General features: G+C 43.3%; 4 long non-coding RNA genes across 4 annotated transcripts; all 4 read right to left on the bottom strand.

Annotated features, from left to right (window-relative positions):
* Positions 1-25,259: 25,259 nt before the first annotated feature.
* LOC142485830 (uncharacterized) lies at positions 25,260-40,427 on the bottom strand. The gene is made up of 8 exons (XR_012798704.1): positions 40,311-40,427; positions 39,195-39,290; positions 37,642-37,753; positions 33,896-34,015; positions 32,812-32,909; positions 31,135-31,245; positions 27,713-27,822; positions 25,260-26,341 (listed from the first exon to the last, which is right to left on the bottom strand). It is a non-coding gene; the product is annotated as an uncharacterized LOC142485830 (long non-coding RNA).
* Positions 40,428-41,541: 1,114 nt separating this feature from the next.
* Positions 41,542-48,165, bottom strand: LOC142485826 (uncharacterized). Its single transcript, XR_012798700.1, has 5 exons — positions 48,061-48,165; positions 46,719-46,829; positions 44,201-44,320; positions 43,085-43,180; positions 41,542-41,640 (listed from the first exon to the last, which is right to left on the bottom strand). It is a non-coding gene; the product is annotated as an uncharacterized LOC142485826 (long non-coding RNA).
* Positions 48,166-49,407: 1,242 nt separating this feature from the next.
* LOC142485827 (uncharacterized) lies at positions 49,408-54,682 on the bottom strand. Its single transcript, XR_012798701.1, has 4 exons — positions 54,578-54,682; positions 53,236-53,346; positions 50,725-50,844; positions 49,408-49,704 (listed from the first exon to the last, which is right to left on the bottom strand). It is a non-coding gene; the product is annotated as an uncharacterized LOC142485827 (long non-coding RNA).
* A 1,239-nt stretch (positions 54,683-55,921) lies between these two features.
* On the bottom strand, positions 55,922-65,684 carry LOC142485825 (uncharacterized). The gene is made up of 7 exons (XR_012798699.1): positions 65,566-65,684; positions 65,078-65,473; positions 63,760-63,879; positions 61,108-61,211; positions 59,755-59,865; positions 57,242-57,361; positions 55,922-56,221 (listed from the first exon to the last, which is right to left on the bottom strand). It is a non-coding gene; the product is annotated as an uncharacterized LOC142485825 (long non-coding RNA).
* Between the last annotated feature and the right edge of the window lie 6,405 nt (positions 65,685-72,089).

The raw sequence follows: 72,089 nt of genomic DNA, 5'->3' as shown, positions 1-72,089 counted from the left end.
TCACCTTCACCACCCTTACCTGCACACCAATACCCAGCCTCACCCTTGCCCACTCACCCATACCTGAACTGACCCACACTTTTTTCACCCACCTTCATCCTCACCCTCCCAGACACATTTACTCACCCTCCCTAATCCACCTTCAACACCACCTACCCACTCTCTTCATCATCCACCTTCCCTCAAAAACCTTCAACCTCCTTACCCACACCCACCATACATCCCTAAACCTCCCTCACCCACCTACCCACAACCTCCCTCACGTGCTTACCCACTTACACTTTTTCTTACCACACTTTCAACCCCAAACCACACCCTCCCTAAATTGTTCAGAACTTAACTCTCATTGGCCAAGTACCTAAATGAGTCACATAACTAAAAATGTTCTATTCTTTTTTAACCAAACACAAATACAAAAATAATCGTAAGGGTCAACCCTAACCCTAACTTTCAACGCTAACCCTAACTCTTCTCTGATTGGTTAGTACCCAAATGAGTCACATACCTAAATTTTCGTATTCCCCTATAACCCTGGGCCAAACAAAAATAGAAAAATAATCCTAACTTTCAACCCTAACTTTCAACCCTAACTTTCAACCCTAACTTTCAACCCTAACTCTTCTCTGATTGGTTAGTACCCAAATGAGTCACATACCTAAATTTTCGTATTCCCCTATAACCCTGGGCCAAACAAAAATAGAAAAATAATCCTAACTTTCAACCCTAACTTTCAACCCTAACTTTCAACCCTAACTTTCAACCCTAACTTTCAACCCTAACTCTTCTCTGATTGGTTAGTACCCAAATGAGTCACATACCTAAATTTTCGTATTCCCCTATAACCCTGGGCCAAACAAAAATAGAAAAATAATCCTAAGTGTCAACCCTAACTTTCAACCCTAACTTTCAACCCTAACTTTCAACCCTAACTTTCAACCCTAACTTTCAACCCTAACTCTTCTCTGATTGGTTAGTACCCAAATGAGTCACATACCTAAATTTTCGTATTCCCCTATAACCCTGGGCCAAACAAAAATAGAAAAATAATCCTAACTTTCAACCCTAACTTTCAACCCTAACTCTTCTCTGATTGGTTAGTACCCAAATGAGTCATATACCTAAATTTTCGTATTCCCCTATAACCCTGGGCCAAACAAAAATAGAAAAATAATCCTAAGTGTCAACCCTAACTTTCAACCCTAACTTTCAACACTAACTTTCAACCCTAACTTTCAACCATAACTTTCAACCCTAACTCTTCTCTGATTGGTTAGTACCCAAATGAGTCACATACCTAAATTTTCGTATTCCCCTATAACCCTAACCCTAACCCTAACCCTAACCCTAACCCTAACCCTAATAACCCTAACCCTAATAACCCTAACCCTAACCCTAACCCTAACCCTAACTCTTCTCTGATTGGTTAGTACCCAAATGAGTCACATACCTAAATTTTCGTATTCCCCTATAACCCTGGGCCAAACAAAAATAGAAAAATAATCCTAACTGTCAACCCTAACTTTCAACCCTAACTTTCAACCCTAACTTTCAACCCTAACTCTTCTCTGATTGGTTAGTACCCAAATGAGTCACATACCTAAATTTTCGTATTCCCCTATAACCCTAACCCTAACCCTAACCCTAACCCTAACCCTAACCCTAACCCTAACTCTTCTCTGATTGGTTAGTACCCAAATGAGTCACATACCTAAATTTTCGTATTCCCCTATAACCCTGGGCCAAACAAAAATAGAAAAATAATCCTAAGTGTCAACCCTAACTTTCAACCCTAACTTTCAACCCTAACTCTTCTCTGATTGGTTAGTACCCAAATGAGTCACATACCTAAATTTTCGTATTCCCCTATAACCCTGGGCCAAACAAAAATAGAAAAATAATCCTAAGTGTCAACCCTAACTTTCAACCCTAACTTTCAACCCTAACTTTCAACCCTAACTTTCAACCCTAACTCTTCTCTGATTGGTTAGTACCCAAATGAGTCACATACCTAAATTTTCGTATTCCCCTATAACCCTAACCCTAACCCTAATACCCTAACCCTAACCCTAACCCTAACCCTAACTCTTCTCTGATTGGTTAGTACCCAAATGAGTCACATACCTAAATTTTCGTATTCCCCTATAACCCTGGGCCAAACAAAAATAGAAAAATAATCCTAAGTGTCAACCCTAACTTTCAACCCTAACTTTCAACCCTAACTTTCAACCCTAACTCTTCTCTGATTGGTTAGTACCCAAATGAGTCACATACCTAAATTTTCGTATTCCCCTATAACCCTGGGCCAAACAAAAATAGAAAAATAATCCTAAGTGTCAACCCTAACTTTCAACCCTAACTTTCAACCCTAACTTTCAACCCTAACTTTCAACCCTAACTCTTCTCTGATTGGTTAGTACCCAAATGAGTCACATACCTAAATTTTCGTATTCCCCTATAACCCTAACCCTAACCCTAATACCCTAACCCTAACCCTAACCCTAACCCTAACCCTAACTCTTCTCTGATTGGTTAGTACCCAAATGAGTCACATACCTAAATTTTCGTATTCCCCTATAACCCTAACCCTAACCCTAACCCTAACCCTAACTTTCAACCCTAACTCTTCTCTGATTGGTTAGTACCCAAATGAGTCACATACCTAAATTTTCGTATTCCCCTATAACCCTAACCCTAACCCTAACCCTAACCCTAACCCTAAATTTTCGTATTCCCCTATAACCCTGGGCCAAACAAAAATAGAAAAATAATCCATAGTGTCAACCCTAACTTTCAACCCTAACTTTCAACCCTAACTCTTCTCTGATTGGTTAGTACCCAAATGAGTCACATACCTAAATTTTCGTATTCCCCTATAACCCTAACCCTAACCCTAACCCTAACCCTAACTTTCAACCCTAACTTTCAACCCTAACTTTCAACCCTAACTCTTCTCTGATTGGTTAGTACCCAAATGAGTCACATACCTAAATTTTCGTATTCCCCTATAACCCTGGGCCAAACAAAAATAGAAAAATAACCCTAACTTTCAACCCTAACTTTCAACCCTAACTTTCAACCCTAACTCTTCTCTGATTGGTTAGTACCCAAATGAGTCACATACCTAAATTTTCGTATTCCCCTATAACCCTAACCCTAACCCTAACCCTAACCCTAATTTTCGTATTCCCCTATAACCCTAACCCTAACCCTAACCCTAACCCTAACCCTAACCCTAACTTTCAACCCTAACTTTCAACCCTAACTCTTCTCTGATTGGTTAGTACCCAAATGAGTCACATACCTAAATTTTCGTATTCCCCTATAACCCTGGGCCAAACAAAAATAGAAAAATAATCCTAACTTTCAACCCTAACTTTCAACCCTAACTTTCAACCCTAACTTTCAACCCTAACTCTTCTCTGATTGGTTAGTACCCAAATGAGTCACATACCTAAATTTTCGTATTCCCCTATAACCCTGGGCCAAACAAAAATAGAAAAATAATCCTAAGTGTCAACCCTAACTTTCAACCCTAACTTTCAACCCTAACTTTCAACCCTAACTCTTCTCTGATTGGTTAGTACCCAAATGAGTCACATACCTAAATTTTCGTATTCCCCTATAACCCTGGGCCAAACAAAAATAGAAAAATAATCCTAAGTGTCAACCCTAACTTTCAACCCTAACTTTCAACCCTAACTCTTCTCTGATTGGTTAGTACCCAAATGAGTCACATACCTAAATTTTCGTATTCCCCTATAACCCTAACCCTAACCCTAACCCTAACCCTAACCCTAACCCTAACCCTAACCCTAACCCTAACCCTAACCCTAACCCTAACCCTAACCCTAACCCTAACCCTAACCCTAACCCTAACCCTAACCCTAACCCTAACCCTAACCCTAACCCTAACCCTATAACCCTAACCCTAACCCTAACCCTAACCCTAAATTTTTGTATTCCCCTATAACCCTGGGCCAAACAAAATTAGAAAAATAATCCTAACTTTCAACCCTAACTTTCAACCCTAACTTTCAACCCTAACTTTCAACCCTAACTTTCAACCCTAACTTTCAACCCTAACTTTCAACCCTAACTTTCAACCCTAACTTTCAACCCTAACTTTCAACCCTAACTTTCAACCCTAACTCTTCTCTGATTGGTTAGTACCCAAATGAGTCACATACCTAAATTTTCGTATTCCCCTATAACCCTAACCCTAACCCTAACCCTAACCCTAACCCTAACTTTCAACCCTAACTTTCAACCCTAACTCTTCTCTGATTGGTTAGTACCCAAATGAGTCACATACCTAAATTTTCGTATTCCCCTATAACCCTAACCCTAACCCTAACCCTAACCCTAACCCTAACTTTCAACCCTAACTTTCAACCCTAACTCTTCTCTGATTGGTTAGTACCCAAATGAGTCACATACCTAAATTTTCGTATTCCCCTATAACCCTAACCCTAACCCTAACCCTAACCCTAACCCTAACCCTAACCCTAACCCTAACTTTCAACCCTAACTTTCAACCCTAACTTTCAACCCTAACTCTTCTCTAATTGGTTAGTACCCAAATGAGTCACATACCTAAATTTTCGTATTCCCCTATAACCCTGGGCCAAACAAAAATAGAAAAATAATCCTAAGTGTCAACCCTAACTTTCAACCCTAACTTTCAACCCTAACTTTCAACCCTAACTCTTCTCTGATTGGTTAGTACCCAAATGAGTCACATACCTAAATTTTCGTATTCCCCTATAACCCTAACCCTAACCCTAACCCTAACCCTAACCCTAACCCTAACCCAAATAATCCTAAGTGTCAACCCTAACTTTCAACCCTAACTTTCAACCCTAACTTTCAACCCTAACTTTCAACCCTAACTCTTCTCTGATTGGTTAGTACCCAAATGAGTCACATACCTAAATTTTCGTATTCCCCTATAATTCTGGGCCAAACAAAAATAGAAAAATAATCCTAAGTGTCAACCCTAACTTTCAACCCTAACTTTCAACCCTAACTTTCAACCCTAACTTTCAACCCTAACTCTTCTCTGATTGGTTAGTACCCAAATGAGTCACATACCTAAATTTTCGTATTCCCCTATAACCCTGGGCCAAACAAAAATAGAAAAATAATCCTAAGTGTCAACCCTAACTTTCAACCCTAACTTTCAACCCTAACTTTCAACCCTAACTTTCAACCCTAACTCTTCTCTGATTGGTTAGTACCCAAATGAGTCACATACCTAAATTTTCGTATTCCCCTATAACCCTAACCCTAACCCTAACCCTAACCCTAACCCTAACCCTAACCCTAACTCTTCTCTGATTTGTTAGTACCCAAATGAGTCACATACCTAAATTTTTGTATTCCCCTATAACCCTGGGCCAAACAAAAATAGAAAAATAATCCTAAGTGTCAACCCTAACTTTCAACCCTAACTTTCAACCCTAACTTTCAACCCTAACTCTTCTCTGATTGGTTAGTACCCAAATGAGTCACATACCTAAATTTTCGTATTCCCCTATAACCCTGGGCCAAACAAAAATAGAAAAATAATCCTAAGTGTCAACCCTAACTTTCAACCCTAACTTTCAACCCTAACTTTCAACCCTAACTTTCAACCCTAACTCTTCTCTGATTGGTTAGTACCTAAATGAGTCACATACCTAAATTTTCGTATTCCCCTATAACCCTGGGCCAAACAAAAATAGAAAAATAATCCTAAGTGTCAACCCTAACTTTCAACCCTAACTTTCAACCCTAACTTTCAACCCTAACTTTCAACCCTAACTTTCAACCCTAACTTTCAACCCTAACTTTCAACCCTAACTCTTCTCTGATTGGTTAGTACCCAAATGAGTCACATACCTAAATTTTCGTATTCCCCTATAACCCTGGGCCAAACAAAAATAGAAAAATAATCCTAAGTGTCAACCCTAACTTTCAACCCTAACTTTCAACCCTAACTTTCAACCCTAACTCTTCTCTGATTGGTTAGTACCCAAATGAGTCACATACCTAAATTTTTGTATTCCCCTATAACCCTGGGCCAAACAAAAATAGAAAAATAATCCTAAGTGTCAACCCTAACTTTCAACCCTAACTTTCAACCCTAACTTTCAACCCTAACTTTCAACCCTAACTCTTCTCTGATTGGTTAGTACCCAAATGAGTCACATACCTAAATTTTCGTATTCCCCTATAACCCTGGGCCAAACAAAAATAGAAAAATAATCCTAAGTGTCAACCCTAACTTTCAACCCTAACTTTCAACCCTAACTTTCAACCCTAACTTTCAACCCTAACTTTCAACCCTAACTTTCAACCCTAACTCTTCTCTGATTGGTTAGTACCCAAATGAGTCACATACCTAAATTTTCGTATTCCCCTATAACCCTGGGCCAAACAAAAATAGAAAAATAATCCTAAGTGTCAACCCTAACTTTCAACCCTAACTTTCAACCCTAACTTTCAACCCTAACTCTTCTCTGATTGGTTAGTACCCAAATGAGTCACATACCTAAATTTTCGTATTCCCCTATAACCCTGGGCCAAACAAAAATAGAAAAATAATCCTAAGTGTCAACCCTAACTTTCAACCCTAACTTTCAACCCTAACTTTCAACCCTAACTTTCAACCCTAACTCTTCTCTGATTGGTTAGTACCCAAATGAGTCACATACCTAAATTTTCGTATTCCCCTATAACCCTGGGCCAAACAAAAATAGAAAAATAATCCTAAGTGTCAACCCTAACTTTCAACCCTAACTTTCAACCCTAACTTTCAACCCTAACTTTCAACCCTAACTCTTCTCTGATTGGTTAGTACCCAAATGAGTCACATACCTAAATTTTCGTATTCCCCTATAACCCTGGGCCAAACAAAAATAGAAAAATAATCCTAAGTGTCAACCCTAACTTTCAACCCTAACTTTCAACCCTAACTTTCAACCCTAACTTTCAACCCTAACTTTCAACCCTAACTCTTCTCTGATTGGTTAGTACCCAAATGAGTCACATACCTAAATTTTCGTATTCCCCTATAACCCTAACCCTAACCCTAACCCTAACCCTAACCCTAACCCTAACCCTAACCCTAACCCTAACCCTAACCCTAACCCTAACCCTAACCCTAACCCTAACCCTAATTTTCGTATTCCCCTATAACCCTAACCCTAACCCTAACCCTAACCCTAACCCTAACCCTAACCCTAAACAAAAATAGAAAAATAATCCTAACTTTCAACCCTAACTTTCAACCCTAACTTTCAACCCTAACTTTCAACCCTAACTTTCAACCCTAACTCTTCTCTGATTGGTTAGTACCCATATGAGTCACATACCTAAATTTTCGTATTCCCCTATAACCCTGGGCCAAACAAAAATAGAAAAATAATCCTAAGTGTCAACCCTAACTTTCAACCCTAACTTTCAACCCTAACTTTCAACCCTAACTCTTCTCTGATTGGTTAGTACCCAAATGAGTCACATACCTAAATTTTCGTATTCCCCTATAACCCTGGGCCAAACAAAAATAGAAAAATAATCCTAAGTGTCAACCCTAACTTTCAACCCTAACTTTCAACCCTAACTTTCAACCCTAACTCTTCTCTGATTGGTTAGTACCCAAATGAGTCACATACCTAAATTTTCGTATTCCCCTATAACCCTAACCCTAACCCTAACCCTAACCCTAACCCTAACCCTAATAATCCTAACTTTCAACCCTAACTTTCAACCCTAACTTTCAACCCTAACTCTTCTCTGATTGGTTAGTACCCAAATGAGTCACATACCTAAATTTTCGTATTCCCCTATAACCCTGGGCCAAACAAAAATAGAAAAATAATCCTAAGTGTCAACCCTAACTTTCAACCCTAACTTTCAACCCTAACTTTCAACCCTAACTTTCAACCCTAACTTTCAACCCTAACTTTCAACCCTAACTTTCAACCCTAACTTTCAACCCTAACTCTTCTCTGATTGGTTAGTACCCAAATGAGTCACATACCTAAATTTTCGTATTCCCCTATAACCCTGGGCCAAACAAAAATAGAAAAATAATCCTAAGTGTCAACCCTAACTTTCAACCCTAACTTTCAACCCTAACTTTCAACCCTAACTCTTCTCTGATTGGTTAGTACCCAAATGAGTCACATACCTAAATTTTCGTATTCCCCTATAACCCTGGGCCAAACAAAAATAGAAAAATAATCCTAAGTGTCAACCCTAACTTTCAACCCTAACTTTCAACCCTAACTTTCAACCCTAACTCTTCTCTGATTGGTTAGTACCCAAATGAGTCACATACCTAAATTTTCGTATTCCCCTATAACCCTGGGCCAAACAAAAATAGAAAAATAATCCTAAGTGTCAACCCTAACTTTCAACCCTAACTTTCAACCCTAACTTTCAACCCTAACTTTCAACCCTAACTCTTCTCTGATTGGTTAGTACCCAAATGAGTCACATACCTAAATTTTCGTATTCCCCTATAACCCTGGGCCAAACAAAAATAGAAAAATAATCCTAAGTGTCAACCCTAACTTTCAACCCTAACTTTCAACCCTAACTTTCAACCCTAACTCTTCTCTGATTGGTTAGTACCCAAATGAGTCACATACCTAAATTTTCGTATTCCCCTATAACCCTGGGCCAAACAAAAATAGAAAAATAATCCTAAGTGTCAACCCTAACTTTCAACCCTAACTTTCAACCCTAACTTTCAACCCTAACTTTCAACCCTAACTTTCAACCCTAACTCTTCTCTGATTGGTTAGTACCCAAATGAGTCACATACCTAAATTTTCGTATTCCCCTATAACCCTAACCCTAACCCTAACCCTAACCCTAACCCTAACCCTAACCCTAACCCTAATTTTCGTATTCCCCTATAACCCTAACCCTAACCCTAACCCTAACCCTAACCCTAACCCTAACCCTAATACGCGGGGCCAAACAAAAATAGAAAAATAATCCTAAGTGTCAACCCTAACTTTCAACCCTAACTTTCAACCCTAACTTTCAACCCTAACTCTTCTCTGATTGGTTAGTACCCAAATGAGTCACATACCTAAATTTTCGTATTCCCCTATAACCCTAACCCTAACCCTAACCCTAACCCTAACCCTAACCCTAACCCTAACCCTAATAATCCTAAGTGTCAACCCCAACTTTCAACCCTAACTTTCAACCCTAACTTTCAACCCTAACTTTCAACCCTAACTCTTCTCTGATTGGTTAGTACCCAAATGAGTCACATACCTAAATTTTCGTATTCCCCTATAACCCTGGGCCAAACAAAAATAGAAAAATAATCCTAACTTTCAACCCTAACTTTCAACCCTAACTTTCAACCCTAACTTTCAACCCTAACTTTCAACCCTAACTTTCAACCCTAACTCTTCTCTGATTGGTTAGTACCCAAATGAGTCACATACCTAAATTTTCGTATTCCCCTATAACCCTGGGCCAAACAAAAATAGAAAAATAATCCTAAGTGTCAACCCTAACTTTCAACCCTAACTTTCAACCTTAACTTTCGACCCTAACTCTTCTCTGATTGGTTAGTACCCAAATGAGTCACATACCTAAATTTTCGTATTCCCCTATAACCCTGGGCCAGACAAAAATAGAAAAATAATCCTAACTTTCAACCCTAACTTTCAACCCTAACTTTCAACCCTAACTTTCAACCCTAACTTTCAACCCTAACTCTTCTCTGATTGTTTAGTACCCAAATGAGTCACATACCTAAATTTTCGTATTCCCCTATAACCCTGGGCCAAACAAAAATAGAAAAATAATCCTAACTTTCAACCCTAACTTTCAACCCTAACTTTCAACCCTAACTTTCAACCCTAACTTTCAACCCTAACTCTTCTCTGATTGGTTAGTACCCAAATGAGTCACATACCTAAATTTTCGTATTCCCCTATAACCCTGGGCCAAACAAAAATAGAAAAATAATCCTAAGTGTCAACCCTAACTTTCAACCCTAACTTTCAACCCTAACTTTCAACCCTAACTTTCAACCCTAACTCTTCTCTGATTGGTTAGTACCCAAATGAGTCACATACCTAAATTTTCGTATTCCCCTATAACCCTGGGCCAAACAAAAATAGAAAAATAATCCTAAGTGTCAACCCTAACTTTCAACCCTAACTTTCAACCCTAACTTTCAACCCTAACTTTCAACCCTAACTCTTCTCTGATTGGTTAGTACCCAAATGAGTCACATACCTAAATTTTCGTATTCCCCTATAACCCTGGGCCAAACAAAAATAGAAAAATAATCCTAAGTGTCAACCCTAACTTTCAACCCTAACTTTCAACCCTAACTTTCAACCCTAACTTTCAACCCTAACTCTTCTCTGATTGGTTAGTACCCAAATGAGTCACATACCTAAATTTTCGTATTCCCCTATAACCCTGGGCCAAAAAAAAATAGAAAAATAATCCTAAGTGTCAACCCTAACTTTCAACCCTAACTTTCAACCCTAACTTTCAACCCTAACTTTCAACCCTAACTTTCAACCCTAACTCTTCTCTGATTGGTTAGTACCCAAATGAGTCACATACCTAAATTTTCGTATTCCCCTATAACCCTGGGCCAAACAAAAATAGAAAAATAATCCTAAGTGTCAACCCTAACTTTCAACCCTAACTTTCAACCCTAACTCTTCTCTGATTGGTTAGTACCCAAATGAGTCACATACCTAAATTTTCGTATTCCCCTATAACCCTGGGCCAAACAAAAATAGAAAAATAATCCTAAGTGTCAACCCTAACTTTCAACCCTAACTTTCAACCCTAACTTTCAACCCTAACTTTCAACCCTAACTCTTCTCTGATTGGTTAGTACCCAAATGAGTCACATACCTAAATTTTCGTATTCCCCTATAACCCTGGGCCAAACAAAAATAGAAAAATAATCCTAACTTTCAACCCTAACTTTCAACCCTAACTTTCAACCCTAACTTTCAACCCTAACTTTCAACCCTAACTTTCAACCCTAACTCTTCTCTGATTGGTTAGTACCCAAATGAGTCACATACCTAAATTTTCGTATTCCCCTATAACCCTGGGCCAAACAAAAATAGAAAAATAATCCTAAGTGTCAACCCTAACTTTCAACCCTAACTTTCAACCCTAACTTTCAACCCTAACTTTCAACCCTAACTCTTCTCTGATTGGTTAGTACCCAAATGAGTCACATACCTAAATTTTCGTATTCCCCTATAACCCTGGGCCAAACAAAAATAGAAAAATAATCCTAAGTGTCAACCCTAACTTTCAACCCTAACTTTCAACCCTAACTTTCAACCCTAACTCTTCTCTGATTGGTTAGTACCCAAATGAGTCACATACCTAAATTTTCGTATTCCCCTATAACCCTGGGCCAAACAAAAATAGAAAAATAATCCTAAGTGTCAACCCTAACTTTCAACCCTAACTTTCAACCCTAACTTTCAACCCTAACTTTCAACCCTAACTTTCAACCCTAACTCTTCTCTGATTGGTTAGTACCCAAATGAGTCACATACCTAAATTTTCGTATTCCCCTATAACCCTAACCCTAACCCTAACCCTAACCCTAACCCTAACCCTAACCCTAACCCTAACCCTAATTTTCGTATTCCCCTATAACCCTAACCCTAACCCTAACCCTAACCCTAACCCTAACCCTAACCCTAATACGCGGGGCCAAACAAAAATAGAAAAATAATCCTAAGTGTCAACCCTAACTTTCAACCCTAACTTTCAACCCTAACTTTCAACCCTAACTCTTCTCTGATTGGTTAGTACCCAAATGAGTCACATACCTAAATTTTCGTATTCCCCTATAACCCTAACCCTAACCCTAACCCTAACCCTAACCCTAACCCTAACCCTAACCCTAATAATCCTAAGTGTCAACCCCAACTTTCAACCCTAACTTTCAACCCTAACTTTCAACCCTAACTTTCAACCCTAACTCTTCTCTGATTGGTTAGTACCCAAATGAGTCACATACCTAAATTTTCGTATTCCCCTATAACCCTGGGCCAAACAAAAATAGAAAAATAATCCTAACTTTCAACCCTAACTTTCAACCCTAACTTTCAACCCTAACTTTCAACCCTAACTTTCAACCCTAACTTTCAACCCTAACTCTTCTCTGATTGGTTAGTACCCAAATGAGTCACATACCTAAATTTTCGTATTCCCCTATAACCCTGGGCCAAACAAAAATAGAAAAATAATCCTAAGTGTCAACCCTAACTTTCAACCCTAACTTTCAACCTTAACTTTCGACCCTAACTCTTCTCTGATTGGTTAGTACCCAAATGAGTCACATACCTAAATTTTCGTATTCCCCTATAACCCTGGGCCAGACAAAAATAGAAAAATAATCCTAACTTTCAACCCTAACTTTCAACCCTAACTTTCAACCCTAACTTTCAACCCTAACTTTCAACCCTAACTCTTCTCTGATTGTTTAGTACCCAAATGAGTCACATACCTAAATTTTCGTATTCCCCTATAACCCTGGGCCAAACAAAAATAGAAAAATAATCCTAACTTTCAACCCTAACTTTCAACCCTAACTTTCAACCCTAACTTTCAACCCTAACTCTTCTCTGATTGGTTAGTACCCAAATGAGTCACATACCTAAATTTTCGTATTCCCCTATAACCCTGGGCCAAACAAAAATAGAAAAATAATCCTAAGTGTCAACCCTAACTTTCAACCCTAACTTTCAACCCTAACTTTCAACCCTAACTTTCAACCCTAACTCTTCTCTGATTGGTTAGTACCCAAATGAGTCACATACCTAAATTTTCGTATTCCCCTATAACCCTGGGCCAAACAAAAATAGAAAAATAATCCTAAGTGTCAACCCTAACTTTCAACCCTAACTTTCAACCCTAACTTTCAACCCTAACTCTTCTCTGATTGGTTAGTACCCAAATGAGTCACATACCTAAATTTTCGTATTCCCCTATAACCCTGGGCCAAACAAAAATAGAAAAATAATCCTAAGTGTCAACCCTAACTTTCAACCCTAACTTTCAACCCTAACTTTCAACCCTAACTTTCAACCCTAACTCTTCTCTGATTGGTTAGTACCCAAATGAGTCACATACCTAAATTTTCGTATTCCCCTATAACCCTGGGCCAAAAAAAAATAGAAAAATAATCCTAAGTGTCAACCCTAACTTTCAACCCTAACTTTCAACCCTAACTTTCAACCCTAACTTTCAACCCTAACTCTTCTCTGATTGGTTAGTACCCAAATGAGTCACATACCTAAATTTTCGTATTCCCCTATAACCCTGGGCCAAACAAAAATAGAAAAATAATCCTAAGTGTCAACCCTAACTTTCAACCCTAACTTTCAACCCTAACTCTTCTCTGATTGGTTAGTACCCAAATGAGTCACATACCTAAATTTTCGTATTCCCCTATAACCCTGGGCCAAACAAAAATAGAAAAATAATCCTAAGTGTCAACCCTAACTTTCAACCCTAACTTTCAACCCTAACTTTCAACCCTAACTTTCAACCCTAACTCTTCTCTGATTGGTTAGTACCCAAATGAGTCACATACCTAAATTTTCGTATTCCCCTATAACCCTGGGCCAAACAAAAATAGAAAAATAATCCTAACTTTCAACCCTAACTTTCAACCCTAACTTTCAACCCTAACTTTCAACCCTAACTTTCAACCCTAACTTTCAACCCTAACTCTTCTCTGATTGGTTAGTACCCAAATGAGTCACATACCTAAATTTTCGTATTCCCCTATAACCCTGGGCCAAACAAAAATAGAAAAATAATCCTAAGTGTCAACCCTAACTTTCAACCCTAACTTTCAACCCTAACTTTCAACCCTAACTCTTCTCTGATTGGTTAGTACCCAAATGAGTCACATACCTAAATTTTCGTATTCCCCTATAACCCTGGGCCAAACAAAAATAGAAAAATAATCCTAAGTGTCAACCCTAACTTTCAACCCTAACTTTCAACGCTAACTTTCAACCCTAACTTTCAACCCTAACTCTTCTCTGATTGGTTAGTACCCAAATGAGTCACATACCTAAATTTTCATATTCCCCTATAACCCTGGGCCAAACAAAAATAGAAAAATAATCCTAAGTGTCAACCCTAACTTTCAACCCTAACTTTCAACCCTAACTTTCAACCCTAACTTTCAACCCTAACTCTTCTCTGATTGGTTAGTACCCAAATGAGTCACATACCTAAATTTTCGTATTCCCCTATAACCCTAACCCTAACCCTAACCCTAACCCTAACCCTAACCCTAACCCTAACCCTAACCCTAACCCTAACCCTAACCCTAACCCTAACCCTAACTTTCAACCCTAACTTTCAACCCTAACTTTCAACCCTAACTCTTCTCTGATTGGTTAGTACCCAAATGAGTCACATACCTAAATTTTCGTATTCCCCTATAACCCTGGGCCAAACAAAAATAGAAAAATAATCCTAAGTGTCAACCCTAACTTTCAACCCTAACTTTCAACCCTAACTTTCAACCCTAACTCTTCTCTGATTGGTTAGAACCCAAATGAGTCACATACCTAAATTTTCGTATTCCCCTATAACCCTGGGCCAAACAAAAATAGAAAAATAATCCTAAGTGTCAACCCTAACTTTCAACCCTAACTTTCAACCCTAACTTTCAACCCTAACTTTCAACCCTAACTTTCAACCCTAACTTTCAACCCTAACTCTTCTCTGATTGGTTAGTACCCAAATGAGTCACATACCTAAATTTTCGTATTCCCCTATAACCCTAACCCTAACCCTAACCCTAACCCTAACCCTAACCCTAACCCTAATAATCCTAAATGTCAACCCTAACATTCAACCCTAACTTTCAACCCTAACTTTCAACCCTAACTCTTCTCTGATTGGTTAGTACCCAAATGAGTCACATACCTAAATTTTCGTATTCCCCTATCACCCTGGGCCAAACAAAAATAGAAAAATAATCCTAACTTTCAACCCTAACTTTCAACCCTAACTTTCAACCCTAACTTTCAACCCTAACTCTTCTCTGATTGGTTAGTACCCAAATGAGTCACATACCTAAATTTTCGTATTCCCCTATAACCCTGGGCCAAACAAAAATAGAAAAATAATCCTAAGTGTCAACCCTAACTTTCAACCCTAACTTTCAACCCTAACTTTCAACCCTAACTTTCAACCCTAACTTTCAACCCTAACTCTTCTCTGATTGGTTAGTACCCAAATGAGTCACATACCTAAATTTTCGTATTCCCCTATAACCCTGGGCCAAACAAAAATAGAAAAATAATCCTAAGTGTCAACCCTAACTTTCAACCCTAACTTTCAACCCTAACTTTCAACCCTAACTTTCAACCCTAACTTTCAACCCTAACTCTTCTCTGATTGGTTAGTACCCAAATGAGTCACATACCTAAATTTTCGTATTCCCCTATAACCCTGGGCCAAACAAAAATAGAAAAATAATCCTAAGTGTCAACCCTAACTTTCAACCCTAACTTTCAACCCTAACTTTCAACCCTAACTTTCAACCCTAACTCTTCTCTGATTGGTTAGTACCCAAATGAGTCACATACCTAAATTTTCGTATTCCCCTATAACCCTGGGCCAAACAAAAATAGAAAAATAATCCTAAGTGTCAACCCTAACTTTCAACCCTAACTTTCAACCCTAACTTTCAACCCTAACTCTTCTCTGATTGGTTAGTACCCAAATGAGTCACATACCTAAATTTTCGTATTCCCCTATAACCCTGGGCCAAACAAAAATAGAAAAATAATCCTAAGTGTCAACCCTAACTTTCAACCCTAACTTTCAACCTTAACTTTCAACCCTAACTCTTCTCTGATTGGTTAGTACCCAAATGAGTCACATACCTAAATTTTCGTATTCCCCTATAACCCTGGGCCAAACAAAAATAGAAAAATAATCCTAAGTGTCAACCCTAACTTTCAACCCTAACTTTCAACCCTAACTTTCAACCCTAACTTTCAACCCTAACTTTCAACCCTAACTTTCAACCCTAACTTTCAACCCTAACTCTTCTCTGATTGGTTAGTACCCAAATGAGTCACATACCTAAATTTTCGTATTCCCCTATAACCCTGGGCCAAACAAAAATAGAAAAATAATCCTAAATGTCAACCCTAACTTTCAACCCTAACTTTCAACCCTAACTTTCAACCCTAACTTTCAACCCTAACTCTTCTCTGATTGGTTAGTACCCAAATGAGTCACATACCTAAATTTTCGTATTCCCCTATCACCCTGGGCCAAACAAAAATAGAAAAATAATCCTAACTTTCAACCCTAACTTTCAACCCTAACTTTCAACCCTAACTTTCAACCCTAACTCTTCTCTGATTGGTTAGTACCCAAATGAGTCACATACCTAAATTTTCGTATTCCACTATAACCCTGGGCCAAACAAAAATAGAAAAATAATCCTAAGTGTCAACCCTAACTTTCAACCCTAACTTTCAACCCTAACTTTCAACCCTAACTTTCAACCCTAACTCTTCTCTGATTGGTTAGTACCCAAATGAGTCACATACCTAAATTTTCGTATTCCCCTATAACCCTGGGCCAAACAAAAATAGAAAAATAATCCTAAGTGTCAACCCTAACTTTCAACCCTAACTTTCAACCCTAACTTTCAACCCTAACTTTCAACCCTAACTTTCAACCCTAACTTTCAACCCTAACTCTTCTCTGATTGGTTAGTACCCAAATGAGTCACATACCTAAATTTTCGTATTCCCCTATAACCCTGGGCCAAACAAAAATAGAAAAATAATCCTAAGTGTCAACCCTAACTTTCAACCCTAACTTTCAACCCTAACTTTCAACCCTAACTTTCAACCCTAACTTTCAACCCTAACTTTCAACCCTAACTCTTCTCTGATTGGTTAGTACCCAAATGAGTCACATACCTAAATTTTCGTATTCCCCTATAACCCTGGGCCAAACAAAAATAGAAAAATAATCCTAAGTGTCAACCCTAACTTTCAACCCTAACTTTCAACCCTAACTTTCAACCCTAACTCTTCTCTGATTGGTTAGTACCCAAATGAGTCACATACCTAAATTTTCGTATTCCCCTATAACCCTGGGCCAAACAAAAATAGAAAAATAATCCTAAGTGTCAACCCTAACTTTCAACCCTAACTTTCAACCCTAACTCTTCTCTGATTGGTTAGTACCCAAATGAGTCACATACCTAAATTTTCGTATTCCCCTATAACCCTGGGCCAAACAAAAATAGAAAAATAATCCTAAGTGTCAACCCTAACTTTCAACCCTAACTTTCAACCCTAACTTTCAACCCTAACTCTTCTCTGATTGGTTAGTACCCAAATGAGTCACATACCTAAATTTTCGTATTCCCCTATAACCCTGGGCCAAACAAAAATAGAAAAATAATCCTAAGTGTCAACCCTAACTTTCAACCCTAACTTTCAACCCTAACTTTCAACCCTAACTTTCAACCCTAACTCTTCTCTGATTGGTTAGTACCCAAATGAGTCACATACCTAAATTTTCGTATTCCCCTATAACCCTGGGCCAAACAAAAATAGAAAAATAATCCTAAGTGTCAACCCTAACTTTCAACCCTAACTTTCAACCTTAACTTTCAACCCTAACTCTTCTCTGATTGGTTAGTACCCAAATGAGTCACATACCTAAATTTTCGTATTCCCCTATAACCCTGGGCCAAACAAAAATAGAAAAATAATCCTAAGTGTCAACCCTATCTTTCAACCCTAACTTTCAACCCTAACTTTCAACCCTAACTTTCAACCCTAACTTTCAACCCTAACTTTCAACCCTAACTTTCAACCCTAACTCTTCTCTGATTGGTTAGTACCCAAATGAGTCACATACCTAAATTTTCGTATTCCCCTATAACCCTGGGCCAAACAAAAATAGAAAAAGAATCCTAAGTGTCAACCCTAACTTTCAACCCTAACTTTCAACCCTAACTTTCAACCCTAACTCTTCTCTGATTGGTTAGTACCCAAATGAGTCACATACCTAAATTTTCGTATTCCCCTATCACCCTGGGCCAAACAAAAATAGAAAAATAATCCTAAGTGTCAACCCTAACTTTCAACCCTAACTTTCAACCCTAACTTTCAACCCTAACTCTTCTCTGATTGGTTAGAACCCAAATGAGTCACATACCTAAATTTTCGTATTCCCCTATAACCCTGGGCCAAACAAAAATAGAAAAATAATCCTAAGTGTCAACCCTAACTTTCAACCCTAACTTTCAACCCTAACTTTCAACCCTAACTTTCAACCCTAACTTTCAACCCTAACTCTTCTCTGATTGGTTAGTACCCAAATGAGTCACATACCTAAATTTTCGTATTCCCCTATAACCCTGGGCCAAACAAAAATAGAAAAATAATCCTAAGTGTCAACCCTAACTTTCAACCCTAACTTTCAACCCTAACTCTTCTCTGATTGGTTAGTACCCAAATGAGTCACATACCTAAATTTTCGTATTCCCCTATAACCCTAACCCTAACCCTAACCCTAACCCTAACTTTCAACCCTAACTTTCAACCCTAACTTTCAACCCTAACTTTCAACCCTAACTCTTCTCTGATTGGTTAGTACCCAAATGAGTCACATACCTAAATTTTCGTATTCCCCTATAACCCTGGGCCAAACAAAAATAGAAAAATAATCCTAAGTGTCAACCCTAACTTTCAACCCTAACTTTCAACCCTAACTTTCAACCCTAACTTTCAACCCTTACTTTCAACCCTAACTCTTCTCTGATTGGTTTGTACCCAAATGAGTCACATACCTAAATTTTCGTATAACCCTAACCCTAACCCTAACCCTAACCCTAACCCTATGTCACTTATGTGACCCGCATGGCTTTGTATGGGTTACACTGGGTGGAGGGCTCTGAGGCCAAGACTTACCAACGCCTGCTGGACCTCATCTTTCAGGAGCAGCTCATGCAGCAGTGCCCGCCGGCGGTGAGGGCTTTTGTGTATGATAAAAAGCCCAAGACCTACACCGAGGTGGCGAGGATGGCAGATGACTATGTGGTCAGCCGGTCCCAGATGACCGCCAAGGTACCAGCCAAAGCGGTAACCCCACCGGCGCCGGCCAAGAAAGCTGTGAGTACCCCCCAGTGGACCCAAAAGCCGCCTGCGGGCAGCGGGTCACAGAAGGCGGGAGAGCTCCGGCATGAGCGCCGGTGCTACAATTGCAACAGCACTGGTCACATCAGACCAGATTGCCTGGAACCCCTGCGTTCCAACGGACCCTATCGAGGGCAACGCACCCCAGCTGCAAAGCCGGTAGCCCGCGTGCGGGTGGCTTCCACCAAAGAACCAGGACCGGTCATGGAAACAACTCCCAGCGAGACGTCCCATGTCACCCCTACCCCGGTTTCTTCAGTGCCTACAGCCAGGAGCGGAGGACATCACAGCGCAGACCTGCAGCAGACGGACGGCAGGAGCAAGCATCTCACCCCGGTCACAGTCGGTGACCGGCAAGCAGTTGGCTTACTTGATTCAGGAGCTGCAGTGACCCTGGTCCGACCTGATATGATCCGGCCAGAGGAATTGATCCCAGGCCCTGGGATACAGATCACTGTGGCTGACGGAGAGCCACGTTTCCTGCAGGTGGCCCGCATTTTTTTGGATTGGGGGGTGGGCAAGGGTGTGCGGGAGGTGGGGGTTTTACCAGGTTTGGATGCTGAAATTCTTTTGGGCAATGACCTGGGACCGATGACCTGCACCTACGACCGTGTGCCCCAGCCCGCTGCAGTGGCGGCGGTTACCCGGAGCCAGACCGCAGCAATGTCGGCGGTGGCCACCCCAGTCCCCCAGCCTTTGGGACCAACGTTAGCGGAGGGCACAGAGGAGCCCAGGGAGGTAAGCCAGGATCAGTTGCAACCACAGGCTGACTTACTGTTCCCCCTTACCGTGTCCCCTTCCCCTGACAATGACATGACTGGGGGGGGGGGTAGATTTAGGAGCCCAGTTTAGGGAGGCAGTGAAGGCAGACCCTACCCTGGCCGGCGTGAGACTTCGGGCGTCCGAATCTCAGGCAGGGGAGGGCACTGAGCGCTGCCTATGGCATAAGGGACTCCTATACAGAGAAGAAGGGAACCCGAGAATAGAGAAGGGATTGACCGGTAAGCGACAGCTAGTAGTACCCCAGGGGTACCGACAGCAATTGTTACGGGTAGCTCACTCTATTCCGTTAGCGGGACATCAGGGGGTCACCAGAACGCGAGCCCGGTTATTGCAGCGTTATTTCTGGCCGGGGGCATCCAGGGATGCGGCTGATTTCTGCCGCTCCTGTGATGCCTGCCAGCGAGTAGGTAAGGCGGGCGACCGTGTGAAGGCACCCCTGAGACCCCTACCGATAATAGGGGAACCCTTCCAGAAGGTAGCGATGGACCTGATAGGACCCCTCATGATTCCTAGCAGGTCAGGGAAGTGCTACATCCTCACGGTGGTGGATTTTGCCACCCGGTACCCTGAGGCGGTAGCGCTGGGCACCATAAGTGCCAAGACAGTGGCAGCAGCTTTGCTGAACATTTTTGCTAGGGTAGGTTTCCCTAGTGAGATCCTAACTGATCAGGGGTCGCAGTTCATGAGTGAACTGTTACATTGTCTCTGGGATGCCTGCGGTGTACAGCACCAGCGCACTTCCCCTTACCATCCCCAAACAAACGGATTATGTGAGAGGTTTAATGGTACCCTGAAGCAGATGCTTCGGACCTTTATAGAGGTGGAGGGGAAAGACTGGGAGATTCACCTGCAGCACTTGCTGTTTGCATACCGAGAGGTACCGCAAGAATCTACAGGCTTCTCCCCCTTCGAGCTACTATATGGCCGCAGGGTACGTGGACCTCTGGACCTCTTCCGTGAGGGATGGGAGGGGGAGACTACTGCTACTGATGCTTCAGTGATCCAGTATGTAGTAGATCTCAGAGACCGGTTAGAGATGCTTATGGGGGTGGCCCAGGACCACCTCAGGGCTGCTCAGACCAAGCAGAAGCAATGGTATGACCAGCAGGCCGTAGCAGAGAATTCATCCCAGGACAGCAGGTGCTTGTTCTCAAACCCACTCGGGAGAACAAGCTGATGGCTGCCTGGTCGGGACCGTACCCGGTTATCCGAAAGGTGAATGAGTGCAACTATGTTGTACAGGTAGCGCCTGAGAGGCACAAGACATATCACATTAATATGTTAAAGGAATACAGAGCACCGAGTATGGGAGCAGTAATGGCCATTTGTAGCCCACTGCTGGAGGATCCGGCGAGCAATGCTCTGCCTGATCTCCTAGGGGAGGCAAAGCAAGGAAACACTGTTGAGCAGGTAGAGATCGGGGCACAGTTGAGTGCTAGGCAGAAGGGAGAAGCCAGGGACATGCTAGCTCAGTATAGCGCCCTCTTCACTGACATGCCAGGGACCACACATCTCACCAAACACCCAGTACACACAGGGGACCTGCAGCCTCTGCATAAGCACGCTTATAGAGTGTCAGCAGAGGTCAAGACAAGTATGGAGAGAGAGATTGAGGAGATGCTGACCCTAGGGGTAATTACTCCGTCCCAGAGCCCTTGGGCAAGTCCAGTAGTCCTAGTGCCTAAGAAGGACAAAACCACCCGGTTTTGTGTGGACTACCGGTTGCTCAACGCTGGGACGGTGTCAGATGCTTACCCCATGCCCCGCATGGATGAGTTACTAGATGAACTCGCGGGGGCAAAGTATCTGACCACCATGGATCTGAGCAAAGGCTACTGGCAGATTCCCCTGACCCTGGAGGCTAGGGAGAAGTCAGCATTCTTCACTCCAAGTGGCCTCTATGAGTTTTTGGTGATGCCATTTGGGATGAAGAATGCCCCGGCTACCTTCCAACGCCTGGTCAATAGGTTACTGGAAGGGATGCAGAGCTATGCCAGGGCTTACTTAGATGACATTGCTGTCTTTAGTAATTCCTGGGAATCCCACATAGGACATGTAGCTGCGGTGCTGGATAGAATCAGGGAGGCTGGGCTTACCTTAAAACCCACTAAGTGTATGGTAGGTATGGCAGAAGTCCTGTACTTAGGGCACAGGGTGGGTGGAGGGCATTTCAAGCCAGAGCCAGCCAAGGTAGAAGCCATAGTTCAGTGGCCTGTTCCAAAAACCAAGAAACAGGTCATGGCCTTTTTGGGCACCGCAGGGTACTACAGGAAATTTGTCCCACAGTACAGCGCCGTGGCCAAACCCCTGACTGATCTGACTAAGAAGCAACTGCCTGTGCTTATTACCTGGTCTCCTGCTGTGAAACTGCTTTCCAGGCACTGAAAGCTGCGCTTGCTGAGGCCCCCATCCTGGCTGCCCCAGATTATACCAAGCATTTTCTTATTCAGACTGATGCCTCAGACTTTGGTGTGGGGGCTGTGTTGAGCCAGGTGGGGGACGACGGCAAAGAGCACCCTGTGGTGTATCTCAGTCGCAAACTGCTCCCCAGGGAGGTGGCATATGCCACCATTGAAAAGGAGTGCTTGGCCATTGTGTGGGCACTCAAAAAGCTCCAGCCCATTGTCTATGGGAGCGCTTTCACGGTCATTACCGACCACAATCCCCTGAGCTGGCTACAGAGGGTATCAGGGGAAAATGCCAAACTGCTGAGATGGAGCTTGGCTTTGCAAGAATTTGAATTCACCATTCAGCACAAAAAGGGTAGTGAAAACAGCAATGCTGATGGACTTTCACGCCAGGACTATCCCTCTGAGACTGAATTCATTAATGGTGCCAGCAGTGCCCCACTCCCCGTCAGGGCCAGTGGGCCACAGGACACGCATTAAGAAGGGGAGGTGTAGAGGGAGAGAGGGGGTGGCCCGGTATTAAAGGGGTTGCACCCCATTTGGCCACCCCTGACCGCACCAGGGAGACAAGGGGTTAACTGGGCTGAGGTCCAGAAATGTGATGTAACCCTTGTTATGACATGTAAATGTATTTTCCCCTGTTCCATTGTAATGTCTGGTTACTCAGTGTTTGCATCACACACACACACTAGAATCCATCCGGGAGCACAAGGGTTAATAATTCTTTAATGATTATAGCTCTTTGTGTAAGTTTCCCGCCTTTTCGGGCACCATTTTGCAGGTCCCCATTGGCCGCCATTAGGGCTCAATGCATTTCAATAGGAATTTGTGCTGTTTTCGTCCTGTTTCCTGTAGTGACCAGCAGGTGGCGTCCGAGAGGGAGAGCGGCGGTTTCCCATTGAAAGTCAATGGGCTCATTGACTTCAATGGAGATGCCTCGAGGTAACCTAGTTGGCTGCCGTCCAGACCGCAAAGCGGATACAATGTCCTTCAAAAGAGCTAAAATCACTGGGTCAAGTTCAACGTCAATTAGCGGGGAAATAAACTGTTTTAGGGCACCTAGGGATAAAATTCTTTTTGCCCCTAGTTCCTAAGCGTCCCCCCACTCGACCACCACCGGGTCCCCGAATCCTGGACCCCCGATAAGGGTCGAACCAGATAGAGCGGGTCGCGCCATAGGCTTTGCCGGCGGCGGCAGAAACGGCTCAGAAAAATGACTAAGTGAGAAATGCTGAATTTTAGGAATCCATATCTCCGGTTCCGGAGGGTTCAGCGGATCAGGGTTTGGGGTATCTGTAGCCACTGCTCCGGCATCGCTGCAGAACCATCCTTGACCCGCTTGGACCAACCCGACGGAGTATGGACCCCCTTGAAGTTCGGGACTTTTCCCATAAACTTCAATGGCAGAAAACCCCCATTGACTTCAATGGCGGCGATTTACCATTGAAAGTCTATGGCGGAGCTGCCCGTTGTTTTCAATGGGGATTTAGTGAAAAGCTGAGATTTCTTTTTCAATGGAGATTTTTGTATTAAAATGATTTAATGTGCATTGGTGTAACTTCGGTTTCTTAGGTCGTAGCAAGTCGCTTTTTGGACCATATGGTGTCCCAGTTCTGGCAATGCGAACTGGGAAGTTTGGACCTGCTAAACCTAACGGAACCGGATATTTTAATACGTTTATGTTTTATGCTTAATAGTGTATCTTAAGGTATGGACAAAGACCCAGAAGAGATTCTTTTGGGCCATAAGGTAGCAGATGGCCCTGGGGACGCCGCTATGTCTAGGATTTAAGTGCTGTTCAAAGAGTTTTATCACCCTCACTGTTTATCCGAAGCCCAAACCAGGGCAGGTCTTAAGTGTTCCAGTTAACACCTTTCAACAAAGGTTTTCCTGCCAGAACTCCAAATGGTAGACTGTCTGGCATTCCTGACGTAAATGTGGGGCTTCAGAAATGAGACCCCCAGAGTTCTACTGCGCATGTGCCAACTAGCAGGGGGGCATGGGTCAGAATGCTTTCCCACGTTAGTGAGTGGCTGGAGGTAATTGTAAACCAATCCCCTGTGCTTAAGGTTAAGAATAGAAGGAGAATGGTTTATAAACTGCTGTCCACCCATATATCCTTTGTCTTCGTTTGCTGATATGGTTACCTGATATCACCTGAATGATTTCCTCACTGCTGAAAGAAATGCTACATCATACTTCTCATTCCCCAACCCTTAAGTAAGTGTACTTCTTGTTCGTTACTGTATTATCTGTTGTGTTCACCTATATTCTAAGGAATAAATACAATTTATTATATCTTAAGCCTCGTTCAGTTCAAACCCAATTATTTTTGTGTAATATTAATAAGCCTGTGGAAGCTATCGTCACAAGGAGGTATTATAGTGTGTATTGTGGGGAGAATTAGTGTGTGTGTTGTTTGGGAGTGATATTCGGGAGGATTGTGTGTGCAGAAGGAAGAATGAGTGAGGGGGGAGTAAGGGAGCAGGATTGAATGAGAGGGGGTCATTGAGTGATAGCGGGGAGGGGAGGGAAGAGTGAGGAGAGTGGGTGTAGGAGGGAGCAGTGCAAGAGACCGTCGGGGGCAGAATACATGGTGAGAAGGGAGGCTGCCTAGAAGCATAAAAATCTACTTCACCACTGTTCTGTACTCTCTTCAATACTCTGTGTTACAGATCTCTCTGGCAAGAAATGGGGTCCAATGGCAAAGACTGCTCTAAATAAGATAGTATAAATGAACACAGAGAGAAATTCCAAAGAGTAACCCAAGAAAATACAAGTGAAATCTAATCGTAAGGTAATTAGTCCCATTAAGTGAAATACATAAAGGAATAGTCCATAAAAAAGCACAAAGGAAAAAAATAGGAGTACTTTATTGTGATGTTACATTTCAGAGAATATAAAATTATAGGAAAACAATTCCACTTTGTTCAGAAAACCAGAAAGTCTTGGTCCCAGGTGGACTGAATTTTTATTGCAAATAAGTTCCTTAATACACAAGTAAAGAATATAGTTACTTATTCTATTCTCTACTGTAAGACGTGCCACATTGCCCAATATTTGGGTACAGTGCCCAGATTGTGATCATGCACTACAGAGGTGAGATTCCCCCAACTCCAATTTGCTACACACTCCAAGAGAGATTATTGTGATCAGAGGTGGAATGAGAGGGGTGAGAAGGGTCGCTGCCCAGGGAGTAGCCTGACAGGGGGTACAGAAATCTCTTTTGGTGCATATATTGCAGAGCTGCATTGATTGACTTGTCAATCAGCTCTGCTGCCTATCCCATTGACATCATGATCCGGCACTGTGATCAGCTGCAGCGCTGACCCAGGTGTGTTAGTGCAGCACTTTACAGGGAGGGAACAGAGGTTGTGGATGACAGATGCTGGGGATAGGCCATGAGTACGGGCCAGAGTAAGGTGGAGACTTTCTGTACTCTGCATACAGGACACTGCATGCATGACAGTGTCTGTGTGTGTGTGTGTGTGTGTGTATTCCAAGTGTCAGTGTGCATAAGTAAGTGTGCTCTGTAAGTATGCCTGTGTGGCAGGTATAGGGGGGTGGTTCAGCTGGAGGAACTTATCCAGGCACAAAAGCACATAGATGCCCCAGATTATACCACCCCAAATGCTGATAATATCCTGCTGCACTTTACAGAAGATGATGCAGATGTCAGTGGGTGGTGGGTTCATTAAATCCATCCATCATATCATAGCCACACTGTGCATATGATGTACTGAATCAATCACAGGAAGACATCTCCATGGTAGGGGTAGAAGTTAACAGAATATGTCCAGCACTGTGGTGTGTAGCCCATAAATAATAATTGTGCACATTACAGAACATACTTGCAACTGCAAGATCATTTTGCTGCTTGTAGTGTTTGCTCTTGTCCTGTGCAGTGTTGTCGTAGATCCGTCTCTTCAGTGTTCACTGCAATAAAAGTAAGACATTGCATTAATATTACAGAAGTTTGGGAGCTGAAATCCCACTATGCTGCAGACATTTTCCCTTTGCATAAGATTCTTGTGATTATATCTCAATGATGATCAATAACAACTACATCATAACACAGCCGCTCAATACAAAATATGTATTTGCTATCAATGGTCATGGAGGCCAAACGTCACACAATGTACAGATATACTGCTGCGGCCGAGTTTATTCGAGCATTTGCCCGTTCTTGGCCGCAGCAGTAACCTGGCGCGCGCCGGAGGGTGCCGGGCGCACGCCGAAGCAGCGGAGGAGCGCCCTCCGATCGGGGCTTTCTCCCTTCCGCTGCCGGGTCCGTCGGGTCCCCCGGAACCCCCTGCCGCTGTCCCCCACATCGCGGGACACCAGTGCTCCCTCGGGGAGCCCTGGACGCGCGTGCAGGGGGCGCAGGCACCCGATGACGCGTGACCGTGCATCGGTGATGCGCGGCACGCTGAGGGAGTGCGGCTAGCACGCCGGGGCATCCCCCGGCTTGCGGTGCTAGCCGTGCTTCAATAAAACGTGTCGGTAGTGTAGCAAGGATTATTTCTTCCTCTGGTGCATTATGATGGGATGTGTTGTAAGATTCTGCATTATTAGCATCACTGAATCTTTTGGAAACTGAGTAATATTCTATGTTTTAATGCAATATTATGGATGATCAGCCGGTAAAATAAAGCTTACTGTATCTGTAGCCATGCTCTACCCATGATGTGCTGAATCAATGACTGCAGAGTGATTCAGAGTGGTAAACATGACTGGAACTCATCTCTGAATAGAGGACAGAACAGCAGTGCAGAGTAGGAGGTGAATGTATCTCAAATGGAAGACTTAGTAGCTGTGTGGGGAGTAGACAGTACAGACTGATCAAATAAATAGTTAAAGGAGTATCTTCAACATTACTTGGCTTTGTTATCAACATTGAAGTTTCTCTTGTTTTTTCTGTTCTTTAAATCACTACTACTGATGCCATGTGTAACCTGTACTGAGAGATATACTCTACTGGCCTAGATGAAACCATATGATGCAAACAGGATTCATCCCACTCCAGATTCATATGATTGCACCACTTCAACCTTTAATAAAACACATAGAACTACAGCAGTGCGCTACTGCACATGTTCTTGTTATGAATGGTAGTAGATGTGGTCCTTGGGTCAATACTTCATACAGCAGCCACACTCTACTCATGATGTATTGAATCAACAAAAACCTGCATGGTACAGATCACAGGAAGGGTAGAGTAGAGGGGAATATGTCCAATGCGAAACCCTTAGCAGCTGGATTGTGTGGAGTCAACAAAACGACAAATACTAAATGAGAAATATACACATTGCTTATCTGTCTCTGTGTAGTAATTTTCCTCCTATTCAACTGTCTTTCAAAATTTCTCTTCTGACAGAAAAGAAACACATGGCTTCAATATTCACTGTTCTTCCCTCCTGAAATAAAAGTTAAGCATTGCATGGTTATGATCATACATACAATGAACCTTGCGCCAAACCATGTGATCCAAAGTAAATCCACCTCCCTCCCATAGCTGTGTTCCTTCTAGAGCTTCTACCACACAAGTCATTAATGTTCGTGACACTGTACTGCAGTCACAGTCTGCACACAAAGTACTGAATCAATTACATCACACTGAAAAGGCAGTCTACATGATGCAATAGTTAACCATAATAACTCTGTCATGCAAATGACAGGAAAACCTATATGTATATCATTAGGGGAGAGGGGAAAAATAATTAAAAAATAAGTGCGAAAAATAAAAACAGATTATAGGAAAGTAAATCCTTGCCCTGGGAACTTTACAATCTAATAGAAATGTTAGAAGACTTAAAGAGAGGCAGCAGTTGGGGGAAGAAGTGCAGTAGATGACAATGCTTGTCCTTAATGGTGGGTACAATTAGTAGAAAGCACATCTTGGGAACAATAGTTGTTAGCAGTGACTGTGGGTGTGGGACAGTAGCCACGAGTCAAAGTTTTTTAAATGCTTGATTTAAGTCGTGAATTTTAAGATTGGTCTTACATGTGGGTGGAAGAGGTTATGTTGGCATATACTGAGTGTGAGGAAGTTTCACATGTACGGTGCAGTGATGGAAAATGGTTTCAGGCAAGTGAGAGAACAGTAGAGGTGAAAGAAGTTTACAGGAGACAGTTATGGTTATAGTGCAAGAGACAAGCAAGGGCATAACGAGAGATCAAAGATGATATGCAAGAAGGAGCAGATTAATGGAGAGCCTTAACAAAAAGGTAAGGAGGAGAACTTTGTAGGTGATACAAAAACTTGATGGGATGCCAGGACAGGGATTTAAGGAGATGAGCAGAGACTGTTGTGGGAGAAAGTGAGATAATTCAAGCAGCAGAGTTTTGCATAGGAGAAAGTTGTGAAGCATGGAGGCCTGTTAGTAGTATGTTAAAATAACCTATAGGATAACAGTATACATTGGAGTTTTAGCAGTAGGTTGAGAGGGGAAAGGGAAGATCTTGGCAATATTACAGAGAAAGAGGCAACACATTTTACCCATAGCCGTGCATGTGAATGGAGATGGAATTGAAGAGCCAAATGTTACTCCTATGCAACATGTTTGATGACAAGATAGATGGTAGTACTGTTTACTGTGATGGAGAAAGGGGATAATATGAGCCCAGTGTTAGACATTAAGTTTAAGGCAGTGGAGTGCCATCCATGAGCATATAGCCAGGAGACAACCCAAGAGTAGGGACTGGATTGCAGGAGTGAGAACAGGGGTGGATAGATTTGTGTGTGTATCATCCGCATAGAGATTATATCTAAGGCCAAAAGCATTGATGAAGTCACCAAATGATAGTATGTAGAGAGAAAGAGAGATCTCAGAACAGAGCCCTGATGTATACCCACAGACAGATCAATAGAAGACGAAGACATGTTAGCAACAGAGATGGAGAATGTGTGACAGGAAAGTTATGATGAAAACCAGGATAGAACTTTGTTACTGATACCAAGAGAGAGTTTAGAATATGAAGGAGGAGAGTGATTGAGAGCATCAAACGCAGCCGATAGATCAAGTAGGATTAGTAGGGAAAAACCTTGGGAATTAGCTTTAAGCACAGTCTGTAGAACGTGCTGTACGAAAGGCAGGTTGTAAAGGATCCAGGAGGGCATGTGATTTAAGAATGTTGACACTAGCAATTAGAAGGCAAACAGCATGAGGGATACAGAGCGGTAGTTAGTAAGGCACATAGGGTGTAGTTTGTTTCTGACAAAAGGGTGACCGCTACAGGCTTAAAGTAAGAGGGCAAAAATCCAGAGAATAGGGAGAAATTGAAGATGTGGGTGAGAGTGGGGACTAAGAGATGCAGTAAGGTGTGAGGGGATACGATCTAGAGGGCTTGTGGTAGAGGGAGAATAGAAGATGATTAGCTTCCAGCTCTGTAAGAGAAGAAAAGGAGTCAAGTGCAGAAGGAGATTTGGGAAGAAGGAGAGAAGGGGGAAGGGACAGAAGGAATCTCCTTTTGGGTGGCATCCACCTTGCCTCTGAAGTAGTCAAATGCTTGAGGAGAAGTGAAGGAAGGATGGCAAGTGGGAGGAGAAGGTCAGTGGAGGGAGTCAAATACAGAGAAAAAAAACAGCGTAAATTAAATTTGAGTGTTGATGAGTGTGGAAAAAAGTAGTGTATTTAGCCCTAGAGAGCAGCTTTATACAGGACAGGAGACATTTTTACTGTAGAAAAATCAAACAAAGTGTGAGATTTCCTCCGTAGGTATTAAGAACAGCGAGTGGAAGTGTGATGAGTGTGTTTGGGAATTTAGCCAAAGGTGTGGGTTAGAGGGATGAGTGTGTCAGAGCCTATAGGGGGCATATAGATAGGAGGATAGCATTGTAAGAGTTAATAAGATTGTTAGTTTAAGCAGAAAGAAAGAGAGAGAAGAGAGAAGAGAGGTTAGAGTAGATGTCAGAGGAGAGTTTAATTAAGCAGAGGCAAATCAGTGGGACAGGTAAGATGCGGTGAGGGGAATGACTGATTGTGACTGATGAGAGCAGAAGAGGTTATGTACAACTAGAGCCTTGTTAGTAAGAGTGGACATTCCAGAGGGCACAGGAGAAGGGAAGAGAAAAGTAAGGAAAGGAATGTGGATTACATTAGATAGGTTAACACTCTTAGTAGGGAGGCCTGATGTGTATATGAGCCGGTCCAAGATTATAAGAGATATCCCCCAACATCAGCGAGCATAGAAGGAGACACAGAGATAGGTGTAGAGAGAGACAGAGATAGGGATATGTAGAGAGAGAAGGGCGTCAAGAGAATGAGACAGATAGGCGTAGAGAGAGGAGACATAGAGAGAGGGGGCTTTGAGAGGGGGGCGTAGAGAATGAGGGAAGGTGGAAGAGAATAGGATGTGCAGGAGTGCATTTCATTGAGCAGTGCAGAAATAGCTGCAATAGAGGTCTGTACAAATGGTGCTTTGTGTAGACACATGCAAAGGTAGGGGAAGGAAAGTGTATAGAACATGTGGATAAAAGCAGGAGTGTGGAAGTTAGAGAAATTAGAAAAGTTTTACAGAGGAGTGAGGAAACAGTAAACAGAAAGAACAAGAGAGAGGTTACATTGGGATGACGTGCTGTGGTAGAGAGAAATGCTAGGAGAGAGCCTCCAGATATTAGAGGACATGAATTGAGAGAGCAAATGTATAAATCAAAACCGGAGGGGGAGGTATAGCACGAAAGCTTGCACAGCAGTTGATGAAGATTATAGTCTTAAAGTTGCGTGTACCTGTCAGGGCACTCAAGAAGGTCAATGCTCACAAGTGCAGAGTTCATGAAGAAATGCTGAATCCAGTTCCCCTCCAATTTAATTTTAATATAACTTTTTCATTCTTCATTACTGCAAAAAGCAAACAAAACAAAACCACATTGCATTACTATTTTCAAAATGGATTGAATGACATATTCAACAGTAACTGTGTGATGCCAATATTGCCTTCTCACTCGTAGGCCAGTACGGTCAGGTACCCAGTACTGATAAAACAATAAGTGCCCGTACTAAGTACCAATATGAATTATAAGGAAATGTAAAATCTCCAGGTCTCTCTCCATCTCTGCAACAGATATATGGATAAGCCCATATTAAGGCATCACGTGACCGGAGCCGTCACTGACTGGGTATACGCAAAGATGCAGGGAGATGCAAAGAAAGGGAGGGAGAGAGACAGGGAGAAGATGGGAAACGGAGGGAGGCACGGATGGCAGGCCTCTCTCTTTCACTGGTGCATGCAAGGAGCTGGTCCCAACATCCACAAAGTGTGTGTGTATTATTGGTTGTGTTTTATGGCGGTAGGAGGATAGTGTGTATATTGTGTGTGTGTGGGAGTATTATATTGTGTGTAGGGTATTATAGTGTGTATATTATGTTGAGGTGCAGAGGAGAGTGTTAGATTGGGTATCTTGTGTTAGGGGGTATTGTGTATATTGTGTTTAAGACTATAATATTATTGGGGAGATTATTATTGAGGAGGTATTAAAGTGTGTATTGTGGGGAGTATTAGTGTATGTATTATTTGTGGGTGACAGATGCTGTGGGTAGGCCAAGAGTACGGGCCAGACTAAGGTGGAGACTTTCTGTACTCTGCATACAGGACTCTACATGCACTGCAGAGGTGAAATTCCCCCAACTCCAATTTGCTACACTCTCCAAGAGAGAATATTGTGATCAGAGGTGGAAGATGAGCAGGGTCACTGCCCAGGGAGTAGCCTGTCAGGGGGCATGGAAATCTCTTTTGGTGCGTATGTTGCCACGTGGCATTGATTGACCGGTCAATTAGCACTGCTTCCTATCACAGTGACATGATCCGGTGCTGTGATCGGTTGCAGCGCTGACCAAGGTGTGTTAGTGCAGCAATTTACAGGGAGGGAACAGAGGTTGTGGGTGACAGATGCTGGGGGTAGGCCAAGAGTACGGGCCAGAGCAAGGTGGAGATATTCTGTACTCTGCATGCCCATCCTGCATGCCCAGGACTCTGCATGCATGCCAGTGGCTGTGGGGTGTGTGTGTGTAGGTATGCCAAGTGTCAGTGTGCATAAGTAAGTGTGCTGTGTGTGTAAGTAAGTTTGCCTGTGTGGCAGGAGGTGTAGGGGGGTGGGGGGCGGGGGGCGGTTCAGCTGGAGGACTTTACCCAGCACAAAAGCACATAGATGCCTCTGATTATATCACCCCAAATGCTGATAATATCCTGTTGTAGATGCACTTTACAGAAGATGATACAGATGTCATCAGTGTTTGGTGGGTTCATTAAATCAATCCATCATATAATAGCCACACTATGCATATGATGTACTGAATCAGTAACACCAATCACAGGAAGACATCTCCATGGTAGGGGTAGTGTTGAAGTTAACAAAATATGTCCAGCACTGTGGTGTGGAGCCCATACATAATAATTGTGCACATTACCAGAACAACATATTGTCAACTGCATGATCATTTTGCTGCTTGTAGTGTATACTCTTGTCCTGTGCAGTGTTGTAGTAGATCCGTCTCTTCGGTGTTCACTGCAATAAAAGTAAGACATTGCATTAATATTACAGAAGTTTGGGGGCTGAAATCCCACTATGCTAATGACAGTTTCCCTTTGCATAAGATTCTTGTGATTATATCTCAATGATGATCAATAACAACTACATCATAACACAGCTGCTCTATACAGAATATGTATTTGCCATCAATGGTCATGGAGGCAATATGTCACACAATGTACATATATAGCAAGGATTATTTCTTCCTCTGGTGTATTATGATGGGAGGGTGAGATTCTGCATTATCAGCATCAGTAAATCTGTAGGAAACTGAGTGATATTCTATTTTTTAATGCAATATTAGGGTAAAATAAAGCTTGCTGTATCTATAGCCATGCTCTACCCATGATGTGCTGAATCAATGACTGCAGAGCGATTTAGAGTGGTAAACATGACTTGAACTCATCTCTGAATAGAGGGTAGCACAGTAGTGCAGAGTAGAAGGTGAATGTATCTCAAATGGAAACCCTTAGCAGCTGTGTGGGGAGTAGACAGTACAGACTGACCAAGTAAATAGTAAAAAGTAGTAACTTCAACATTACTTGGTTTTGTTCTCCACTCCTGTTTTTCTGTTCTTTAAATCACTAATACTGATGCCATATGTAACCTGTACTGAGAGTTATATACTCTACTGGCCTAGATCAAATTAAATGATGCAAACAGGATCCCTCCCACTCAAGATTCATATGATTGCACCACCTCAACCTTTCATAGCAATAACATAGAACTGCAGCAGTGCGCTACTGCACATGTTCTTGTTATGAATGGTAGTAGATGTGGTCCTTGGGTCAGTACTTCATACTGTAGCCACACTCTATTCATGATGTATTGAATCAACAAAAATCTGCATGGTACAGATCACAGGAAGGGGTGGAGTAGAGGTGAATATGTCCAATGCGAAACCCTTAGCAGCCGGATTTTTTGGAGTCAATAAAACGACAAATACTAAATGAGAAATATACACATTGCTTATCTGTCTCTGTGTAGTCATTTTCCTCCTCTTCAACTGTCCTTCAATTTTCTATTTTGCAAGAAAATGAACACATGGCTTCAATATTCACTTCTGTTCTGCAGTCTTTCCTCTTGAAATAAAAAAGTTAAGCATTGCATTATTATTATTATAATTATTATTGACGATACATACAATGAACCTTGCTCCAAACCATGTGATACAAAGCAAATCCACCTCCCTCCCACAGCTGTGCTCCTTCTAGAGCTTCTACCACACAAGTTATTCATGTCAGTGAAACTGTACTGCAGTCCCGGTCTGCACACAATCTACTGAATCAATGACATCACACTGTGTCACACAATGTCATGCTAACGACAGGAAACAATCTTTGTATATATCTTTGTATATATAATAATAATAATAATAATAATAATAAAAAAAATAAGACAGGACAGACACTCCTACATTGCAATCAATAGAAAATAACTGGGACAGGCACTTCAAGGATGCATACGGTCCCGGATAAACTGTAGCTACCTATACACGTGTGCCTTGTCTCTAGACTCTGCATATATCTCTATTTATATACCACCCATTGTGTACTCAGCGCTTTACAAGAGAGACCAAAAAGTACAGGAAATTATTATACAATAAGTTCAACAAACAAAAACAGACAATAGGAAAGTAAATCCCTGTCCTGGGTAGTTTACAATCTAAGAGAAATGTAAGGAGACTTACAGAGAGACAACAGGTGGGGGAACAAGTGCAGTAGATGACAATGCTTGTCCTTAATGGTGGGTACTTGTAGTATAAAGCACTTCTTGGGAACAATAGTTAGTGACTGAATGAGTGACAGTAGCAACGAGTAAAAGCTATTGAAATGCTTCATTTAAGTTGTGAATTTTAAGGTTGATCTTAAATGTGGGTGGAAGAGGGTATGTTGGCATATACTGAGTGTGTGTGAGTTTCACAGGTAAATTGATGGGAAAGGGTTTCAGGCAAGAGAGCGAGTGCGCAGTAGAGGTGTAAGAAGTATAATGGAGACAGCTATTAGTAGAGCTTAGGAGACGAGGAAGGGCATAACGAGACCAAAGATGATATGTAGGAAGGAGCAGATGAATAGAGAATAGTGTTGGACTGGGTCCTCAACTATAAAAAAATGGGTAACGGGTACCCGGCCAAAATGAAAGGTTCTACCCGGTCGGGTACACGGTTTGGCACTTACCTTCCGGGTGGCGGTGACATCTAGGATCAGCAGCAGTCCTGTGACGGTGGCAGCATCTGTGGTGTCTTCAGCCGGCGGGGGAGCTGCAGGCTCACAGACACAGCTTACCTGCTTCGGTGCTGTGGAAGTGATTCCTGCAGCTCCCCCCGCCAGGTGAAGACACCTCTGATGCTGCCAACATCAGAGGACTGCTGCTGCTGATCCTAGATGTCTTAGGAAAGGTAAGTATAAAAGATTATTTCCAGCTGCCCTGACATTACCCGACGCCGGGTATTACCCGGCCAAGTCCACTTCTCAGTGGCCGGTTTCGAGTAATGTCCGGGTAGCTGGAAATGTGTCGGGTAACGCCGGGTACTCGGTACACCACTAATAGAGAACCTTAACAAAAAGGTAAGGAGGAGAACTTTGTAGGTGATCTGAAACTTGATGGGAAGCAAGGAGAGGGATTTAAGGAGGAGGAGGAGATGAGCAGATACTGTTGTGGGAGAAAGGGAAATTATTCAAGCAGCAGAGTTTTGGATAGATTGCAAATGAGAAAGTTGTGAAGCAGGGAGCCCTGTTAGCAGTATGTTAACCCATACGATAAGGGCATGCATTGGCGTTTTAGCAGTAGATTGACAGAGAAAAGGGCAAATCTTGGAAATATTACAGAGAAAGAATCGACAAACTTTAGCCAGTGTCGTGAATGAAGATGGAAAGGGAAGAGTCAAATGTTACTCCTAGGCAATGTGCTTTCATGACAGGATGATGGTAGTACTGTTTACTGCGATGGAGAAAGGTGATATTAGGCCAGATTTAGGGGGAAATATGAGGAGCTCAGTTTTAGACATTAGGTTTAAGGCAGAAGAGTGTCATCCATGGAGGATATAGCCAGGAGGCGACCCGAAACTAGGAACTAAATTGCAGGAGTGACGGTAGGGTGGATAGGTGTGTGTATCATCTGCATAGAGATGATATCAAGGGCCAAAATAGTTGATAAGGTCAACTAGTGATAGTATGTAGTGAGAGAGGTCCCAGAACAGAGTCCTGAGGTATACCAACAGACAAAACAACAGGAGACAAAGACACGTTAGCAACAGAGATGGAGAATGTGTGATGGAGAAGTATGATGAAAACCAGGATATAAGTTTGCTGCGGATACGAAGAAAGAGTTTAGAATATGAATGAGAAGAGTGATTGACAGTATCAAAAGCAGAAGAGAGATCAAGCAGGATTAGTAAGTAAAATGGACCTTAGGAATTTTCTTTATGTACATAATTGGTTACATTGGGAAAGGCAGATTGTGAAGGGCCCAGAGGAGCATGTGATTTAAGAATGTTGATCAAACGGGAGATCACAAGACGTTCTAGCAATTAGGAGGCAAATGGTAGGACGGATACAGGGCGATAGTTAGAAATTCACACAAGGTCAAGGTTATTTTTGAGAATAGGGGTGACCACTGCATGCTTAAAAGGAAGAGTTGAAAGAGCCAAAGGATATGGAGGAATTGAAGATGTGGGTGAGAGTGAGAATATAGGATTGAGAGGGCATGTGGTAGAGGGAGAAGAGAAGATCAGGTTCCAGCTTTGTGACAGGAGAAAAGGAGTCAAGAGTGCAATGAGATCTAGATAGAAAAAGAGAGAGGGGGAAGGGAGAGAACGAATCTACTTGTGGATGGCATCCACCTTGCCTCAAGTGAGCAAAGGCTTGAGGAGAAATAAAGGATGGATGTTAAGTGGGAGGAGAAAGTCAGTGGTGGGACTCAAATACATAGAAGACAGTGTGAATGAAATTGGAGTGTTGATGAGTGAGGAAAAAGTAGTGTTTGACCTTAAAAAAAGGAGCAGAGTTTTACAGAACAGGACAAAGGTTTAGTGTAGAAAATCAGACTGTGAGATTTCCTCCATAGGTGTTAAGAGCAGCAGTGTGATGTGATGAAGTGTGATGAGAGCGTGCTTGTGAATTAAACCAATGCATGGGTTAGGCTGCGTCTATAGTAAGCACGCAACAGATGGCAAAGTTAGCGCATGCCTGTCGCTCCAGCAATCCCTGCACTGAGGTCCGAGGCGACGGGGAGGCCCTGCATCGCTCGCACGCACTGTGGACAACCAAGCGTGTGCCCATGATAATCACGGCCTTAGAGGGATGAGTGTGTCAGAGCCTAGAAGGGGCATATAGATGATGGAGGAGGAGGGAGGAGGAGATGATAGCATTGTAAGAGTTAACAAGATAGCTAGTTTAAGAAGAAAGTGAGGAGAGGTTAGAGATAAGGGTAGATGTCAGAGGAGAGAGTTCAATTAAGCTGAGGTATCGAGTAGGACAGGGGTGAGGGGAATGAGAAGTGGTGGATGATGAGAGCAGAAGAGGTCATGTACAAATAGACCATGTTAGTCGTAGAGCAGACATTCCAGAGGGCACGTGAGAAGGGAAGAGTAAAGTGAGACAAGGAATGTGGATTACATTAGATGGGTTAATACGCTTAGCAGGGAGGTGGAGAGAGAGGCAAGAGGCAGAGGGTGGTGTAGGGGTAGAGGAAGAGATGTTGCATGTACCTTGTCAGAACATTAAAGAACGTCAATTCACACTGGTGCAGAGTTGATGATGAAATGCTGAATCCAGTTCACGTCCAATTCAATTTTAACAGAACTTTTTCATTCTTCATTACTGCAAAAAAAAATTAAAAAACAATGCATTACTATTTTCAAAATGGATTGAATTCCCCCACCAATGACTATGTGTTACCAATATATCCCTCTCAGTCCCACTGCAGCACATACTGTACCAGTGTGAAAGTAAGAAGGTACACAGTACCGGTAAAACAATACGTGCCGGTACTATGCACCATATGAATTATAAGGGGATGTAAATCTCCCAGTCTCTCTCCATATCCGCAACAGAGCGGGCTCCGGTCAGTGGCATGGATGCCCATATATGGGTATGCTCATATTTGGGCATCCCATGTCACTGACCGGAGCCGGCTCTGAGTATAGGGATATATGCGGAGACGCACAGGTGCAAGGAAATGGGAGGAGGCACGGTGAGAAACAGGGAGAGACCACAGGAAGATAGAGGGCAACAACTTCCACAAGGTACTTGTATGGGTATAATTGTTTGTATTTTGTGCAGAGGGGGTAATTTCAGATAAAATACAATTCTCCACCCTCTACGAAACAATTCCACTTTGTTCAGTAAGCCAGAAAGTCTTGGTCCCATGTGGACTGAATTTAATGCAAATAAGGTCCTTAATACACAAGTAAAGAATAAAGTTACTTATTCTCTACTGTAAGAAGTGCCACATTGCCCACTATTTGGGTCCTGTGCCCAGATTGTGACCATGCATGGCAGAGGTGAGATTCCCCCAACTCCAATTTGCTACACTCTCCAAGAGAGATAATTGTGATCAGAGGTGGAACTAGGGGAGGGTGTGAGCAGGGTCACTGCCCAGGGAGTAACCTGACTGGGGGCACGGAAATCTCATTTAGTGCATATGTTGCGGCACTGCATTGATTGACCGGTCAATCTGCACTGCTGCCTGTCACAGTGACATCCTGATCGGGCACTGTGATCAGCTATAGCACTGACCCAGGTGAGATAGTTCAGCACTTTACAAGGAGGGAACAGATGTTGTGGGTGACAGATGCTGGAGGTAGGCCAAGACTGTTGGCCAGAGTAACGTGGAGATTTACTGCACTCTGCATGCCCATCCTCTCCCTGACATCAGGGGAAGGAAGTGGCCCTGGGGTGTGTGTAGGTATGCCAGATGTCAGTGTATGCATAAGTAAGTATGCCTGTGTAGTGGGAGGTGTAGGGGCGTTAAGCTGGAGGACTTAAAACAGGCACAAAAGCACATAGATACCTCTGATTATACCGCACCAAATGCTGATAATATCATGCTGTAGCTGCACTTTACAGAAGATGATGCAGATGTCATCATTGGTTGGTGGGTTCATTAAATCAATCCATCATATCATAACCACACTGTGCATATGATGTACTGAATCAGTAACACCAGGAAGACATCTCCATGTTAGGAGTAGAGTTGAAGTTAACAGAATATGTCCAGCACTGTGGTGTGTAGCCCATAAATAATAATTGTGCACATTACCAGAACAACATACTGTCAACTGCAAGATCATTTTGCTGCTTGTAGCGTATGCTCATCCTGTACAGTGTTGTAGTAGATCCGTCTCTTCAGTGTTCACTGCAACAAAAGTAAGACATTGCATTAATATTACAGACGTTTGGGGGCTGAAATCTCACTTCGCTGCGGACAATTTCCCTTTGCATAAGATTCTTGTGATTATGTCAATGATGATCAATAACTGCATCATAACACAGCCGCTCTATACAGAAGATGTACTTGCTCTCATTGGTCATTGAGGTAATACGTCACACAATGTACAGATATAGCAAGGATTATTTCTCCCACTTGTGCATTATGGCATTATGATGGGAAATGTTGTGAGATTCTGCATTATCAGCATCACTGAATCTTTTGGAAATTAAGTGATATTCTATGTTTTAATGCAATATTATGGGTGATCAGCCGGTAAAATAATAATAGCTTGCTGTATCTGTAGCCATGCTCTACCCATGATGTGCTGAACCAATGACTGCAGAGAGATTCAGAGTGCTAAACATGACTGGAACGCATCTCTGAATAATGGGCAGCAAAGCAGTGCAGAATAGGAGGTGAAAGTATTTAAAATGGAAGATCCTTAGCAGCTGTGTGGAGAGTAGACAGTACAGACTGACCAAGTAAATGGTAAAAGGAGTAACTTCAACATTACTTGGCTTTGTTCTCCACATTGAAGCTTTCCTCCTCTTTAAATCACTAATACTGATGCCATGTGTAACCTGTACTGAGAGTTATATAATCTACTGGCCTAGATGAAACCATATGATGCAAACAGGATCCATCCCACTCCAGATTCATAGAATTGAACCACCTCAACCTTTCATAACAATCACATAGAACTGCAGCTGTGCGCTACTGCACATGTTCTTGTTATGAATGGTAGTAGATGTGGTCCTTGGGTCTTTACTTCATACTGTAGCCACACTCTACTCATGATGTATTGAATCAACGAAAACTTGCATGGTTCAGATCACAGGAAGGGGTAGAGTAGAGATGAAAATATTCAATGTGAAACCCGTAGCAGCCGGATTGTGTGGAGTCAATAAAACGACAAATACTAAATGGTAAATGAGAAATATACACATTGCTTATCTGTCGCTGTGTAGTAATTTTCCTTCTCTTCAACTGTCCTTCAAATTTTCTCTTTTGCAAGAAAAGGAACACATGGCTTCAATATTCACTTCTGTTCTGCAGTCATCCCTCCTGAAATAAAAGTTAAGCATTGCATTGTTATTATGATAATACATACAATAAACCTTGCTCCAAACCATTTGATGCAAAGCAAATCCACCTCCCACCCACAGCTGTGCTCCTTCTAGAGCATGCATGTCAAACTCCAGTCCTCGAGGGTCCCAAACAGGCCAGGTTTTCAGTAGGGATATCCTGAAAACCTGGCCTGTTTGCGGCCCTCGAGGACTGGAGTTTGACATCCTTGTTCTTGAGCTTCTACCACGCAAGTCATCCATGTGAGTGACACTGTACTGCAGTCCTGGTCTGCACACAATCTACTGAATCAATGACATCACACTGTAAAGGCAATCTACAAGATGTATTAGTTGTCCACACTTCCGAAATGTTACTTTTATGTCCAAATCACTTATTCCCATGACCTGATATTTGTATTTGTTATTTATAGGATTGTCACAAAGAGTTGATGAGGTCACCAAATGATAGTATGTAGAGAGAAAGAGAGATCTCAGAACAGAGCCCTGATGTATACCCACAGACAGATCAATAGAAGACGAAGACATGTTAGCAACAGAGATGGAGAATGTGTGACAGGAAAGTTATGATGAAAACCAGGATAGAACTGTGTTACGGATACCAAGAGAGAGTTTAGAATATGAAGGAGGAGAGTGATTGAGAGCATCAAACGCAGCAGATAGATCAAGTAGGATTAGTAGGGAAAAGTGACCTTGGGAATTTGCTTTAAGCACAGTCTGTAGAACGAGCTGTACGAAAGGCAGGTTGTAAAGGATCCAGGAGGGAATGTGATTTAAGAATGTTGACATTCTAGCAATTAGGAGACAAACAGCAGGAGGGATACAGGGCGGTAGTTAGTAAGGCACATAGGGTGTAGGTTGTTTCTGAGAAAAGGGTGACCACTACAGGCTTAAAGTAAGAGGGTAAAGAGCCAGAGAATAGGGAGGAATTGAAGATGTGGGTGAGAGTGGGGACTAAGAGATGCAGTAAGGTGTGAGGGGATACGATCTAGAGGGCATGGGTTAATACGCTTAGCAGGGAGGTGGAGAGAGAGAGGCAAGAGGCAGAGAGTGGTGCAGGGGTTGAGGAAGAGATGTTGCATGTACCTTATCAGAACATTAAAGAACATCAATTCACACTGGTGCAGAGTTGATGATGAATCCAGTTCACCTCCAATTCAATTTTAACAGAAATGTTTCATTCTTCATTACTGAAAAAAAAGAAAAGTAAAAAACATTTCATTACTATTTTCAAAATGGATTGAATTCCCCCAACAATGACTATGTGTTACCAATATATCCCTCTCAGTCCCACTGCAGCATATACTGTACCAGTGTGAAAGTAGGAAGGTACACAGTACCGGTAAAACAATACGTGCCGGTACTATGCACCATATGAATTATAAGGGGATGTAAATCTCCCAGTCTCTCTCCATATCCGCAACAGAGCGGGCTCCGGTCAGTGGCATGGATGCCCATATATGGGTATGCTCATATTTGGGCATCCCATGTCACTGACCGGAGCCGGCTCTGAGTATAGGGATATATGCGGAGACGCAGAGGTGCAAGGAAATGGGAGGAGGCACGGTGAGAAACAGGGAGAGACCACAGGAAGATAGAGGGCAACAACTTCCACAAGGTACTTGTATGGGTATAATTGTTTGTATTTTGTGCAGAGGGGGTAATTTCAGATAAAATACAATTCTCCACCCTCTACGAAACAATTCCACTTTGTTCAGTAAGCCAGAAAGTCTTGGTCCCATGTGGACTGAATTTAATGCAAATAAGGTCCTTAATACACAAGTAAAGAATAAAGTTACTTATTCTCTACTGTAAGAAGTGCCACATTGCCCACTATTTGGGTCCTGTGCCCAGATTGTGACCATGCATGGCAGAGGTGAGATTCCCCCAACTCCAATTTGCTACACTCTCCAAGAGAGATAATTGTGATCAGAGGTGGAACTAGGGGAGGGTGTGAGCAGGGTCACTGCCCAGGGAGTAACCTGACTGGGGGCACGGAAATCTCATTTAGTGCATATGTTGCGGCACTGCATTGATTGACCGGTCAATCTGCACTGCTGCCTGTCACAGTGACATCCTGATCGGGCACTGTGATCAGCTATAGCACTGACCCAGGTGAGATAGTTCAGCACTTTACAAGGAGGGAACAGATGTTGTGGGTGACAGATGCTGGAGGTAGGCCAAGACTGTTGGCCAGAGTAACGTGGAGACTTACTGCACTCTGCATGCCCATCCTCTCCCTGACATCAGGGGAAGGAAGTGGCCCTGGGGTGTGTGTAGGTATGCCAGATGTCAGTGTATGCATAAGTAAGTATGCCTGTGTAGTGGGAGGTGTAGGGGCGTTAAGCTGGAGGACTTAAAACAGGCACAAAAGCACATAGATACCTCTGATTATACCGCACCAAATGCTGATAATATCATGCTGTAGCTGCACTTTACAGAAGATGATGCAGATGTCATCATTGGTTGGTGGGTTCATTAAATCAATCCATCATATCATAACCACACTGTGCATATGATGTACTGAATCAGTAACACCAGGAAGACATCTCCATGTTAGGAGTAGAGTTGAAGTTAACAGAATATGTCCAGCACTGTGGTGTGTAGCCCATAAATAATAATTGTGCACATTACCAGAACAACATACTGTCAACTGCAAGATCATTTTGCTGCTTGTAGCGTATGCTCATCCTGTACAGTGTTGTAGTAGATCCGTCTCTTCAGTGTTCACTGCAACAAAAGTAAGACATTGCATTAATATTACAGACGTTTGGGGGCTGAAATCTCACTTCGCTGCGGACAATTTCCCTTTGCATAAGATTCTTGTGATTATGTCAATGATGATCAATAACTGCATCATAACACAGCCGCTCTATACAGAAGATGTACTTGCTCTCATTGGTCATTGAGGTAATACGTCACACAATGTACAGATATAGCAAGGATTATTTCTCCCACTTGTGCATTATGGCATTATGATGGGAAATGTTGTGAGATTCTGCATTATCAGCATCACTGAATCTTTTGGAAATTAAGTGATATTCTATGTTTTAATGCAATATTATGGGTGATCAGCCGGTAAAATAATAATAGCTTGCTGTATCTGTAGCCATGCTCTACCCATGATGTGCTGAACCAATGACTGCAGAGAGATTCAGAGTGCTAAACATGACTGGAACGCATCTCTGAATAATGGGCAGCAAAGCAGTGCAGAATAGGAGGTGAAAGTATTTAAAATGGAAGATCCTTAGCAGCTGTGTGGAGAGTAGACAGTACAGACTGACCAAGTAAATGGTAAAAGGAGTAACTTCAACATTACTTGGCTTTGTTCTCCACATTGAAGCTTTCCTCCTCTTTAAATCACTAATACTGATGCCATGTGTAACCTGTACTGAGAGTTATATAATCTACTGGCCTAGATGAAACCATATGATGCAAACAGGATCCATCCCACTCCAGATTCATAGAATTGAACCACCTCAACCTTTCATAACAATCACATAGAACTGCAGCTGTGCGCTACTGCACATGTTCTTGTTATGAATGGTAGTAGATGTGGTCCTTGGGTCTTTACTTCATACTGTAGCCACCCTCTACTCATGATGTATTGAATCAACGAAAACCTGCATGGTTCAGATCACAGGAAGGGGTAGAGTAGAGATGAAAATATTCAATGTGAAACCCGTAGCAGCCGGATTGTGTGGAGTCAATAAAACGACAAATACTAAATGGTAAATGAGAAATATACACATTGCTTATCTGTCTCTGTGTAGTAATTTTCCTTCTCTTCAACTGTCCTTCAAATTTTCTCTTTTGCAAGAAAAGGAACACATGGCTTCAATATTCACTTCTGTTCTGCAGTCATCCCTCCTGAAATAAAAGTTAAGCATTGCATTGTTATTATGATAATACATACAATAAACCTTGCTCCAAACCATTTGATGCAAAGCAAATCCACCTCCCACCCACAGCTGTGCTCCTTCTAGAGCATGCATGTCAAACTCCAGTCCTCGAGGGTCCCAAACAGGCCAGGTTTTCAGTAGGGATATCCTGAAAACCTGGCCTGTTTGCGGCCCTCGAGGACTGGAGTTTGACATCCTTGTTCTTGAGCTTCTACCACGCAAGTCATCCATGTGAGTGACACTGTACTGCAGTCCTGGTCTGCACACAATCTACTGAATCAATGACATCACACTGTAAAGGCAATCTACAAGATGTATTAGTTGTCCACACTTCCGAAATGTTACTTTTATGTCCAAATCACTTATTCCCATGACCTGATATTTGTATTTGTTATTTATAGGATTGTCACAAAGAGTTGATGAGGTCACCAAATGATAGTATGTAGAGAGAAAGAGAGATCTCAGAACAGAGCCCTGATGTATACCCACAGACAGATCAATAGAAGACGAAGACATGTTAGCAACAGAGATGGAGAATGTGTGACAGGAAAGTTATGATGAAAACCAGGATAGAACTGTGTTACGGATACCAAGAGAGAGTTTAGAATATGAAGGAGGAGAGTGATTGAGAGCATCAAACGCAGCAGATAGATCAAGTAGGATTAGTAGGGAAAAGTGACCTTGGGAATTTGCTTTAAGCACAGTCTGTAGAACGAGCTGTACGAAAGGCAGGTTGTAAAGGATCCAGGAGGGAATGTGATTTAAGAATGTTGACATTCTAGCAATTAGGAGACAAACAGCAGGAGGGATACAGGGCGGTAGTTAGTAAGGCACATAGGGTGTAGGTTGTTTCTGAGAAAAGGGTGACCACTACAGGCTTAAAGTAAGAGGGTAAAGAGCCAGAGAATAGGGAGGAATTGAAGATGTGGGTGAGAGTGGGGACTAAGAGATGCAGTAAGGTGTGAGGGGATACGATCTAGAGGGCATGTGGTAGAGGGAGAAGAGAAGATGATTTGCTTCCAGCTCTGTAAGAGAAGAAAAAGAGTCAAATGCAGAAGGAGAATTAGGTAGAAGGAGAGAAGGGGGAAGGGACAGAAGGAATCTCCTTGTGGGTGGCATCCACCTTGCCTCTGAAGTAGTCAAATGCTTGAGGAGAAGTGAAGGAAGGATGGCAAGTGTGAGGAGAAGGTTAGTGGAGGGAGTCAAATACAGGGAAAAAAAGACAGCGTAAATTAAATTTGAGTGTTGATGAATGTGAAAAAAAAGTAGTGTGGTTTGGCCCCAGAGAGCAGCTTTATACAGGACTGGAGACATTTTTACTGTAGAAAAATCAAATATCAATTGTGTGATTTCCTTCATAGGCATTAAGAACAGCGAGTGGAAGTGTGATGAACATGTTTGGGAATTTAGCCAAGGGTGTGGGCTAGAGGGACAAGTGTGTCAGAGCCTAGAGGGGGCATATAGATAGGAGGATAGCATTGTAAGAGTTAATAAGATTGTTAGTTTAAGCGGAAAGAGAGAGAGAGCAGAGAGGTTAGAGTAGATATCAGAGGAGAGTTTAATTAAGCAGAGGCAAATCAGTGGGACAGGTAAGATGGGGTGAGGGGAATGACTGATTGTGAATGATGAGAGCAGAAGAGGTCATGTACAACTAGAGCCTTGTTAGTCAGAGAACGGACATTCCAGATGGCATAGGAGAAGGGAAGAGAAAAGTAAGGAAAGGAATGTGGATTACATTAGATAGGTTAACACTCTTAGCAGGGAGGCAGAGGCAGGGAGGCCCGATGTGTATATGAGCAGGTTCAAGATTATAAGAGATATCCCACACATCAGCAAACATAGAAGGAGACACAGAGATAGGTGTAGAGAGAGACAGAGATAGCTCTATGTAGAGAGAGAGGGACGTAGAGAGAATGAGACAGATAGGCGCAGAGAGAGGGGGCGCAGAGAGAGGAGGCGCCAAAAGAGGGGGCGCAGAGAGAGGGGGCACAGAGAATAGGATATTAAAGAGTGCTTTTCATTGAGCAGTGCAGAAATAGCTGCAATAGAGGTCTGTACAAATGGTGCAGTGTGTAGACACATGCAAAGGTAGGGGAAGGAAAGAGGAGAACATGTGGATAAAAGCAGGAGTGTGGAAGTTAGAGAAATTAGAAAAGTTTAACAGAGGAGTGAGGAAACAGCCAGCAGAAAGAACAAGAGAGAGGTTACATTGGGATGACGTTCTGTGGTAAAGAGAAAATGCTAGGAGAGAGCTTTCAAATATTAGAGGACATGAATTGAGGGAGCAAATGTATAAATCAAAACCTGAGGGGGAGGTATAGCACGAAAGCTTGCACAGCAGATTATAGTCTTAATGTTGCGTGTACCTGTCAGGGTATTCAAGAAGTTAAATTCTCACAAGTGCAGAGTTCATGATGAAATGCTGAATCTAGTCCCCCTCCAATTTAATTTTAATATAACTTTTCCATTCTTCATTACTGCAAAAAGCAAACAAAACAAAACCACATTGCATTACTATTTTCAAAATGGATTGAATGGCATATTCAACAGTGACTGTGTGATGCCAATATTCCCCACTCACTCGTAGTGAAGCACATATTGTACTAGTGTTGAAAGTAGGCCGGTAGAGTCAGGTACGCAGTACTGATAAAACAATAAGTGCCCGTCGTAAGTACCAGCTCCGCAACAGTGCGGGCATCACATTAGTGACGTGGATGAACATATATGGATAAGCCCATATTAAGGCATCACGTGACCAGAGCCGTCACTGACTGGGTATACGTAAAGACGCAGGGAGATGCAAGGAAAGGGAGGGAGAGAGACAGGGAGAAGATGTGAAACGGAGGAAGGCACGGATGGAGGGAGTTCTTCCGAGCTTCTGCGGGCCTCTCTCTTTCACTGGTGCATGCCGGGAGCTGGTCCCAACATCCACAAAGTGTGTGTGTATTATTGGTTGTATTTTATGGGGGTAGGAGGGTAGTGTGTATATTGTGTGTGTGGGAGTATTATATTGTGTGTAGAGGTGCAGAGGAGAGTACTAGATTGTGTATCTTGTGTAAGGGTGTTGTGTATATTGTGTTTGGAGCTATAATATTATTGGGGAGATTAGTATTGAGGAGGTATTATAGTGTGTATTGTGGGGAGTATTAGTGTGTGTATTGTTTGTGGGTGACAGATGCTGGGGGTATGCAGCAATCCCTGCACTGAGGTCCGAGGCGGCTCTGCATCGCTCGCACGCACTGTGGATGACCAAGCATGTGCCCATGATAATCATGGCCTTAGAGGGATGAGTGTGTCAGAGCCTAGAAGGGGCATATATATGATGGAGGAGGGAGGAGGAGGAGGGAGGAGGAGGAGATGATAGCATTGTAAAAGTTAACAAGATAGTTAGTTTAAGCAGAAAGTGAGGAGAGGTTAGAGATAAGGGTAGATGTCAGAGGAGAGAGTTCAATTAAGCTGAGGTATCGAGTAGGACAGGGGTGAGGGGAATGAGAGGTGGTGGATGATGAGAGCAGAAGAGGTCATGTACAAATAGACCTTGTTAGTCAGAGAGCAGTCATTCCAGAGGGCACGTGAGAAGTGAAGAGTAAAGTGAGACATGGAATGTGGATTACATTAGATGGGTTAATACGCTTAGCAGGGAGGTGGAGAGAGAGAGGCAAGAGGCAGAGAGTGGTGCAGGGGTTGAGGAAGAGATGTTGCATGTACCTTATCAGAACATTAAAGAACATCAATTCACACTGGTGCAGAGTTGATGATGAATCCAGTTCACCTCCAATTCAATTTTAACAGAAATGTTTCATTCTTCATTACTGAAAAAAAAGAAAAGTAAAAAACATTTCATTACTATTTTCAAAATGGATTGAATTCCCCCAACAATGACTATGTGTTACCAATATATCCCTCTCAGTCCCACTGCAGCATATACTGTACCAGTGTGAAAGTAGGAAGGTACACAGTACCGGTAAAACAATACGTGCCGGTACTATGCACCATATGAATTATAAGGGGATGTAAATCTCCCAGTCTCTCTCCATATCCGCAACAGAGCGGGCTCCGGTCAGTGGCATGGATGCCCATATATGGGTATGCTCATATTTGGGCATCCCATGTCACTGACCGGAGCCGGCTCTGAGTATAGGGATATATGCGGAGACGCAGAGGTGCAAGGAAATGGGAGGAGGCACGGTGAGAAACAGGGAGAGACCACAGGAAGATAGAGGGCAACAACTTCCACAAGGTACTTGTATGGGTATAATTGTTTGTATTTTGTGCAGAGGGGGTAATTTCAGATAAAATACAATTCTCCACCCTCTACGAAACAATTCCACTTTGTTCAGTAAGCCAGAAAGTCTTGGTCCCATGTGGACTGAATTTAATGCAAATAAGGTCCTTAATACACAAGTAAAGAATAAAGTTACTTATTCTCTACTGTAAGAAGTGCCACATTGCCCACTATTTGGGTCCTGTGCCCAGATTGTGACCATGCATGGCAGAGGTGAGATTCCCCCAACTCCAATTTGCTACACTCTCCAAGAGAGATAATTGTGATCAGAGGTGGAACTAGGGGAGGGTGTGAGCAGGGTCACTGCCCAGGGAGTAACCTGACTGGGGGCACGGAAATCTCATTTAGTGCATATGTTGCGGCACTGCATTGATTGACCGGTCAATCTGCACTGCTGCCTGTCACAGTGACATCCTGATCGGGCACTGTGATCAGCTATAGCACTGACCCAGGTGAGATAGTTCAGCACTTTACAAGGAGGGAACAGATGTTGTGGGTGACAGATGCTGGAGGTAGGCCAAGACTGTTGGCCAGAGTAACGTGGAGACTTACTGCACTCTGCATGCCCATCCTCTCCCTGACATCAGGGGAAGGAAGTGGCCCTGGGGTGTGTGTAGGTATGCCAGATGTCAGTGTATGCATAAGTAAGTATGCCTGTGTAGTGGGAGGTGTAGGGGCGTTAAGCTGGAGGACTTAAAACAGGCACAAAAGCACATAGATACCTCTGATTATACCGCACCAAATGCTGATAATATCATGCTGTAGCTGCACTTTACAGAAGATGATGCAGATGTCATCATTGGTTGGTGGGTTCATTAAATCAATCCATCATATCATAACCACACTGTGCATATGATGTACTGAATCAGTAACACCAGGAAGACATCTCCATGTTAGGAGTAGAGTTGAAGTTAACAGAATATGTCCAGCACTGTGGTGTGTAGCCCATAAATAATAATTGTGCACATTACCAGAACAACATACTGTCAACTGCAAGATCATTTTGCTGCTTGTAGCGTATGCTCATCCTGTACAGTGTTGTAGTAGATCCGTCTCTTCAGTGTTCACTGCAACAAAAGTAAGACATTGCATTAATATTACAGACGTTTGGGGGCTGAAATCTCACTTCGCTGCGGACAATTTCCCTTTGCATAAGATTCTTGTGATTATGTCAATGATGATCAATAACTGCATCATAACACAGCCGCTCTATACAGAAGATGTACTTGCTCTCATTGGTCATTGAGGTAATACGTCACACAATGTACAGATATAGCAAGGATTATTTCTCCCACTTGTGCATTATGGCATTATGATGGGAAATGTTGTGAGATTCTGCATTATCAGCATCACTGAATCTTTTGGAAATTAAGTGATATTCTATGTTTTAATGCAATATTATGGGTGATCAGCCGGTAAAATAATAATAGCTTGCTGTATCTGTAGCCATGCTCTACCCATGATGTGCTGAACCAATGACTGCAGAGAGATTCAGAGTGCTAAACATGACTGGAACGCATCTCTGAATAATGGGCAGCAAAGCAGTGCAGAATAGGAGGTGAAAGTATTTAAAATGGAAGATCCTTAGCAGCTGTGTGGAGAGTAGACAGTACAGACTGACCAAGTAAATGGTAAAAGGAGTAACTTCAACATTACTTGGCTTTGTTCTCCACATTGAAGCTTTCCTCCTCTTTAAATCACTAATACTGATGCCATGTGTAACCTGTACTGAGAGTTATATAATCTACTGGCCTAGATGAAACCATATGATGCAAACAGGATCCATCCCACTCCAGATTCATAGAATTGAACCACCTCAACCTTTCATAACAATCACATAGAACTGCAGCTGTGCGCTACTGCACATGTTCTTGTTATGAATGGTAGTAGATGTGGTCCTTGGGTCTTTACTTCATACTGTAGCCACACTCTACTCATGATGTATTGAATCAACGAAAACTTGCATGGTTCAGATCACAGGAAGGGGTAGAGTAGAGATGAAAATATTCAATGTGAAACCCGTAGCAGCCGGATTGTGTGGAGTCAATAAAACGACAAATACTAAATGGTAAATGAGAAATATACACATTGCTTATCTGTCTCTGTGTAGTAATTTTCCTTCTCTTCAACTGTCCTTCAAATTTTCTCTTTTGCAAGAAAAGGAACACATGGCTTCAATATTCACTTCTGTTCTGCAGTCATCCCTCCTGAAATAAAAGTTAAGCATTGCATTGTTATTATGATAATACATACAATAAACCTTGCTCCAAACCATTTGATGCAAAGCAAATCCACCTCCCACCCACAGCTGTGCTCCTTCTAGAGCATGCATGTCAAACTCCAGTCCTCGAGGGTCCCAAACAGGCCAGGTTTTCAGTAGGGATATCCTGAAAACCTGGCCTGTTTGCTGCCCTCGAGGACTGGAGTTTGACATCCTTGTTCTTGAGCTTCTACCACGCAAGTCATCCATGTGAGTGACACTGTACTGCAGTCCTGGTCTGCACACAATCTACTGAATCAATGACATCACACTGTAAAGGCAATCTACAAGATGTATTAGTTGTCCACACTTCCGAAATGTTACTTTTATGTCCAAATCACTTATTCCCATGACCTGATATTTGTATTTGTTATTTATAGGATTGTCACAAAGAGTTGATGAGGTCACCAAATGATAGTATGTAGAGAGAAAGAGAGATCTCAGAACAGAGCCCTGATGTATACCCACAGACAGATCAATAGAAGACGAAGACATGTTAGCAACAGAGATGGAGAATGTGTGACAGGAAAGTTATGATGAAAACCAGGATGATGAAAAATAGGATGTTACGGATACCAAGAGAGAGTTTAGAATATGAAGGAGGAGAGTGATTGAGAGCATCAAACGCAGCAGATAGATCAAGTAGGATTAGTAGGGAAAAGTGACCTTGGGAATTTGCTTTAAGCACAGTCTGTAGAACGAGCTGTACGAAAGGCAGGTTGTAAAGGATCCAGGAGGGAATGTGATTTAAGAATGTTGACATTCTAGCAATTAGGAGACAAACAGCAGGAGGGATACAGGGCGGTAGTTAGTAAGGCACATAGGGTGTAGGTTGTTTCTGAGAAAAGGGTGACCACTACAGGCTTAAAGTAAGAGGGTAAAGAGCCAGAGAATAGGGAGGAATTGAAGATGTGGGTGAGAGTGGGGACTAAGAGATGCAGTAAGGTGTGAGGGGATACGATCTAGAGGGCATGTGGTAGAGGGAGAAGAGAAGATGATTAGCTTCCAGCTCTGTAAGAGAAGAAAAGGAGTCAAATGCAGAAGGAGAATTAGGTAGAAGGAGAGAAGGGGGAAGGGACAGAAGGAATCTCCTTGTGGGTGGCATCCACCTTGCCTCTGAAGTAGTCAAATGCTTGAGGAGAAGTGAAGGAAGGATGGCAAGTGTGAGGAGAAGGTTAGTGGAGGGAGTCAAATACAGGGAAAAAAAGACAGCGTAAATTAAATTTGAGTGTTGATGAATGTGAAAAAAAAGTAGTGTGGTTTGGCCCCAGAGAGCAGCTTTATACAGGACTGGAGACATTTTTACTGTAGAAAAATCAAATATCAATTGTGTGATTTCCTTCATAGGCATTAAGAACAGCGAGTGGAAGTGTGATGAACATGTTTGGGAATTTAGCCAAGGGTGTGGGCTAGAGGGACAAGTGTGTCAGAGCCTAGAGGGGGCATATAGATAGGAGGATAGCATTGTAAGAGTTAATAAGATTGTTAGTTTAAGCGGAAAGAGAGAGAGAGCAGAGAGGTTAGAGTAGATGTCAGAGGAGAGTTTAATTAAGCAGAGGCAAATCAGTGGGACAGGTAAGATGGGGTGAGGGGAATGACTGATTGTGAATGATGAGAGCAGAAGAGGTCATGTACAACTAGAGCCTTGTTAGTCAGAGAACGGACATTCCAGATGGCATAGGAGAAGGGAAGAGAAAAGTAAGGAAAGGAATGTGGATTACATTAGATAGGTTAACACTCTTAGCAGGGAGGCCCGATGTGTATATGAGCAGGTTCAAGATTATAAGAGATATCCCACACATCAGCAAACATAGAAGGAGACACAGAGATAGGTGTAGAGAGAGACAGAGATAGCTCTATGTAGAGAGAGAGGGACGTAGAGAGAATGAGACAGATAGGCGCAGAGAGAGGGGGCGCAGAGAGAGGAGGCGCCAAAAGAGGGGGCGCAGAGAGAGGGGGCACAGAGAATAGGATATTAAAGAGTGCTTTTCATTGAGCAGTGCAGAAATAGCTGCAATAGAGGTCTGTACAAATGGTGCAGTGTGTAGACACATGCAAAGGTAGGGGAAGGAAAGAGGAGAACATGTGGATAAAAGCAGGAGTGTGGAAGTTAGAGAAATTAGAAAAGTTTAACAGAGGAGTGAGGAAACAGCAAGCAGAAAGAACAAGAGAGAGGTTACATTGGGATGACGTTCTGTGGTAAAGAGAAAATGCTAGGAGAGAGCTTTCAAATATTAGAGGACATGAATTGAGGGAGCAAATGTATAAATCAAAACCTGAGGGGGAGGTATAGCACGAAAGCTTGCACAGCAGATTATAGTCTTAATGTTGCGTGTACCTGTCAGGGTATTCAAGAAGTTAAATTCTCACAAGTGCAGAGTTCATGATGAAATGCTGAATCTAGTCCCCCTCCAATTTAATTTTAATATAACTTTTCCATTCTTCATTACTGCAAAAAGCAAACAAAACAAAACCACATTGCATTACTATTTTCAAAATGGATTGAATGGCATATTCAACAGTGACTGTGTGATGCCAATATTCCCCACTCACTCGTAGTGAAGCACATATTGTACTAGTGTTGAAAGTAGGCCGGTAGAGTCAGGTACGCAGTACTGATAAAACAAAAAGTGCCCGTCGTAAGTACCAGCTCCGCAACAGTGCGGGCATCACATTAGTGACGTGGATGAACATATATGGATAAGCCCATATTAAGGCATCACGTGACCAGAGCCGTCACTGACTGGGTATACGTAAAGACGCAGGGAGATGCAAGGAAAGGGAGGGAGAGAGACAGGGAGAAGATGTGAAACGGAGGAAGGCACGGATGGAGGGAGTTCTTCCGAGCTTCTGCGGGCCTCTCTCTTTCACTGGTGCATGCCGGGAGCTGGTCCCAACATCCACAAAGTGTGTGTGTATTATTGGTTGTATTTTATGGGGGTAGGAGGGTAGTGTGTATATTGTGTGTGTGGGAGTATTATATTGTGTGTAGAGGTGCAGAGGAGAGTACTAGATTGTGTATCTTGTGTAAGGGTGTTGTGTATATTGTGTTTGGAGCTATAATATTATTGGGGAGATTAGTATTGAGGAGGTATTATAGTGTGTATTGTGGGGAGTATTAGTGTGTGTATTGTTTGTGGGTGACAGATGCTGGGGTTATGCAGCAATCCCTGCACTGAGGTCCGAGGCGGCTCTGCATCGCTCGCACACACTGTGGATGACCAAGCATGTGCCCATGATAATCATGGCCTTAGAGGGATGAGTGTGTCAGAGCCTAGAAGGGGCATATATATGATGGAGGAGGGAGGAGGAGGAGGGAGGAGGAGGAGATGATAGCATTGTAAAAGTTAACAAGATAGTTAGTTTAAGCAGAAAGTGAGGAGAGGTTAGAGATAAGGGTAGATGTCAGAGGAGAGAGTTCAATTAAGCTGAGGTATCGAGTAGGACAGGGGTGAGGGGAATGAGAGGTGGTGGATGATGAGAGCAGAAGAGGTCATGTACAAATAGACCTTGTTAGTCAGAGAGCAGTCATTCCAGAGGGCACGTGAGAAGTGAAGAGTAAAGTGAGACATGGAATGTGGATTACATTAGATGGGTTAATACGCTTAGCAGGGAGGTGGAGAGAGAGAGGCAAGAGGCAGAGAGTGGTGCAGGGGTTGAGGAAGAGATGTTGCATGTACCTTATCAGAACATTAAAGAACATCAATTCACACTGGTGCAGAGTTGATGATGAATCCAGTTCACCTCCAATTCAATTTTAACAGAAATGTTTCATTCTTCATTACTGAAAAAAAAGAAAAGTAAAAAACATTTCATTACTATTTTCAAAATGGATTGAATTCCCCCAACAATGACTATGTGTTACCAATATATCCCTCTCAGTCCCACTGCAGCATATACTGTACCAGTGTGAAAGTAGGAAGGTACACAGTACCGGTAAAACAATACGTGCCGGTACTATGCACCATATGAATTATAAGGGGATGTAAATCTCCCAGTCTCTCTCCATATCCGCAACAGAGCGGGCTCCGGTCAGTGGCATGGATGCCCATATATGGGTATGCTCATATTTGGGCATCCCATGTCACTGACCGGAGCCGGCTCTGAGTATAGGGATATATGCGGAGACGCACAGGTGCAAGGAAATGGGAGGAGGCACGGTGAGAAACAGGGAGAGACCACAGGAAGATAGAGGGCAACAACTTCCACAAGGTACTTGTATGGGTATAATTGTTTGTATTTTGTGCAGAGGGGGTAATTTCAGATAAAATACAATTCTCCACCCTCTACGAAACAATTCCACTTTGTTCAGTAAGCCAGAAAGTCTTGGTCCCATGTGGACTGAATTTAATGCAAATAAGGTCCTTAATACACAAGTAAAGAATAAAGTTACTTATTCTCTACTGTAAGAAGTGCCACATTGCCCACTATTTGGGTCCTGTGCCCAGATTGTGACCATGCATGGCAGAGGTGAGATTCCCCCAACTCCAATTTGCTACACTCTCCAAGAGAGATAATTGTGATCAGAGGTGGAACTAGGGGAGGGTGTGAGCAGGGTCACTGCCCAGGGAGTAACCTGACTGGGGGCACGGAAATCTCATTTAGTGCATATGTTGCGGCACTGCATTGATTGACCGGTCAATCTGCACTGCTGCCTGTCACAGTGACATCCTGATCGGGCACTGTGATCAGCTATAGCACTGACCCAGGTGAGATAGTTCAGCACTTTACAAGGAGGGAACAGATGTTGTGGGTGACAGATGCTGGAGGTAGGCCAAGACTGTTGGCCAGAGTAACGTGGAGACTTACTGCACTCTGCATGCCCATCCTCTCCCTGACATCAGGGGAAGGAAGTGGCCCTGGGGTGTGTGTAGGTATGCCAGATGTCAGTGTATGCATAAGTAAGTATGCCTGTGTAGTGGGAGGTGTAGGGGCGTTAAGCTGGAGGACTTAAAACAGGCACAAAAGCACATAGATACCTCTGATTATACCGCACCAAATGCTGATAATATCATGCTGTAGCTGCACTTTACAGAAGATGATGCAGATGTCATCATTGGTTGGTGGGTTCATTAAATCAATCCATCATATCATAACCACACTGTGCATATGATGTACTGAATCAGTAACACCAGGAAGACATCTCCATGTTAGGAGTAGAGTTGAAGTTAACAGAATATGTCCAGCACTGTGGTGTGTAGCCCATAAATAATAATTGTGCACATTACCAGAACAACATACTGTCAACTGCAAGATCATTTTGCTGCTTGTAGCGTATGCTCATCCTGTACAGTGTTGTAGTAGATCCGTCTCTTCAGTGTTCACTGCAACAAAAGTAAGACATTGCATTAATATTACAGACGTTTGGGGGCTGAAATCTCACTTCGCTGCGGACAATTTCCCTTTGCATAAGATTCTTGTGATTATGTCAATGATGATCAATAACTGCATCATAACACAGCCGCTCTATACAGAAGATGTACTTGCTCTCATTGGTCATTGAGGTAATATGTCACACAATGTACAGATATAGCAAGGATTATTTCTCCCACTTGTGCATTATGGCATTATGATGGGAAATGTTGTGAGATTCTGCATTATCAGCATCACTGAATCTTTTGGAAATTAAGTGATATTCTATGTTTTAATGCAATATTATGGGTGATCAGCCGGTAAAATAATAATAGCTTGCTGTATCTGTAGCCATGCTCTACCCATGATGTGCTGAACCAATGACTGCAGAGAGATTCAGAGTGCTAAACATGACTGGAACGCATCTCTGAATAATGGGCAGCAAAGCAGTGCAGAATAGGAGGTGAAAGTATTTAAAATGGAAGATCCTTAGCAGCTGTGTGGAGAGTAGACAGTACAGACTGACCAAGTAAATGGTAAAAGGAGTAACTTCAACATTACTTGGCTTTGTTCTCCACATTGAAGCTTTCCTCCTCTTTAAATCACTAATACTGATGCCATGTGTAACCTGTACTGAGAGTTATATAATCTACTGGCCTAGATGAAACCATATGATGCAAACAGGATCCATCCCACTCCAGATTCATAGAATTGAACCACCTCAACCTTTCATAACAATCACATAGAACTGCAGCTGTGCGCTACTGCACATGTTCTTGTTATGAATGGTAGTAGATGTGGTCCTTGGGTCTTTACTTCATACTGTAGCCACCCTCTACTCATGATGTATTGAATCAACGAAAACCTGCATGGTTCAGATCACAGGAAGGGGTAGAGTAGAGATGAAAATATTCAATGTGAAACCCGTAGCAGCCGGATTGTGTGGAGTCAATAAAACGACAAATACTAAATGGTAAATGAGAAATATACACATTGCTTATCTGTCTCTGTGTAGTAATTTTCCTTCTCTTCAACTGTCCTTCAAATTTTCTCTTTTGCAAGAAAAGGAACACATGGCTTCAATATTCACTTCTGTTCTGCAGTCATCCCTCCTGAAATAAAAGTTAAGCATTGCATTGTTATTATGATAATACATACAATAAACCTTGCTCCAAACCATTTGATGCAAAGCAAATCCACCTCCCACCCACAGCTGTGCTCCTTCTAGAGCATGCATGTCAAACTCCAGTCCTCGAGGGTCCCAAACAGGCCAGGTTTTCAGTAGGGATATCCTGAAAACCTGGCCTGTTTGCTGCCCTCGAGGACTGGAGTTTGACATCCTTGTTCTTGAGCTTCTACCACGCAAGTCATCCATGTGAGTGACACTGTACTGCAGTCCTGGTCTGCACACAATCTACTGAATCAATGACATCACACTGTAAAGGCAATCTACAAGATGTATTAGTTGTCCACACTTCCGAAATGTTACTTTTATGTCCAAATCACTTATTCCCATGACCTGATATTTGTATTTGTTATTTATAGGATTGTCACAAAGAGTTGATGAGGTCACCAAATGATAGTATGTAGAGAGAAAGAGAGATCTCAGAACAGAGCCCTGATGTATACCCACAGACAGATCAATAGAAGACGAAGACATGTTAGCAACAGAGATGGAGAATGTGTGACAGGAAAGTTATGATGAAAACCAGGATAGAACTGTGTTACGGATACCAAGAGAGAGTTTAGAATATGAAGGAGGAGAGTGATTGAGAGCATCAAACGCAGCAGATAGATCAAGTAGGATTAGTAGGGAAAAGTGACCTTGGGAATTTGCTTTAAGCACAGTCTGTAGAACGAGCTGTACGAAAGGCAGGTTGTAAAGGATCCAGGAGGGAATGTGATTTAAGAATGTTGACATTCTAGCAATTAGGAGACAAACAGCAGGAGGGATACAGGGCGGTAGTTAGTATAGGGTTAGTATAGGGTGTAGGTTGTTTCTGAGAAAAGGGTGACCACTACAGGCATAAAGTAAGAGGGTAAAGAGCCAGAGAATAGGGAGGAATTGAAGATGTGGGTGAGAGTGGGGACTAAGAGATGCAGTAAGGTGTGAGGGGATACGATCTAGAGGGCATGTGGTAGAGGGAGAAGAGAAGATGATTAGCTTCCAGCTCTGTAAGAGAAGAAAAGGAGTCAAATGCAGAAGGAGAATTAGGTAGAAGGAGAGAAGGGGGAAGGGACAGAAGGAATCTCCTTGTGGGTGGCATCCACCTTGCCTCTGAAGTAGTCAAATGCTTGAGGAGAAGTGAAGGAAGGATGGCAAGTGTGAGAAGAAGGTTAGTGGAGGGAGTCAAATACAGGGGAAAAAAGACAGCGTAAATTAAATTTGTGTGTTGATGAATATGGAAAAAAAGTAGTGTGGTTTGGCCCCAGAGAGCAGCTTTATACAGGACTGGAGACATTTTTACTGTAGAAAAATCAAACATCAAGTGTGAGATTTCCTTCATAGGCATTAAGAACAGCGAGTGGAAGTGTGATGAACATGTTTGGGAATTTAGCCAAGGGTGTGGGTTAGAGGGACGAGTGTGTCAGAGCTTGAAGGGGCATATAGAGGATAGCATTGTAAGAGTTAATAAGATTGTTAGTTTAAGCAGAAAGAGAGAGAGAGAGCAGAGAGGTTAGAGTAGATGTCAGAGGAGAGTTTAATTAAGCAGAGGAAAATCAGTGGGACAGGTAAGATGGGGTGAGGGGAATGACTGATTGTGAATGATGAGAGCAGAAGAGGTCATGTACAACTAGACCCTTGTTAGTAAGAGTGGACATTCCAGAGGGCACAGGAGAAGGGAAGAGAAAAGTAAGGAAAGGAATGTGGATTACATTAGATAGGTTAACACTCTTAGCAGGGAGGCAGAGGCAGGGAGGCCCGATGTGTATATGAGCAGGTTCAAGATTATAAGAGATATCCCACACATCAGCAAACATAGAAGGAGACACAGAGATAGGTGTAGAGAGAGACAGAGATAGCTCTATGTAGAGAGAGAGGGACGTAGAGAGAATGAGACAGATAGGCGCAGAGAGAGGGGGCGCAGAGAGAGGAGGCGCCAAAAGAGGGGGCGCAGAGAGAGGGGGCACAGAGAATAGGATATTAAAGAGTGCTTTTCATTGAGCAGTGCAGAAATAGCTGCAATAGAGGTCTGTACAAATGGTGCAGTGTGTAGACACATGCAAAGGTAGGGGAAGGAAAGAGAACATGTGGATAAAAGCAGGAGTGTGGAAGTTAGAGAAATTAGAAAAGTTTAACAGAGGAGTGAGGAAACAGCAAGCAGAGAGAACAAGAGAGAGGTTACATTGGGATGACGTTCTGTGGTAGAGAGAAAATGCTAGGAGAGAGCTTTCAAATATTAGAGGACATGACTTGAGGGAGCAAATGTATAAATCAAAACCTGAGGGGGAGGTATAGCACGAAAGCTTGCACAGCAGATTATAGTCTTAAAGTTGCGTGTACCTGTCAGGGCATTCAAGAAGGTAAATTCTCACAAGTGCAGAGTTCATGATGAAATGCTGAATCCAGTTCCCCTCCAATTTAATTTTAATATAACTTATCCATTCTTCATTACTGCAAAAAGCAAACAAAACAAAACCACATTGCATTACTATTTTCAAAATGGATTGAATGGCATATTCAACAGTGACTGTGTGATGCCAATATTCCCCACTCACTCGTAGTGAAGCACTTATTGTACTAGTGTTGAAAGTAGGCCGGTAGAGTCAGGTACGCAGTACTGATAAAACAATAAGTGCGCGTCGTAAGTACCAGCTCCGCAACAGTGCGGGCATCACATTAGTGACGTGGATGAACATATATGGATAAGCCCATATTAAGGCATCACGTGACCAGAGCCGTCACTGACTGGGTATACGTAAAGACGCAGGGAGATGCAAGGAAAGGGAGGGAGAGAGACAGGGAGAAGATGGGAAACGGAGGGAGGCACGGATGGAGAGAGGGAGTTCTTCCGAGCTTCTGCTGGCCTCTCTCTTTCACTGGTGCATGCCGGGAGCTGGTCCCAACATCCACAAAGTGTGTGTGTATTATTGGTTGTATTTTATGGGGGTAGGAGGGTAGTGTGTATATTGTGTGTGTGGGAGTATTATATTGTGTGTAGAGGTGCAGAGGAGAGTACTAGATTGTGTATCTTGTGTAAGGGTGTTGTGTATATTGTGTTTGGAGCTATAATATTATTGGAGAGATTAGTATTGAGGAGGTATTATAGTGTGTATTGTGGGGAGTATTAGTGTGTGTATTGTTTGTGGGTGACAGATGCTGGGGTATGCAGCAATCCCTGCACTGAGGTCCGAGGCGGCTCTGCATCGCTCGCACGCACTGTGGATGACCAAGCATGTGCCCATGATAATCATGGCCTTAGAGGGATGAGTGTGTCAGAGCCTAGAAGGGGCATATAAATATATAATGGAGGAGGGAGGAGGGAGGAGGAGGGAGGAGGAGGAGATGATAGCATTGTAAAAGTTAACAAGATAGTTAGTTTAAGCAGAAAGTGAGGAGAGGTTAGAGATAAGGGTAGATGTCAGAGGAGAGAGTTCAATTAAGCTGAGGTATCTAGTAGGACAGGGGTGAGGGGAATGAGAAGTGGTGGATGATGAGAGCAGAAGAGGTCATGTACAAATAGACCTTGTTAGTCAGAGAGCAGACATTCCAGAGGGCACGTGAGAAGTGAAGAGTAAAGTGAGACATGGAATGTGGATTACATTAGATGGGTTAATACGCTTAGCAGGGAGGTGGAGAGAGAGAGGCAAGAGGCAGAGAGTGGTGTAGGGGTTGAGGAAGAGATGTTGCATGTACCTTATCAGAACATTAAAGAACATCAATTCACACTGGTGCAGAGTTGATGATGATTCCAGTTCACCTCCAATTCAATTTTAACAGAACTTTTTCATTCTTCATTACTGCAAAAAAAAAAAGTATAAAACATTGCATTACTATTTTCAAAATGGATTGAATTCCCCCAACAATAACTATGTGTTACCAATATATCCCTCTCAGTCCCACTGCAGCACATACTGTACCAGTGTGAAAGTAGGAAGGTACACAGTAACGGTAAAACAATACGTGCCGGTACTATGCACCATATGAATTATAAGGGGATGTAAATCTCCCAGTCTCTCTCCATATCCGCAACAGAGTGGGCTCCGGTCAGTGGCATGGATGCCCATGTATGGATATGCTCATATTTGGGCATCCCATGTCACTGACCGGAGCCGGCTCTGAGTATAGGGATATATGCGGAGACGCAGAGGTGCAAGGAAATGGGAGGAGGCACGGTGAGAAACAGGGAGAGACCACAGGAAGATAGAGGGCAACAACTTCCACAAGGTACATGTATGTGTATAATTGTTTGTATTTTGTGCAGAGGGGGTAATTTCAGATAAAATACAATTCTCCACCCTCTACGAAATAATTCCACTTTGTTCAGTAAGCCAGAAAGTCTTGGTCCCATGGGGACTGAATTTTAATGCAAATAAGGTCCTTAATACACAAGTAAAGAATATAGTTACTTATTCTCTACTGTAAGAAGTGCCACATTGCCCACTATTTGGGTCCTGTGCCCAGATTGTGACCATGCATGGCAGAGGTGAGATTCCACCAACACCAATTTGCTACACTCTCCAAGAGAGATAATTGTGGTCAGAGGTGGAACTAGGGGAGGGGGTGAGCAGGGTCACTGCCCAGGGAGTAACCTGACAGGGGGCACGGAAATCTCATTTAGTGCATATGGTGCGGCACTGCATTGATTGACCGGTCAATCTGCACTGCTGCCTGTCACAGTGACATCATGATCGGGCACTGTGATCAGCTATAGCACTGACCCAGGTGAGATAGTTCAGCACTTTACAAGGAGGGAACAGATGTTGTGGGTGACAGATGCTGGGGGTAGGCCAAGACTGTTGGCCAGAGTAACGTGGAGACTTACTGCACTCTGCATGCCCATCCTCTCCCTGACATCAGGGGAAGGAAGTGGCCCTGGGGTGTGTGTAGGTATGCCAGATGTCAGTGTATGCATAAGTAAGTATGTCTGTGTAGTGGGAGGTGTAGGGGCGTTAAGCTGGAGGACTTAAAACAGGCACACATCTCACTTCGCTGCGGACAATTTCCCTTTGCATAAGATTCTTGTGATTATGTCAATGATGATCAATAACTGCATCATAACACAGCCGCTCTATACAGAAGATGTACACTGGCGACACACTTTATTCGAGCTCGGCTAGTCCCACGAATTCGGGTATACCCGGGTGTATTGAGGTTTGTGACTGTTTTCTGCCCGAGTATATTGGGTTATTTTCCATGCAGGGATTGAAGCATTTTATTCCCGCTGGCTGCAATACTGCACAGTATATATATATATACTGCATTACAATTCATGAATTTATGCCATCTGGTAGACACGCGAAGCATTGCAGCCTATTAAATCCTAATCATTATCATTTAACAGATCAGCCGCCCGTCAGCCAGGCATGAACCCAGGCTGGGAAGGCAAACGCAACGGGGCTTGTCAGAGGTGAGGAGCGGCGCATTCCAGGTATCTGCCAGGTACATACTGGGTATTTGCTCGAATAAAGTGTGTCGGTGCAGTACTTGCTATCAATGGTCATGGAGGTAATACGTCACACAATGTACAGATATAGCAAGGATTATTTCTTCCTCTGGTGCATTATGGCATTATGATGGGAAATGTTGTGAGATTCTGCATTATCAGCATCACTGAATCTTTTGGAAATTAAGTGATATTCTATGTTTTAATGCAATATTATGGGTGATCAGCCGGTAAAATAATAATAGCTTGCTGTATCTGTAGCCATGCTCTACCCATGATGTGCTGAATCAATGACTGCAGAGAGATTCAGAGTGGTAAACATGACTGGAACGCATTTCTAAATAATGGGCAGCAAAGCAGTGCAGAATAGGAGGTGAAAGTATTTAAAATGGAAGACCCTTAGCAGCTGTGTGGGGAGTAGACAGTACAGACTGACCAAGTAAATGGTAAAAGGAGTAACTTCAACATTACTTGGCTTTGTACTCCACATTGAAGCTTTCCTCCTCTTTACATCACTAATACTGATGCCATGTGTAACCTGTACTGAGAGTTATATAATCTACTGGCCTAGATGAAACCATGTGATGCAAACAGGATCCATCCCACTCCAGATTCATAGAATTGAACCACCTCAACCTTTCATAACAATCACATAGAACTGCAGCTGTGCGCTACTGCACATGTTCTTGTTATGAATGGTAGTAGATGTGGTCCTTGGGTCTTTACTTCATACTGTAGCCACACTCTACTCATGATGTATTGAATCAATGAAAACTTGCATGGTTCAGATCACAGGAAGGGGTAGAGTAGAGATGAAAATGTTCAATGTGAAACCCGTAGCAGCCGGATTGTGTGGAGTCAATAAAACGACAAATACTAAATGGTAAATGAGAAATATACACATTGCTTATCTGTCTCTGTGTAGTAATTTTCATTCTGTTCAACTGTCCTTCAAATTTTCTCTTTTGCAAGAAAAGGAACACATGGCTTCAATATTCACTTCTGTTCTGCAGTCATCCCTCCTGAAATAAAAGTTAAGCATTGCATTGTTATTATGATAATACATACAATAAACCTTGCTCCAAACCATTTGATGCAAAGCAAATCCACCTCCCACCCACAGCTGTGCTCCGTCTAGAGCATGCATGTCAAACTCCAGTCCTCGAGGGTCCCAAACAGGCCAGGTTTTCAGTAGGGATATCCTGAAAACCTGGCCTGTTTGCTGCCCTCGAGGACTGGAGTTTGACATCCTTGTTCTTGAGCTTCTACCACGCAAGTCATCCATGTGAGTGACACTGTACTGCAGTCCTGGTCTGCACACAATCTACTGAATCAATGACATCACACTGTAAAGGCAATCTACAAGATGTATTAGTTGTCCACACTTCCGAAATGTTACTTTTATGTCCAAATCACTTATTCCCATGACCTGATATTTGTATTTGTTATTTATAGGATTTTCACATGTATTACTACTGTGAAACGCTATATACATTAATAGTGCTATATAAATAAATACATACACATTTATATATAATAATAATAACAGCATGTTCTTTTAAAGCGCTGCTAGTTTTACGTAGCGCTATACAGAGACATTTTGCAGACACAAGTCCCTGCCCCATAGAGCTTACAATCTATGACATTGGTGCCTGAGGCACAGAGGATATGAAGTGACTTGCCCAAGGTCACACACACACACAAATATATATACATAAATATATACATATATACACACACACACACACACACACACACACACACACACACACATATATATGAAAACTAACACAGAAAAAAAGAATCCCCTGAATAGCACTCTAACATACACAAATTGTATCAATAAAGGTTTATTAATCACATACACATAAATGGTTAAAATGAGGAGCAGTGGTGACCTACAAAGCTGTTATAAACTGAACCTTAAGGTGTGGGGGAAAATGCTACACTGCAGTAATAAGTACAAAGTATGTAAATAAAGTGTAGAGGCAAGAAATATATGGAAATGAGAACACTCAGACCGGCCGGTCAAGTACTACCTAAGTTGAAGCCCCCTGTGTGAAGTGCTTGTATGAAACTAGTGTATAACTAACAAGCAAGGAAATGAATAAGTTAATTATATAAGTTAGTAATATGATCCAAGCCTATAGATATGAAACACACAGATGAGCAAAAAATTGGCAGATATAACTAACAAGCCAAAATAGGTAGCAAAAGTACTTAGACCAGTCCTGAGTGTACAGCAAAGTGTCCAGCAGAGTGGTAGCAGATATCCACAGCTTAACTGCTCGTAGGTTCAGGGAGAGTGAGTCTCAGCACATGCTCCCAGGGTTGCTTGGAGCACAGACTGCAAGATTCAGCGGAGAGAAGGAGAAACAGCTGAGATCACCACCACATCCTAGATGAGACAGACAAGTCCTGACATGCTTGTTTCACCACTTGCTTGTCCGGGGGCTTAACATATAGACAGTTGATAGATGTATTTGAAGTTGCATATTCTGTGCCGTGGATTAATCAGTATACTGAAAGCAACTGAAGATGGTACAGTAGCTGTGATAGGTTGGCCTCATAGCTCCTCCTTCAATGGAGGAATCGGCTCACAGAGCACTTAAATCTCTAAATGCCCAAAGAAAAAAATAAGCATGCAGTACTTAAAGTGAAAGTAAAATGAGAAATGAAATAAACACACACATTGAAAAATCACTCACCCGACTGAGAGCGCCTTCTACAGAGCGCTGTACCACTGCTCAGCTAGCAGCTAAAACTGTCTCATTTTCCCACCATTGAAGTTTACACATGTCCACGCCCCACTCTAACAAGACGCTGTGTACGGAAGCTCGCAGGAGACAAACTAGTGAGAGAAGGTGTAGCTGCTAGCCACACTCCACGAGGTGCATTGTGGGAAATGTAGTTCTTTGCCTGCTAGCTTCTCTGACTGGTTACTGATTACGTGATGTCACTAGGGGCGGGATTAGTGTGTTGCAATGTAACGGCCCGGCTGTATGATTGTCACAGAAGGGGGGAGCCTGAGAATGTCACGGATTTAATTACACATGTAATGATGTAATAACACAGCCATGAACTAAGTCAGTATACATATGGTCATGTGATATTTATAATGCATTTATTAACATTATTGTGTGGATTTGGGCTGAATTAAACTTGTATGGGATTGTCACTTTAATATCACAGTACCACTACTGTTTTAACACTTATAATGACCTCCTGATTACAGATTATTAGGGACAGACTTAAAAAGGCCTGTGTAAATATTTATTATAGAGTGGCCTCTTTACTTTATAATATCAGGGAGTATCAGACAGGCCTGTGTTTATTTTTAATATACATTAGGGTGACCTGACTCCAGATTATTGGCCTTTCCCTCTGACAAATGCATATTTTCCTATACTGTGTTAATTTTGTTAGAACAAAATAAATATTCATGCGCTAAATGACAGTACCAGTGTGAGTCCCAATAAGAAGTAGTGAGGTAAAAAACCATGGTACCAGCAACATATGTAACTGATGGGGAGGGTGCTAAAATATATGGAGTGTGGCGTCCTGATTGCTAAATGAGGTGTATTATATCATAAGTGCATATAACAATATCCCTCATAGCAATCTATTAAGAACCAACAAGAACTAGGTAGCACAATAATCAGTGCTGCAGTTATAGCCTAATAATAAGTATATATATATATATACAGTGCTTGACAAATCACCCAAAAATCTACTCGCCGAACCAAAAAATCTACTCGCCACCTAGTCCCGCCCCCAACTCCGCCCCTAGTCCCGCCCCCAACCCCGCTTTAAAATAAAATATATAAATAAAATATTTAATAAATTCCTAGTAAGAACAACATTCGTTTTTGACATAAATGTATTTATTGTATTACATTATACTACAATTAGTCCTTGTTACGTGTGTGTGTGTGTGTGTGTGTGTCGGATGTACAAATAAAAGCCAGATGTGAATGACTAGTTTCCCGAACCCCTTAACCAGTGTCTGGACGTCGCCGCTTCACAATATCTAAAGCAGCAATCCCGCCTGGGATCTTACCTGATTCGCAGTCCCTCAATGTCCAGGTACCTCATTCCCGCAATGTTATAAGTTGGAGGGGATGTGTTCCCTACCTGTCTTCTGGGTTAGGGGGGGTTCCGATGTCTTCCGTGTGAAGCTTGAGTCAGATCTGGAAGAAAGCAGTATAAGTTATTTCTGTGTAGTTAGGGCAGTTAAGATATATAGGGTAAATAAGATATCCAGATCCAGAGTGTGAGACAGACATAGAGTGTGGGTGAGAGACACAGAGTGAGACACAGAGAGAGGGTGAGAGAGGGTAAGAGAGGGTGAGCGTCAGAGAGAGAGAGAGTCAGAGAGAGAGAGAGAGAGAGAGAGTCAGAGAGAGAGAGAGTCAGAGAGAGAGAGAGAGTCAGAGAGAGTCAGAGAGAGAGAGAGAGAGTCAGAGAGAGAGAGAGAGAATCGGAGAGAGAGAGTCGGAGAGAGAGAGTCGGAGAGAGAGAGTCGGAGAGAGAGAGTCAGAGAGAGAGAGAGTTCAAGAGTCAGAGAGAGAGTCAGAGAGAGAGAGAGTCAAAGAGAGAGAGAGTCAAAGAGAGAGAGAGAGAGTCAAAGAGAGAGAGAGAGTCAAAGAGAGAGAGAGACAGAGAGTCAAAGAGAGAGAGAGAGTCAAAGAGAGAGAGGGGGGGTCAGAGAGAGAGGGTCAGAGAGAGAGAGAGTGAGAGTCAGAGAGTGAGAGTCAGAGAGAGAGTCAAAGAGAGAGAGAGAGAGAGTCAAAGAGAGAGAGAGAGTCAAAGAGAGTCCAATAGTCAGAGAGAGTCAGAGAGAGAGAGTCAAAGAGAGAGAGAGAGTCAAAGAGAGAGAGTCAAAGAGAGACAGAGAGTCAAAGAGAGAGAGAGAGAGAGTCAAAGAGAGAGAGGGGGGGGTCAGAGAGAGAGGGTCAGAGAGAGAGAGTGAGAGAGAGTCAAAGAGAGAGAGAGTCAAAGAGAGAGAGAGAGTCGAAGAGAGAGAGAGAGTCAAAGAGAGAGAGAGAGTCAAAGAGAGTCCAATAGTCAGAGAGAGTCAGAGAGAGAGAGTCAAAGAGAGAGAGAGTCAAAGAGAGAGAGAGAGAGTCAAAGAGAGAGAGAGAGAGTCAAAGAGAGAGAGAGAGAGAGAGGGTCAGAGAGAGAGAGAGGGTCAGAGAGAGAGAGGGTCAGAGAGAGAGAGAGGGTCAGAGAGAGAGAGAGAGAGTCAAAGAGAGAGAGAGAGAGAGGGTCAGAGACAGACAGAGAGAGAGGGGGTCAGAGACAGATAGAGAGGGTCAGAGACAGAGAGAGAGAGAGAGAGGGTCAGAGACAGACAGAGAGAGACAGATAGAGGGTCAGAGACAGATAGAGAGGGTCAGAGACAGATAGAGAGGGTCAGAGACAGATAGAGAGGGTCAGAGACAGACAGAGAGAGAGGGTCAGAGACAGACAGAGAGAGAGGGTCAGAGACAGACAGAGAGAGAGGGTCAGAGACAGACAGAGAGAGAGGGTCAGAGACAGACAGAGAGAGAGGGTCAGAGACAGAGAGAGAGGGTCAGAGACAGACAGAGAGAGAGACAGAGACACACAGAGACAGAGAGGGCGAGAGACAGAGAGGGCAAGAGACAGAGAGGGCGATAGACAGAGACAGAGAGGGCGAGAGACAGAGAGGACGAGAGACAGAGAGAGGGCGAGAGAGAGAGGGCGAAAGACAGAGGGTGATTGGGGGTGTGATTGGGTGGGTGGGGTGACAGGGTAATTGGGTGGGGTAATTAGGTGGGGTGACGGGGTGATTGGGTGGGGTGACGGGGTGATTGGGTGGGGGGACGGGGTGATTGGGTGGGGTGATGTGGTGGGGTGACACTTCAGGTATCCTACACCTACACACGCACACACACGCACCCACACTCTCTCATACATACACACTCATACACACACTCGTATGCATGCACACACACACCCACACACCCAGCATGTCACACACACACACCCAGCATGTCACACATACACCCAGCATGTCACACACAATCCCAGCATGTCACACACACACCCAGCATGTCACACACACACCCAGCATGTCACACACACACCCAGCATGTCACACACACATCCAGCATGTCACACACACATCCAGCATGTCACACACACACACACATCCAGCATGTCACACACATCCAGCATGTCTCACACACACACACACACACACACACACACACACACACACACACACACACACACACACACACACACACACACACACACACACCCAGTATGTCACACACACACACACACACACACACATCCAGCATGTCACACACACACACACACACACACACATCCAGCATGTCACACACACAGACCCAGCATAGCACACACACAGACCCAGCATAGCACACACATAAAGACAGATAGACACAGCATCCTTTGGACACAAGGAGGGAGGGGGGGTCGGGCGGGCTGTGGAGATGGTAATGCATGAGGCAGGGGGAGCACTTACTTCCTCTATAAACAACCCTGGAAAGGATTGAGGACGTCACTGCTCCTGCTCATATAGAGCAAACTAGCCATCCCAGGCGCTTCAAACACAGACCCAGCGTAGGTCACACACACACACACACACACACACAGCATGTCTCTCTCTCACACACACACACATCCAGCATGTCACACACACAGACACACACAAATCCAGCATGTCTCTCACACACACACACACACACACACACACACACACACACACACACACACACACACACACACACACACGCACACACACACACATCCAGCATGTCACACACACAGACCCAGCATAGCACACACACAGACCCAGCATAGCACACACATAAAGACAGATAGACACAGCATCCTTTGGACACAAGGAGGGAGGGGGGGTCGGGCGGGCTGTGGAGATGGTAATGCATGAGGCAGGGGGAGCACTTACTTCCTCTATAAAAAGCCCTGGAAAGGATTGAGGACGTCACTGCTCCTGCTCATATAGAGCAAACCAGCCAGCCCAGGCGCTCAGCACACACACACACACACACACCCAGCATGTCACACAGACCCAGCATAGCACACACACACAGACACAGCTTCCGTTGGACACAAGGAGGGAGTGGGGGGGGGGGTCAGTGATGGTGCGTGGGTGCGTGGGCTCCTGATTGGGATCGATGCCGGGCTGGGAGGGGGGGGTTAGTGATGCTGCTTGGGTGCGTGGGCTCCTGATTGTGATCGATGCCGGGCTGGGGGGTCGGGAGGGGGGGGGGGGGTCAGTGATGCTGCTTGGGTGTGTGGGCTCCTGATTGTGATTGATGCCGGGCTGGGGGGTCAGGAGGGGGGGGGGGGGGGGTCAGTGATGCTGTTTGGGTGCGTGGGCTCCTGATTGTGATCGATGCCGGGCTGGGGAGGATGGGAGGGGGGGTCAGTGAGGCAATGGTGTACTGTGGCAACGGTGTACTAACCTTCAAGCAGAATACAAAAGGAAGGATGATTCGTGTGCGTGGGCTTATATAGAGCCTGTAGCTGGCAAAAAAAAAAAAAACCTTGCATCGCGCCAAATCCCGTCAAACCAATCAGGAAGGAGGATTTTGAAAAAAAATGTTTTTTTTTTTTTTTTTTTTTTTTTTAAACAAGCATAGAACCGCGTGCGCTGCGCGGCCATGAGGCTGAGTCGCCAGGAGGCCAAATCTTGTTGGCCCTGGCGACCTGGCGACCGTATTTGTCGAGCACTGTATATATATATATATATATATACTGCTGCGGCCAAGTTTATTCGAGCATTTGCCCGTTCTTGGCCGCAGCAGTAGCCTGGCGCGCGCCCGAGAGTGACGGGCGCGCGCCGAAGCAGCGGAAGAGCGCCCTCCGATCGGGGCGCTCTCCCTACCGCTGCCGGGTCCGCCGGGTCCCCCGGAACCCCCTGCCGCTGTCCCGCGATCGCGGGACACCAGGGCTCCCTCGGGGAGCCCCTGGACGCGCGTGCAGGGGGCGCACGCTCCCGAAGACGCGTGACCGCGCGTCTATGACACGCGGCACGCCGAGGGGCGGCCACTAGCAAGCCGGGAAATCTCCCGGCTTGCGGTACCGGCCACACTCGAATAAAGTGTGTCGGTACTATATATATATAATATATATGTAACCCATATTCCCCCACCCAATCGCAGATAGGGTGCATGTGAGGGGAGCTATATGTATTACCAGTGTGGTGCTTTACCTGTGAGGCTCACAGGAGGCCTGAGCCTCCGCCAATGAGAGCCTGGGGTGTATCCTCCTGAACAATACTATATGGTGCAGCGCCTCCACCTGTGATGGCTCCAAGCAGAGCGGGAGTTGTTCCTCACAGGACAATAATATAATATCACGCACACAGCATATAAAAGAACAGTGACTTTTCTAACAGTAACATAACTATGCATGTCATACATTAAGTGTCTCTCTTCTAGGAGACACAGTAACTCACGTGTCTCGCAGGATGCAACCCCTCACCGTGTACCCACACCATGTCCAACTCCCCACACCACAACCCCACCCCCAAAATAAGGTATGTGTGTGTGTGACTGCACAGCCACTATGTACTGATTTATAGTTGGTGCACTTATGGATGTTACCTGCCGAGCGCTCCAGCGCTAGGACCTGCAAACAGACTTCGCAAAGGATCCGACGGTGAAGATACGTCAGGGTTACCTTCCAGGGCGATCCCACCCGGTTGGTTGCTGCTGTGCTTGAAGAGGTCTGATCCTAAACCTCTGTAATGGTGCTGCGACAGTCTCTGCTTCCTTCACTTCTCTCTCTCTCTAAAGTGACAGGTTCCTGTACTAGGGCCTGTCCCTGTGACCACCCACCCTCACTAGTGGGAAGTCAGGGCCTCAACTCTAGCCTGGGGATTTCTGGCCTAGGGCAGAATCTCGCAGCTCTCTGCCCACCTTCTTTCCCCCTTTGTCCCCTAAGTCTCACTCACTCACGTGCTTCCCAGTCTGCTTCCTGACTGCACAAAACAATGTATCAAATTCCCTGCTGCAGAGAATCTGCAAGTCTCAGTGGCTGGTTGGTTGCAGGTGACAGGGAACATAGGGCATTCACCAGAGGCTGCTGGGGGATGTAGTCCACTCAGAACCTCTTTCCTATGGGGACTGTGTGCGCGGTCTCTACTGCACCTGTGCAAAGCTGTAGTGGCCACCGCTACACATAACTGCACCTGCGCAACCTACCAGATCTC

Source organism: Ascaphus truei, unplaced genomic scaffold (genome assembly GCF_040206685.1).
Source record: "Ascaphus truei isolate aAscTru1 unplaced genomic scaffold, aAscTru1.hap1 HAP1_SCAFFOLD_638, whole genome shotgun sequence".
NCBI lineage: Eukaryota > Metazoa > Chordata > Amphibia > Anura > Ascaphidae > Ascaphus > Ascaphus truei.
The sequence above is the reverse complement of the archived record's forward strand: the minus strand, read 5'-3'. Positions and strand labels throughout refer to the sequence as shown.